General features: G+C 42.3%; 1 long non-coding RNA gene across 1 annotated transcript; it reads left to right on the top strand.

Annotated features, from left to right (window-relative positions):
- The first annotated feature begins 25,310 nt into the window (after nt 1–25,310).
- Nucleotides 25,311–57,626, top strand: LOC105995700. Its single transcript, XR_001175578.1, has 3 exons — nt 25,311–25,374; nt 56,880–56,970; nt 57,528–57,626. It is a non-coding gene; the product is annotated as an uncharacterized LOC105995700 (long non-coding RNA).
- The last annotated feature ends 14,463 nt before the right edge of the window (nt 57,627–72,089 follow it).

Below are 72,089 nucleotides of genomic sequence, written 5' to 3'. Positions count from 1 at the left end.
TGAAGACTTGTTTCATAAAACTCTTTCTTTTTTAAGGGGAAACTTTGAACTTAGCGGAATACATTATATGTCATGAGTCAGATACAGCAAAAAATAAAATGTAAAAGGTGCATTATTGAACTACATCTTCCCTCTTCGAGATTAAAAAAAAAACTCTGACTCAGTATGTTAAATATTTTCCCACCAATTTTTAAATAGACTTTTTTCATCAAAGAAATGGAGGTAGCTTGAAGGTATAGAACATTAAAATGACACTCTCTGTAAGTTGACATGAATCATTCTTCCTTGAGCTTCAGACTTAGAAATCTCTAATGAGGGTAAAAGACAGTTACGGGGCTTACATTCTGACGAAGCCCCTTTTAAAATAACCATAAGGCTCTATAGTGTACACCTGTCCTAGAAAAGCTTAGAGAATACTGAATAATATAACACCCCCCCCAAAAAAAGATACAAAAGGGAATCTCAGGAAGAGCCCTTCCTGTCAGCTCCTCTCAAAATACCTAGCGTCCCAGTCTCATTTGAAGATCTGAAGAAAGGTTTTAACACATACTTGTGTTTTCGTCAAACCCCAATCCGAGTGGTCACATCCAAGAGGGACCATCTTCTTTCCGTCAGTTCTTCCTAAAATGTTAGCTTCAAAAAAAAAAAAAAAGTAGTTAACCAGACATCAGTGGCTCACTCCTATAATCCTAGCAACTCAGGAGGCTGAGATCTGAGGATCGCAGCTGGAAGCCATCCTTGAACAGGAAATTCTATGAGACTTATCTACAATTGAGTACCAAAAATCAAGAAATAGAGGTGTGGCTCACATAGTAGAATGCCAGCCTTAAGTGGAAAAAAACAAAAACAGACACAGGGACACTGCCCAGGCCCTGAGTTCAAGCCCCAGAACTGGCACCCCTCTCCACCCCACCACCCCCAAAATGTAGTTAAATTTCCCTGCAGTGTCATCTGAAATTGAACTATCAACTCAGATCAAATGCAGCTCGACATTAATTAGATGCCCCATTCGACTAGAAATTAACAGATGGGCTTCTTCCTGCCAGGGAAACCCATTGCCTGGAGCCTGCAGATTCCAGAAGATTCTGCACTTAACCCCCAGGTAGTCATAGCATGCCATCAGAGAATCCTGGGCAAACCTTTGGCTATGATATTGAGGGTTACTACTCAGTGTAAACACACCACCACCTTTTTCAGAATTGCTCCTCTCTTCACATTGTTTAGTGCACTATAATTGAAAACACACGTTAGGCCTTTCCTCAAAGCAGAGTCCATTTCCTGCGACCTTTTAAAGGCATGCGGGCAAATGCTGTCAACTTTTAATTATATAGGTGTTTTATCAACAGCCAAAAGCATTTTTTAAATTGAATCTATTCATACTACCGCCTCTCCAAAAATTATTTGAACTAGTACATATAACAATGGAGAATGGAAGTAAGGACAGGACATTTTCTGCTTAAATCGCAGGCTGGGATCTGCGCTTCAACAACACACTTCAAGGTCATTTGCATTTCACTCCTTCATTACTGCATGCTCTGGGAACACCAACTCATTTTAATGTTAGGCTCACCTAAAATATTAGGGCGACAAATAATGGCAGTTAATACAGTTGATTTCAAGATCCAAAATTTGGGGTGTATCATGAACATGGCTTACTAAAGTCATTGGATTGAAACATTCTATTTGATTCCTACCCCTATCCCCAGAAGCAGATTTTCAAGGCCATATTTTGCCTTTGTAATCATGGTACTACGTCCACCCTCATCTCCTATCACCTTCTCCACTGGGAGATTAAGATAGATTTTCTGAAAATTGTATATTCTCAAAGGTTTCCAATGGGCCAGCTGTGCGTGAGGTATGCTCCATGGAAGGCCCCTGTTGCGAGGCATAGGTGAGGAGAGCACTTCCTCTAAAGCAGAGTGAGGGCTCTGGCAGGGTCTGTTGGTCAAGACTGTTTTCCTAATAAGAGTGCCATATTATTTCCCCCTTTCTTCATGTTGACTTGTTCACTGATGGTGGTAGAATGCTGGCAAACCTGACACCAATCAAGGCAGGGCACCAAATGTGCCACCATTCATTCTGTTCTTCACCACAGAGGAAGTTTTTTGTTTGTTTGTTTGTTTTTAAAACGCAGATTCATTTAAGATCTATCCTTAATGAAAAAGATGAGTTTATTACATCTGAGCCCTTGAGGACAAGACTTTTAAATATTCTTTGTGACAAAGTGGTAGGTATAAATGAAAAACACTCCTACTGCAGTCTGAAGTTGTGTGAAGTTCATGGGGCATTATTTTTACTCCAAAGAATGACTGGCAGACAAACTCAGACTGAGGTATTTCTCAAAAAAACAAAACAAAAAAAAAGTTGAGTGAAGTGAGCCTATAATTTCAAGGAAAACACTGCATAACAATTTTTTGGCAATGATGATATTTGCACTGGCAAATGAAAATTTAAAATTTAGATAACTTGGATTCATTACCATGCATTTAGCGACTTTCTAACATCCAGGAGGGTCTTTTTTAAAGAGATCCGTGGTGACATTAGTAGATGTGTCAAGATTTTGGAAGATCTGCATAACTCAGTTTAACCCACATTTTCCAATGATCAAGGCATGATGTTACTAAATCATGTTGTAGAAGATCCACTCAAAGTACAAAATAAATCAATGGATTTTAATGCTAAATAATAGAAAATGTTCATTGATATGGTTTCAGATTCCACCCAGTAACTGTTAAGAAATCACTATTCATTAAATTTTAGTGTTGTATCGGAGAAAAATATAGATATTTGAAAAGGCTATTAATATATTCCTCCCTCTTCTAACTATATACCTATATAAGGGTGGATTTCCCTTCTTACAATGTGTGTGTGTGTGTGTGTGTGCGCGCGTGTGTGTGTTAGAGAGATAGAGTGTGTGTGTGTGCGCGCGTGTGCACCAGTACTGGGGCTTGAACTCTGGGTCTTGTTGCCCTCTTACTTGGCACTTTTGTCACCTCAACCACACTTCCTCTTCCAGCTTTTTGGTGGTTAGTTAAAGATAAGAGCATCAAATAAACTTTTTGGTCCAGGCTAGCTTTGATCCAGGATCCACAGACCTCAGCATACCGAATTGCTAGGCTTATAAGTCACCAGCTACAGTTCTTTTCATACGGTGTCAGAGCTTCACGCAAGCTAGGCAAGCACTCTGCCAAATGGGCTATAGCCCCATCTCTGCTCTCTATGAATCTTTAACAAAAGCAAGATAATACAACAGGCAGAATGCAGAAGCAGATATGGAATCCAACTGTGTTCTATCAAGCCAGACATTACAAACATCTGCCGGCCTACAGAGCAACAGTCTTCTTATTACAGAATGTTTTGTTTTGAAATCTAAGTTATTTCTCACAAAATATATAACCTATTGATTCTATTACTGTTCCTTATACATTGACTAGTTAATATTTTAAAGTACAGTTTAAATGAGTAACATATTAAATATCAATAGGTATAATCCCTATAAACAAACTCAATCATTTTTAAAGGTATAAGAAGTCCTAATTCCAAAAAATGTTTGAGAACCACTACCCTAGATATTAAAATGCCATTAAAAAGAAAAAGGAACTTGTATGGAGTGTCTACTAGAGGTCTTAGAATCCAGTCATAAATCCAATGACTGACCCTCTTCATAAAATGATCCCCAGAGACCCCGAGACAGAGATGGGCTCCTCTGATGTCTCCCTTAGGGACAACCACATGGAAACAGGCTTTCCAACCAAGTCTGAACAGAAGGCCTGCACAGAACTCTTCACTGGCATTAGACATTTGAAAAAGTCACACCATACCAGGCACTGGTAGCTCACATCCATAATCCCAGCTACTCAAGAGGCTACAATTTGAGGACTGAGGTTTGAATAAAGCTCAGGCAAAAAAAAAAAAAAAACACACAAAATTCCAGGAGACTCTATCTTCAAGTAGCAGCAAAATGCCAGACTGGAGCATGGCTCAAGTGACAGAGCACCAGCCAGAACTTGGTGGCCTGCCTCCCTCACCTGGTCCATTTTGTCAGCTTCAGTCTTTCCATGTTTGTTGCTAATTTGAACCCCAGTTTGAAATAAAACTCTTGTCTCCTAATCCTTATTTGCTAGGGTGATAGCATCTCTAAGCAGTTCAGCCTTCCTGGGCCTTTTGACCAGCATGGATGGGAACTTCCCCAAGTAGCTGCTCCCACTTTCAGGCATTTGGGGGCTGATTTGTTGCTTTTTTTTTCTGGTTGTGGAGCTTGAACTCTGGGCCTGGGCACTGTCCCTGAGATCTTCATCTCAAGGCAAGTGCTCCACCACTTGAGCCACAGCACCACTTTTGGTTTTCTAGTGGTTCATTGGAGGTAAGAATCTCATGGACTTTCCTTTCCAGGCTGGCTTTGAACCGCGATCCTCAGATCTCAGCCTCCTGAGTAGCTAGGATTACAGGTGTGAGCCACCGGCTCCCAGCTTGTCACAACTTTTAATGTACTTCTTTGTTGCCTGACCCCTGTGTGGCCTGACTCAGACCACACTGCTAGCTCCTCGTGAGGCCCTTCTTCCATGGGGCTTTTCTTGCAGCCCCATTCCCATCACAGCTGCAATCTGCTCTGATTCATCTCTCTACAACATCTATGAGCAGGCCCTCATCCTCCATACCCACCACTGTTCACCTACCCCGCACATAGTGATATGATTACTACAATCACCTGCTAAGCAGCCCCTTCTTAGCACAAAGCAAAGGGAAGGCTGGGGGGGGGGTACAAATCAGTGGTAGGTTTCTTGAAGTACAAGGCCCTGAGTTCAAACCTCAATATTTCCAAAAATTGTGAAGGGGAAAAAAGAGCATTGTGACTCATAAAGAATAATTTTTAAAAAGTAAGGAAATATCCAGGAAATTATTTATCATATGTTTTGCTTTGTTTTTGGTGGCAGTCCTGGAGCTTGAACTCAGGGCCTGGGTGCTGTCCCCAAGCTTTTGTGCTGAATGCTGATACTCAATCACTTGAGCCACAGCCCTACTTCTGGATTTTGGGTGGTTAATTGGAGATAACAGTCTTAGAGACTTTCCTACCTTGGCTGGTTTCAAATTGCCATTCCCAGGATCTCAGCCTTCTGTGTAGTTAGATTATAGGCATAAGCCACCGGTTATGATACACTTCTTATCTACAATTACATATTGATTATTTCATATGTTGGCGACCTACAAATAAAATGGAAGTGAAAGCCAACCAAACAGTTCCCGTAGCCAGGAATGAATGGATGGCTCCTGCCTATGAACCTACCTTCTCAGAGGCTGAGATCTGAGAATCAGGATCAGAGCTAGCTAGGGCAGACAAATCCTCAAGACTCTCATCTCCACATAACTTTGAGAAAGTTGGAAAGGTAGGCATCATTCATGTGATAGAGCACTAGTCTTGAATAAAGAAGTTGAGTTCATGGGCAATGCTTAAGAGTTCAAGTCCCAGCCCTAGTAAAACCAACTACTATAAGAACAAAACAACAAAATAATAATAAAAAAAAACATTTTCCTTTTGTCTTCACCTAATCTTGCTTTCATGATACTTACCTCTGCCATCCATAGTCACCCGAATCTACCTCTATTTCTAAATTTACCTTCTACTTCTGTCCATTTTTTATGCCAGATCTTTTTTTCCCCTTTTTGAGATAGAGTCTGACTATGTGCCTCTCAAACTGGCCTTGAACTCACAATCTTCCTGCCTCATCCTTTGGAATGCTTTGAAGTGCATGCAGGTTGAGAACCTCATGGCGTGTCACCTTGAACCACCTGTATCCTTTAGGGATGCTGAGTTCTGGTAGGCCCTTTTGGGGGGGGGTGTAAAAGCCTTTTCATGTGAACCAGTAAATGATAATACCACGAGACCTAACTATTAAGTGCTTCCTCAGTGCCATACTTCAGTATCATACTGTAATTTTGTAATGAGAGCTTCATATCAGAATCATAGAACCTCAGGCAGAGGGTACCTTGCAGATGACTTGCTTTACACCTGTCCTTTTGACAATGATACACCTGAAGGACTAAGGGTCAGTTCTGACCGATAAGTTCAGAAAAGTTGAGCTCAAATGTAGGATAACACGAAGGTATATCAGCGCATCCTGGTAGGTTTAAGAATGTCAGTTTTGCAAAGCAGAATTCAGAATCATCTGAGACAGCAATATGCAACATCAAGAAATTGAGTGCTTTTAAATATTGCACATGAAACAGTTTAGCCATTTGGTTTGGTGCTGTTCCACTGGCTCCCAAGTGCTTTTTTTTTCTTTCTTTCTTTTTAAAAATGTGAGTAAATGGTAGCTTCCCAGGGCTTGAAAGAAACTTTTTAAAATTACAAAAACAAAGCCAGGTGCACCAGTGGCTCATGCCTGAAGTCCTAGTTATTCAGGAGACTGAAATTGGAGGATCACGGTTCAAAGCCAGACTGGGCAGGAAAGTCCATGAGGTTCTTACTAGTTAATGACAGAAAAAGCCAGAAGTGGCACTGGGGCACAAGTAGTAGAGTGCTAGCCTTGAGCAAAAAGAACTCAGGCCAGTGCCCAGGCCTAGAGTTTAAGCCCCAGGCCTCTCAAAACACAAAACAAAACCAAACCATAAAGTCCTGCCATCTTATTCCAAGCACCATACAGCTTTAGTCATCAATGATTAAAACCACAAATCTTTAGGGACAAAAGTGGGGGAGAAGGAGTATTACATCCTCTGATCAAATCTTTATTTTGAAATACAGTGTTCATAATGGTTCTACGTTTGTGGACAAAGAGCTTACGAAGGCCAAGTTCATTGTCATTTCATTGTTAAGCAGTGGTACACTCCGTGTTGGCCAATGGTCTTGGAAAGTCTTTCAAAGAGGAGTTCATGATCGTCGGGTGCAAACCTATGACTCTGGAAGCACAAGCCATGAGTCACCGAGGTCAGCTCAGCTGCTTGACGGCCAGCAAGTCAGCAGGCCACGTCCACTTTGGAAGGATGGAAGTCTCTGGAGCCTCCTCCCCTGGCAGCAACAGGAAGCAACAAGACAGATAAACTCCACTATACATCCTTGTCCTGGATCTAAAGCACAACTGGTTTAGCAAGTGTGTCTTTGGTCAACAGCCTGAGGGATGGATTAGCCATTTACGGTGCACTAGCACCTTGACACAGGGGATGCTGCAAGGAAAGATTTCTGTGTGGCAGCTGCAGAACTCTGCTCCTTCCGCGCATTTCTTCCCACAGAGCACTGGTGGCCATGTAGTCCTTACTAAGTATGGCCTGAAAAACACAACAGGGGTCACAGGAAAGACTTGATTTTCAAAGGTCATGCCTTTAGAAATGTGTATCTCAGGAGATTTAGGCTCCCCATTGGTGCCAAGCTGTTTAGTGTGTTAGCAAAGGGGTAGGTTGCTGATAGTTAAAAAAAAAAAAAACTCTAGATCCTTGGAGAGTTGTTTCTTAGCGAGATAGGAAACCTTTGCATAATATCAAGTGGTTGGTTCAGCAGTATTCGTGTCTGAGTGTCAGTAAAATTAGCTATAGCAAACAAAATGACCCCTAAAAAGATATCAATAAAGACTAATCCATTTATTTTACTAATCCACTTTTATATCAACTGGATAGACTATTCTTTCTTCACTTCATGGGTGGGGAAACAGAGGCACATCTCAGACAAGTAGCTGCTCAAAAGCCATACAATCCAACCACATTCTTCCTTTTGGGACTGTAGCCATCTTAATCAGGTGATGAGGATACCACATCAGTCCTGGGGGCCCCTTAAATTAATGAGGCCAAAGACGGAGGGGCACATGGGTCAAGATGATGGCCTAAAGGCCAAAGAAGGAAACCCAGATGTCAGGTAACCTTCCCAGGAAATCAAGTTTACAGTTCCCTGAAAAACAAATATGATCCAACTGTTACGCGATTAAAGACAGCGAAGGCATCTATCGCTAAGAAGAAACACGACATAAACACACAAAACTGGTTGTTGAGTTCGCTGTGTACTGTAAGGTAACCAGGCTGAGGGCTGGTTCTCCCTCACTGCCTTTCCTAATACTCCTCCCTCCCCCATCCCACTGCCGGCTCCAACAGCTGACCTCCTGGAACTGCATCTCCCACACTCCCTGGCTGGCTATGGCTTACAGTTGGGTTTAGCCACAGGAGGTACTTGTAAGAGAGAAACGAGTAGGTGGGGAGAAGGTAGAAGTATTACTTCCTTCCACTCTCCCACTTCGACGCCTGGCCTCTGGGTGTAATTGTTTCTGCATAAATACAGCTTCTTAGCTAGTGCAGCTGAGATTTTGGTAGACTTGGGATTGCGCCTTCCTTCCCCTCGTTGCTTCAGTCCTGGGGTGCTCATGACCCGTCCCTGTGGCTGATGCCTGGGTGCCTCTGAACATCATCCCTTCCCTCTCACATGAGTCAACTGGAGCATGCAGGGTGCTCTGCTCTCTACCTCACCCACACCAGTAGAAGCTCTCTTCATTCACTGGACAGGTATTTAATGAAGGCTTACTAGATGCCAGGCATTACACAAACCACCACTAACACTATGGCAAACAAATGGGGATTGTAATTCCTGCCCCTGTAATGTGTACCAAACACCGTGGCTTATTCTAATTACCCTTTCTTTGTTATTTCCATAAAACTGAGATGATTTTTTTAAGTATTAATGTACAGAAATATTCTAAGCAAGCCAGGAACTCTAAGAGGGAATGAAGCAAGGTGAGAAGTAATAACAGGCCCTAGTTAAATATTAAACACATCATTAATAGATAGATGATTAAAGAGGCAGGGGGAGGAATGATCAAGGAGAATCAATTGTTCAAAGGAAAACCTTGGTTCCCCCCCCCTTCCATCCCCTCCCAACAGTATCTGGGACCATCTCTTTTCTGTGCAAATTTAAGGTGACCTTAACTACAAGGCTGTGTGGGTGGAACTGATCTCTGGGCCCACTTTCTAGATGTTTTCTCTGTCTTCACTCTTATCCTTGTAGATTATGAAGTACTTCCTTGTTCTCTCTACAATCCAGATCCCATTAAAACCCAGAAATATCCTCTGCAGTACCCTTCCCAACCTTACACAGTCCTAATGGGTGGGCCCAGGAGCTTTTCCATTTCTCCACTTCCCAAGAACTCCTCATGCTTTTATAGTCCCATAACAATTGCCACTTGGATATTTCTCTTTCATTCATGGAAAAAGATTTCAACAATAAAGTATGTAAGCTGGGCACTCAGAAGGCTGAGATCTGAGGATCACACTTTGAAGCCAGTCTGGGCAGGAAAGTTCATGAGACTCATATCTCCAATTACCCACCAAAAAGCAAAACCTGGAGCTGTGACTCAAGTGGTAGAACACTAGACTTGAGAGAAAAAAATTAGCTGTGGGATAATGTCCAGGCCCTGTGTTCAAGTCCCAGTACCAGCACACACAAAATAATTAAAAAGTATGCATTACTATTACTCTAATTTACATTTATAAAACGATAATAAGTAAATTAGTTACTCAATGCCAGCATCTTCAACAGTGCAAACAGCATAATTACCATGTTTTACCAGTCAGGATACATATGATGCCCAGAGGATATTTGACATTATAGAAAATACGACTATCTTTCTGGAATGCTCCATTTACTCATATGTTTATTGAGAGAAAGTTATGCAATTTAGCTTTCAAATGATTTAAAAACAAGCCTTTATTGATAGATGTGTGGACTTAGCACACACCTTGAGTCTTCTCATTAAAGATGAGAATGACAGGATTGTACTTATCCTGTATGAAGTTGTATGGTGTGTGGATCAGTTTTCCATCACTATAACAAAATACCAGAGAAAATTAACTTATAAGAGGAAACATATATCTTAGCTCCCAGTTTGGAGTTCCAGGCCTTGAAAGATTGGTCCCGGTGCTATGACAAAGCAGCATATCATAGTGGGAGTAGATGGCAGATCAGAACCACTTGCATTACGAGCAAAGGAGTCAAGATAGAATATTAAGGGACTCTTAATTCCCTATGGGTACACGCTCCCAATGACCTAAAGTCCTCCCAGAAGGCCCTACTTCTCAAAGTTGCCATTAACTCCTAATAGCATCATGATACAGACCAAGCCTTTAACATATGGATATTGGAACAACAAACCGCTGGTGGGATTTAGTTGAACCCCAAAATATAGCAATCAGCATGTTGCTCCTGCTGCTGGTGGTGAGAATGGGCCACAAGGTCCAAGCTACGAAGTTCAAAGAAAGTTTACTCAGAAACGTCTTCCAGGTCTAACTCTAGATTCCCAAGGAATAAGTTTTCATTTTCTTTGGCTGCTAGGGGGAAAGTTTGAATATATTACCTCTGCTCTCTGGAGTCTGGTGCTTAATTCATGGCAGTGACTTACACAACAGGAATTTTAGGTACTATGGCATTATTTGGTTATACATTTGTTATGAAACGTTTACTGAGGTTTTACTGATTTGATTTGTTTTCAACCAACCTGTTCTCCCTTCCCATCCCCTGTTGTTGTGCCTGAAACAGAATTAATCTAGAGTTATTGATCTAGAGTTATTTGGCATTCATCTGTCATAAATCATAACCATAGTGGATTTCTTGAAAGTAATACTGTGTTACAGTCCTTAGAAAAGTACAGTTCTGAATGGAGACCACCCCTTCCTTTGTAACATTTCTCTACCAGTGTCTGGAGCAAACAGGCAAGGAAATTGGGAGGGGAGGAGAAGAAGGAGAAAGAGGTGGAGGAGGAAGGAAAGAAGGAGGGAAGGAAGGAAGGCGGGAAGGAAGGAGGGAAGGAAGGAAGGAAGGAAGGAAAGAAAAAGTAGGAGGAGGAAGAGAGAGGTAGGGAGAGAGGGAATGGAGGGGAAAGAGGAGAGGAGATATACAGAGACAGAAAGTCTCTGACAGAGAGTCAGAGATGAATGGAGAGGAATCAAGATAAAAATATATTTTACAAAAGCTATTCTCTGAATTCAGGAAATTATTTCTATACCAAAACAAAGCCCATATACACAAGTTTTGATAATGTTTAACCAAATTCTGGGTTGTATGCTTACCCTTGAAGGGACTAAAGTCACAGGACAAGTTCCATTGTCTCTGTATGCTTTGAATGAATGGTTTTGATCACACTATTTTAAGTACCAGTGTCACCTGTTTCTTACTGTGCTGGATGACTGCATTGAACTCACCACTTAACAACAACAGCAATAATAACAATTACATGCATAGTAATGTTTAGAATTAGCCCATACCACTTGTGGTTTGGATTATAAAATATGAAAAAAAGATTCTACTTTCACAGAGCAAGTATAATGACAGTCATGGTCATTTTTGGAAGAAGTTCATGATATCCAACAAAGCTTACAAAACAGCTCAACATATGAATATTGGAAACAGTTGTAAATGGGGTAACATCTTTCCATTTTAGATACTTTGGTCAAAGAACTTGTATCTTATTGACTTGTATCTTATTTAAGAAAGTAAATCATTCAATGCACCATTGGGTAATCACTGAGCAGTTTGTTTAAATGGACCGCAGGGTTGGGTAGAGTGGGTCACACACTATTGAACAGGACAGTGAGGCCACTTTCTATTTATCCACTCCAGGGAACATCATCCCACTGTTATGATGAGCAAAGACAAGCAAGGTATCTACATTTTATGGAGAAGTTGCCAAGTTCTTGGCGATGTGTGTGTGTGTGTGAGACAAATTGCTAAGTTCTGAGACAGGTAGATAGATCTATTGTATTTGTATATATTATATATATATATGTATGTATGTATATATATATATATATATAAAATGACAGTAGATCAATCTGTGGATCATCTTGTGATCTCTGCCTATCCACCTACATAAATCCCAGCACTTTATTGTAATTCACACATTGTCCTCATCTTCCATATATCAGATAAAAAAAATCAAACAGATTAATAAGGTCCCCAAATGCCATTATGCCTCTGATCCCATCTTCTCTCCATTTTGGAAGCAAGCCGTGCCTATCTGACCACCTTTCACTTTACTATACACAGGGATGAGGCAGATCCTGATTGGACAGATCTCATCATGAGACCATGCTTTCTTAGAGTCAATGAAAACCTGGCATTTCTCTTCATACTCATCAGGATGGCTATTATTTCTAAAATGGGTGGCAAAGTCATGGAAAAGCCACAATTGCTGGTGTGCATGTGAAATGGATAGCCACAATGACAATGGGATGATTCCTTGAAAAACTAAGTGTAGACTTATCATGTGACCCAGCAATTCCACCAAAAGAATTGGAAGCCAGAGCTTCAACATGTATTTGTACACCCACGTTCACAGCCACACCAATCACAGACATCAAAAGGCGGAGAAAAACCAAGTGTTCACTGACAGACGAATGGAATTGGCATAGAGGTGAATATAGGTGTTATCTTAAAACAAGTACTTGAGATAATCCTAGACACAATAATCAAGGCAATATCACTCAGCCTTAAAAAAGAAGGAAATCTTGTGGCATGCTACCACCAGATCTTGAAGACATTGTGCTAAATGAAATAAGCCAGACACAAATGGCAGATACTGTACGGTCCCACTTCTATAAGGTGGCTTGGAGAGTCAGATTTATAGAGGCTGTGAGGGGCTTGGAGACGGGGAAGACACTTGGAGTCTCTCTCCATTCAGGATGGTAAAAAGATTCTGGAGAGAGATGCTGAATGCTGACCTGAACACTCTCACCGTGGAGCTGTGCCCTTGGATGTGGTTAAAATGGTAAAGTTCATGTAACTATGAATTTTATACCATAACAACAACAAAAAAGAAATCTAGCTGGGCGCCGGTGGCTCAGGCCTGTAATCCTAGCTACTCAGGAGGCTGAGATCTGAGGGTCCAGGCTCAAAGCCAGACCCGGCAAGAAAGTCTGTGAGATTCTTATCTCCAATAAACCGCCAGAAAACCAGAAGTGGCGCTGTGGCTCAAGAGCCTTGAGCTGAAGAGCTGAAGGACAGCATCCAGGCCCAGAGTTCAAGCCCCACCACCGACCAAAAAAAAGAAGAAGAAGAAAGAAAGAAGTCTAACATCCCCATGCTGCTTTCTTCCGTCCTCTGAAGCTCTAGCCTGGGACTGCTCTATGTGATTATTCTGCAGATCCTGGCAGACATCCTGCTGCTCTCCCCTGGAGGCCTTCCAGTCTTACTGTGCTGCCCCCAGGCTAGACCCAGTGCACGTGTGCAGAGGCGAGGAGCGAACTTCCCCTGTTCTAAACACTGGATCTCTGGGAGGCTGCCTCCAACCACACAACGCAAGTCTTTCAGGCTGCGTCTCATTTCTTTTGGGCCTTCAGTAATGATGGCTCATGAGGAGGGCTGTGTCCTGCAGCTTTTGGTCCTATCACTAGTACTGGAGATAACTTACAAAGAGGTTGATACTGGTTCACAGTTTCAAAGACGTCAGTCCACCAACCACTCGGCCTTCTTACTCTAGGCCAAAGGCAAGGCAACATATCATGGAAGAGATGTGTAGAAAAACAAAACTCCTCACCTCATGGTCAGGACATAAAAGAAAGGAAGAAGAAGAGACAAGAGACCCATAATGGTCAGGGAGCATACACTGCAATTGACCTAACTTCCTCTCAGGAGACGCTTTCTTAAAGGGCCCACCAGTTCTCAATACCTTACCCTGCAATCAAGCTTTCAGCACAGGGCACTTCCGGGAGACATTTAAGATCCAAACTTTATTTACAAATGATAAATAACCTGGAAGATGCAGAGTAAAGGAGAGACCAAATACTAATACTCTGATGAGTCTTTTGTGTGACTTTATTAGCAATACATTCATTTCTAGGTAGATCTCTCATCAATTCAGTAACTTCTTTTTAGTTTTCCACTGAAAATTGGCTGTAGTTAAAAAGTCCCCAAATGGTGCTCTCTGATTCATCTTGGATTTTTCCATGCTGAAGCCACGTCCCTTCGAAACCAGATGAAGCCCCCAAAGGAGACATTGAAAGATTCTAATGCAAAAAAACAAACAACCAAAAGCTTTTCTCTGTACACATTCACACTGCTGTTTCTATGCATTTACTTCTGGAAAGTTCTTATGATCTTACCAGTTTTGAGAGCCCAGTCATTCCAATATGATTTCTCTTTTCCCTGGGTCTCATTAAAACCAGTTATCATTCCTGTAAAGCACTTTCTAATCTTAAAATGTAGGAGCCCTTTTGCGTTGTTATTATTATTATTAATTATTATTATTATTTTGTCGGTTGTGGGGCTTGAACTATGGGCCTGGATGCTGTCCCCTAGCTCTTCAGCTCAAGGCTAGCGCTATATCACTTGAGACACAGCGCCACTTCTAGTTTTCTGGTGGTTAATTGGAGATGAGTCTCATGGACTTTCCTGCCCGGGCTGGCTTTGAACCATGATCCTCAGATCTCAGCCTCCTGAGTAGCTAGGCTTGCAGGCATGAGCCACCAGTGCCCAGCCACACGGATATTTTTTTTTAAGGCATCCTAACATATTTCCTTAGAGAGGCAGGGGAAAAGAAAAAACAAACAGACTTCCTTGCTAAAACAGCCAGCCTTACAGAGGACCTGAGAGACCAGGAGTTCCCAGCTTGCTGGCTCAGGCACCAATTCCACCAGGTCATGTTAAAGCTATGCATACCCAGTAGAGAACGAGAGAGGCTCTGGTGTCTCCACAAGATGTAGGACAGCAAGGGGGCCATGAAACAAGTGGCCTGGGCCATTACTATGAGAAGACAGGTAATGTCACACACTTTATGAGTTCACAAGGCAGTGTGACAAATCCTGAAATATTGGTTGTGGTTGAGAGATTCCTGATTGTGCTCACACACAAGGTAGGCAAGCCAGCAAAAATGGTCATTTGTCTCCACGCCAAAGTCCATTCATAAGCAGAAACATCATTACTTCTCATTATTAGCCATAACAACAGCAATCTGTGTTTTCACAGCGCCTCAATACTGCAAAGTGCTTCAATGTCTCTGAGTTGTGACGCTCCCTCACGGTGGGCAGAATGGATGGTCAAAAGAAAACATCAACCAGAAGCTAATCTAGCCAGGTTTTAGGACCTCACACCCATAATCCTAGCTGCCCAGGAGGCTGAGATCTGAGGATTATGGTTTTAAGCCAGCCTGGGCAGAAAAGTCCCTGAGATTCTTAACCACTCAAACCCAGAGGTAAAGCTGTGGCTCAAGTGGTAGAACACAAGCCTTGAGTGAAAAGGCTAAGCGATAGTACATAGCCCTGAGTTCAAGCCCCAGTATTGGCAAAAGCAAGTACCCACAAAAACCAAAAACTTAAAAATAGAAAAAAAAAGAAGAAAGCTGATCTCAAGATTCAGGTGGGAGCTGAGAGCCGCAAGATGTCATTCAAACGGTTGAAAATGAAAAAGTCATCAGAAGCCCTTTTCTTGAAGTGCCCAGAAATATTCAATGCTCCAGTTGAGGGTTTCAACAGTGTCCAAATTTCTGCCCACTGGGGCGTTATCTTTGCTTCCCTCTTTCCCGTAGCTCCCTTTCCCCCAACTTCAGTGTGCCAGCTTGAGGCTCTAGCTCCTGTAGCCCTAGCTGCATCTCTGAACTTGCTGTCTGTCTCTCTTCCTCTGCTCAGCCTAACTCTGAGTGTTCTCCTCCTTTGTCCTGCCCCAGCACCCAGGACTGCATTGTCATTTTCATGGGCCTATTCCTACATGAAAAAAATTCAAAATTAGGCATTGGGGAAGGCCAGCCGCGACCCGAGGAGAAGCTGCATCACCTTCCTCGCCCGCCTGGCCTTCCCCGCCGACACCATGCTGCAGTTCCTGGGCTTCTTGGCTGGAATGAGGAAGAGAAGGAAGGAAGATGGAGACCGTAGCATCCGTGCGGTAGCCATTCCTAGGAAGGAGACAAACAGGGAGGAGGTACAGGAGTCCTCAGAGAAGTTGTCTGAACACCATGCTTCTTTGAGGACCTGCTCAGAGGTGACAGCCACCCGTCCTCTTGCTACTTTCTGCCATGCTATCATACCATGACTTCATAGGCAATGGGTAACAGACGGAGGCAGAGCCTGGCTAAGGTAGATGTGTAAGTGTGAAGCCAGGCACCCCAGTGGTGGGGGGCGAGTCCTCGAAGGAGTGATTAGGAGCTGTTTAGATAAAGGAGAGAAGAAAAGGATGAGTCCTCTATCCCTGTGACATCCACACCATGCGTCCCTCCTCAAATGAGACGCTGGTGGTGGGAAGGCTTGTGGCTTGTGCTGGTGGCTCCGGTCCACTGGGGGACAGGCAGGAGTGACATGGGAGCCTCTGTATACCTCTCCTGAATCCCTCAGCCCCTCCAGGGCTCTAGTCTCCTCCATTTGGTACTTTATTCTAGATGCTTTCTCCTTTCATTCTCAGAATACAGCACCCTCGGAGGTAGCTGAGGTTGCAAGAGCTTATGTAAGAAAACTAAGGTCACTAACTGTAAGTAACAGCCCAACCCCAGACTGGGACTCCAAACACCATGATCGCTTCCCAACTCCACGTGGCTGCTTCACTAGGAAGAACCAATTTCTCCAGGCAGCAAAATGCTCCCTGGCTTTGTGTCTGCCTGTAAGTCCTGAGCCGTGGCAGGGCACCTGTGGCTAAGGCCTGAGGAGTCTGGTGAGGGGGATGGTGCTTAAGGAGGAAGCAGTATCACTTGCTTTTCAAAGAAGGAATTCCAGCCAGGGACGAAGCCAGGTTCCCGGGTAAACCACAGCACAGTCATCAAGATGAAGAAGAATCCAGTCACCATTTCAGGATAGCTATAAAAGAAAACAGACAGGCCCGCTGTAGGAGCTGGAAAACCTCAGCCTTTTTACTCTGCTTCTGAGAACTCTCAACCTGTGAGACAAAACATGGTCATTCAACCATGAGAATGGCTGGCAGTGAATTTGGAAGAGGACTGATGGACTGATGTTAGAAATTGATGTGTGGAAGAGAAAAGAACACAACTACCTACATGTAACACGGTTACACCTGCCGTGAACTGGTGCAAAGCTTTTTGAGGACATTTGACCATATATACCAGGAGCTTATCTGGTTGTTTCCTTCATCAAAGACAGTGACCAGTAATGCATACTGAGTTATTACTTGCTACAATGTGGGAACAACCATTGTGTTGCTTATCCAATGACATGCCATGATGCTGGACATTTATGTTAAAATGAAAGTGCATCCACTTACTAACAAAAACATTCAAAATTATATTTTAGGACTGTATTTGTATAAAGTGAATATACAAATTCTCTCTCTCTCTCTCTCTGTCAATTATGGGGCTTGAACTCTGGGCCTGGGCACTGTTCCTGAGCTCTTCAGCTCAAGGTGAGTGCTCTACCACTGGAGACATAGCACCACTTCTGGCTATCTGGTGGTTAATTGGAGATAAGAGTCTCATGAATTTTCTTGGCTTGGCTGGCTTTGGACTGCAATCCTTAGATCTCAGTCTCCTGAGTAGCTAGGATTACAGGCTTGAGTCACCGGCGCCTGGCTTCACAAATACTCTTTGAAAACATTTTTTTTGTATCTATAACCCTGACTATGTGGAGGTAGGGATTAGGAAGGTTGTGATTTGAGGCCATCCAAGGGAGAAAAAACTTCCAATCAATAATCCAGTTATAGTAGTGTGCACCTGTAATCTCAGCTATGCAAGAGACTATAGGTATGAGATAGCAGTCCAGTCCAGCAACAAGTAAAATGGAGAGAACCTACTTAAAAAAATAGGGCTATAGAGAAAGAGGGTTGATGGCATGGCTCAAGTGATAAAGCTCCTACCTAGCAAGTGTGAAGTCCTGAGTTCAAACCCAACACCACAAAGGAAGGAAGGAAGGAAGGAAAGGTAAGAAGGAAGGAGGGAGAAAGGAAGGAGGGAAAACAGAAATAAAAAAGAAAAGGAACATTTCCTTTGGTTCCAGTTATTTTTTTCCTGGTTTTAAAAGAAATGTAAGCAGTTTGAGTTTGTATCTGTGTCTCTAGTACCTGATGGAGGGGTTGGCCCTGTCAGCACCCGTGCAGTTAGATGCTGCTCCTTTTGCTTGAAATTCTCTTCCCCCCGATGGTCACAAAACCTGCAATCTCGTGCTTCTGCCCAGAGGTGTGCCCTCATCCCCTAAGGCAGCCCCACACCTCACCTCCAGCCAATCATGGCTACTTTCCTGTAAGCATTTGGCATCCGATTAAAAAGCTATCAATACTTGGCTTATGCGTGGCCCGTCCCTTCCCCTGAAAAGTAGGGTCCATAAAGTGCCAGGTGCTTGTAAATGTTAAAAGAATGTTCCCCTGGCATATTTATCTTCTATTTCTGATATATCAAGAAGATTCAAAGTGAGCATGAAGGAAGGGGGAAAATGTTTTCCTGTTTCCATACTGAATCTCAATGGAAAATCTTCAAAAGGCCAAAGTCTGCTGGGAGCTCCCGGACCCTTGCCCCGCCCTCCTTGCTGCTCTGCCATACTTTTTGCATTTTCCTCTCCCAGGGCACCACTTGCTTAGAAATTCTGTATGTTTGCTGAGGCCAGGGTTTTGCAGCCCTTACATCTTCGAAAAGCCACGTGCTGAGCACTCGAGAAATGATGGCTGAAATATAAGTAATGGAATGAGATGGGGGAGAAAGTACAGAAGGTGCAGTAAGGGTGTGAAGAGCTTTGATTTCAACACTGGCTTGCACTAGATTAATGAGGATGGCTTAATGAACTGGAAAGCCTTTACCAGAGCTCATTTGCTGGCAAGCTCAAGAAGAGGATCATTTTACAAAGGAGAGAATTTATACATGTAGCAAGCAGGCACACTATAAACACATTTCTGCAGCAGAGTAACAGATATGACTCTTTGGGCTGTGGGTTAGTCGGATTTCTGTTACTGTACCAAATACTTGAGACAATCTGCTTAATAAAAAGAGGAGGTTTGAACTTAATAAAGAAAGGAGGTTTGTTTGGGCTCACAGCTTTGGAGGTTTCAGCCCACTGCTTTGGACCTTGGTGGCAGAGCAGGAGGGAGGGATGAAGTGGAGAGCAAAACTGCTCACTTTGTCAGGAAGAAGCAAAGGGGAAGAGGAAGAGACAGCAGCATTCCACAACACTCTTCAAAGGCAGCCATCAATGACCTAACTTCCTCTCTCTAGGCCCCACCTCTTAAAGGTTCTACTCCCTCCCAATAGCTCCAACCTGAGGGTCCAGCCTTAAACACTTGGAGACTAAAGCTTTGGGTCATATTCCAGATTCAAGCAATAGCTCAGCACAACTTTCTCTTAAGACAGAAGGAATCCATGAGTTCTTCAGCAGCCCAGGGCCTGGCTTGTTTCAGGCTTCCTGGATTCAGAGCTCTCACAGGATCTTCAAGGCTTGGTGACTCTTTTCCTCTCTTTCGCCGTCAGCTCGCCATGGTTGTAAAATGACATAGCTCTAACCTCTTGGCCCTCTCAAATTTAGCTGGGGAAGGAAGAGGCTCTTTCCCAGAAGTTTTGGCAAGGACTCACCGAATCCCAGCTTTGACTTGGCGATTTACTTAACCTTGGCCAAGTCGAGCCACAGGGTCCACGAACAAGTGGACGGTGAGTGCCAATAAACTGATGTACACCACTCTTGGCTCCACAATGAAGTTGTAATGAATTGATTGGGGATAAGAGGCCTGGACTTGAACTAAGAGGGTTCAGGGAAGAAAATATACTAAGAATGGGATGCCCTAGAGATAGTATAGAAAGATCCTAGCAAACACAGAGAAAAGTTAGGGACTCCTTTTCTCTCAGTATTTTTTTTCTTTTGGTTAGTCATGGGTCTTGAACTCAAAGCCTGGGTGCTGTCCCTGAGTTCTTTTGTTCAAGGTTAATAGTGCTCTACCACTTTGAGCCACAGAACCACTTCCGGTTTTCTAGTGGTTCACTGGAGATAAGAGTCTTACAAACTTTCCTGCCCCAGCTGGCTTTGAACCATGGTCCTCAGATCTCAGCCTCCTTAGTAGCCGCTAGGATTACAGATGTGAGCCATTAGTGTTCTGCTCTTCTCTCAGCTCTTGTGTCCTGCTATTTAACAATGCCCAGCATGGGAGGGAAATGAAAGGAAGCATTTGATTGTGCTGAAACAAAAAAGAAAAAAAGATGAAACACATCTACCTACATATATCATATATATGGTCTATGATATATATGATATATGTATGTATTTGGCTAGAGCATGGGCCATTTTATTCAAAATAATATAAAAAGTAGGCCTAGGGAATCTGACATTCCGGAGAGAGTGATTTTTCTATAGCTACTTTTGGCTGGATTATCTTAAGTGAGTCATTTCTACGTTTTGGAGAAGATGGATACTTGCCAGAGATTTTTCTGCTGAAGCTAGAGAACTTGGCAGTGGTTTTATATTTGGTTTTGTCTTATTTTATTTAGTACAGAGAAGAGACAGATTTTCTCTTAAGGCTCCATATTAACCACACATGAGACTCAGCTTGCGGGGCCTGGGCTGGGGAGGGAGATGAATCAGAGGGGGGAGAAGGCTCCTGCCCATGCCCTGTGCTCAGATCCACAACCCCTGCACAAACCTCACACATTGGCTCAAGCAGCCAAAGCTGGTGAATGAATTGTTGTCGTGGAGTAACTAACACATTCCACGGGAGTCTTTTGCCTCTTTAGAGGGAATCGTGAAAGACAAAACAAAATAAACAAGAAGACATTTAATTCAATTCAGATGGTGCCCACCCAATTTCATCACCATCCTCCCCATTCCCCCTAATGAACAATACCGTGCGTTTGCCTGTCCTAACTGAGCATAGGGGTAGCAAGATAACAAAAACCAAATGGAGTCAATAAGTGCCTTCTAGAGGGCCTGGGAAAGGCTGCTGCCCCATCTTGCAGCAGGAGGGAGCAGCGTGGTGTAAAATACTTCACAATCCTTTGACTCAAGGTGTGTAACAACAACAAAAAATGCCTTTGAGGTGACGTTCCCTCACTTCGGTTTTCTTGTAGCCTAAACACTAAAGTGTCACAGAATGTTTTACTTCTTATACCTTCTCGCTTCATGAGAGAGAGAGAGAGAGAGAGAGAGAGAGAATGCATCCTTTAGTCAGATGACTATAATTATATACTGACTATGTACTGACTTCCCTTTCCACAGAGGAAGAAAAAGGTGTTCAGCATGGGAGACGTGGTCTTGTAATCTGACGTCGTGTCTTGGGCTTCTGTGTGTTGTTCAGCTCTGTCAGGCTTCTCTGAGATAGCCAGTCCTTCTCTTTTCTCTTTTCTCTTGTGCTCAGTCCCTTGCTGACACTTTTCATGCCATCCTTGAGAAAGAATAGCTTGAAACTCAGAAGCAATGGCATGTAAACTCTTGATGTGAATCTGGGTGATTCAGCTCACATCTACCTTTCCTTTCTCTCATGAGTGAATGAAGGCAAGAACGAGAGCCATTCTATCACCCAACGTATTCATATTTGACTCTTACCATTCCTGTATCCCTCAAATAGGGCCCTAAACACAGCTGTCCAGCAAATCTCTATTCTCATCTCCAGTAGCAGGATTTCAGTACTGCCTTTTGCCAACAACTTTCTGCCATCTGTCCTTTCCCAGGGGGAAATACATACGCCAATATTCTTTCCCCTTTTAATTTGGCCTCCTGTATCTCCCGTTTAACTAAAACCTGGCTTTCTGTCGTGGTGTAATTCCCCTACCAACCAACATTCTCCCACAGAGGTCGCTATTCTTGCTCCTGGTTTGAGGAGGGGTCACCTTCTTGAACTCCTCTTACTACAGGCAGCAGTTCAACTCTCCTCTTTTCTGAAGGCCAGCTTCTACCTTTGCCAGTCCCCCCACACCCTTCTTACCATCACCCATTACTTAGTAGTTCCCTGGTGATTTCAGCCCCTCACTGTATCCGCCGGCAACCACTGACTGGTCCAGATGGTCTTATTTATGACACCTCAACCCTTCAGCCTCCAGACCTCCTAGATTCCACAATGACCTCCACAGTACTGTAGCAGATCACTGTTGTGAACTCATCTTCACCTTGGCCTTTGCTGCCATGTGGCTCTGCTCCTTTCTAAGCCTCATAGAAGCTATTCTTCTCTCCCTTGGACATTCAGAATAATATGTATTTTTCCTTGTCCTGGAATCTAGGCTGGCCTTGTGACTGAATCTGGTGAAAGGGATGTCCAGGGCTTTGTGAGTTCAAGACTTCAGCAAGTTGGCAGCTCCTGTTTCCTTCCTCAGGAAATCAAATGCCGTGTCTCCAAGGCGGCCATGCTGTGAGGAAGTCCAAGCTGTCCACCCAAAGAGCTCACGCGCAGAGCAAGGCCTGCCGGCCCCCACTGCTCTGGTCATTGCAGCTGCAGACATGAAAGTGACAACATTAAACTGCACAAGTGAGAGAAACAATATATTATTTAAAAAATTATTTGAAGCCACTAAGTGTAGGATGATTCGTTATGCAGAGAGAAACAAAAAATCAACTGGAAATAGAGGAATTCCTCCCTCCCATTACATTCCATGCTCTCCCCAAACATCATTCTCTTTTTCCTTTTTTCTTCAATTGTAAAAAAAAAATTGTTTTATGAAGATGATGTACAGAGGGGTGACAGTTACATAAGTCAGGTAAAGAGTACATTTCTCTCTGGACAGCGTCATTCCTTCCCTTGCCAAATGTCATTCTTGCAGACCGTTCCAAACTCCAGTTTCCAGAAGCACCCTTGGAGATCACACACCACCATCTTGCTACCCAGTAAAACTTAAACCCTTCAGACATATACATGTCCTGTGCACCCCCTTTCTCTGCAAAAATATTGTTGTGATTCCAAACGGTCTCTTCTTCCCAGTCATGTATATGTAGTTTGAAAATACTGTCTTTATAGTCTGTTATTATGTCCTCATTATCCACTTCACAAAATGAAGTTTTAATCATTCCCAAGTATGTATTGAGGTCAGGCAACCCATCTCAACAAAGGCTAGGTAGGTATGGTGGTGTTGTCCTAGTTACTCAGGAAGCTCCAGATAGGAAGATTGCTGTCTAAGCCAGCCCTGGGCAAAAACATATGAGACCTTACCTAAAAAATAACCAAAGCAAAAAAAGGAGATGGGGTTTTTGTCCACTGGTAGAGCATTTGCCTACAAGTGCCAAGTACTGCTACACACACACACTCACACACACACACACACACACACACACACACACACACACAAATACCCCAAGGTTTAGGGGTATAACAGTGAAAACAATAAATAAAAATAGATAGTACCAGAGATATTGGATCACCTCTTGCCAAAGGCTATATTACCCATTGACTCTAGGATGCCTGACAAATACAACCATTTTTCACAAGGGCCTTGACTTGTAAGAGGCTTAGAAGTTCCAGAGAGACCAATAATAATGGTAACAACAACAACCAAAATCAAATTTATAATTTCAAGTGGTGATTTGTGCCTCAAGGAAGAAAGCGAAGTATGGGTAGAGAGGTGAGGGGGCTGGCTTTCTGCACTGGGGTCTTTGTCTTGCAGTTGGACACCAAATTGAGCTTGGGATGCCTCTTCTGCTAGGGTCTAGAAAATGCTTCTGGGCAGAAAGCTGGGTTTCTTATTTCTCCTTCAGTTCTGTCATCCAATGTCTCATGCTGACTTACACATTGTGTCTTACTTTATAGTTGTATATGATGGGAGGGCCAGTCTAACATCAGCTACTCACTCATGAGGGAAGTGGAGAGTCCCAGCTTAACATTAAAAGGCGATGCTGGCTCCTGTTTGCTCTCTCCTCATCTCTGTCTTGCTGCTCTGCTTGAATTCTTTCTCATCTCATTGGGCTCCAAAGCCAGTGGACTCATCTTGGTCCCCAGCCTCCTAGAGAAAGGATGCTTCACCAGCTTTTGATTTCGTTGGCTGCCCTCTTCTTCTGAAACTCCTTTGGATGCTTTCATACTCGAGTTTTTATGAAAGTCACACTTTGCTTTGTATTGTGCATGTATGCCATTTTTCCCTCCTGGTGTTATTTACATTGGTCTCATTCATTAGGGCTGAGACTTCTTAATTAATCACCTAGGAAGACTTAACTTTCTTCTTCTTCTTCTTCTTCTTCTTCTTCTTCTTCTTCTTCTTCTTCTTCTTCTTCTTCTTCTTCTTCTTCTTCTTCTTCTTCTTCTTCTTCTTCTTTTCTTCTTTCTTCTTTTTTCTATTTTTGGGACTTGAACTCTGGACCTAGGTGTTGTCTCTGGGCTCCTTTTGCTCAAGGCTAGCACTCTACCACTTGAGCCATAGTATCAAGGTAATTCCAAGAGGACTTTGGTGGGGGAAGGCATCACACTTAGGCCATAGAATATTGCTTTGAATGTTTAGAGAGAAGAGAACCTACTGAAGGGGTAGAACCATAGAGGAACTTCCCAAGACAAAAGATATAATAGAAAAGAAAGAATGGTCAGTTGGAGGTGACCAGTGTTAAATGGTGTCTGTTCTCAAAAAAATAACAAGCAGTCTTGTAGGTTAGGTGAGGTGATGCATGCCTGTAATCCTAGCACTTTGGAAAGCTGAGACAGGAGGATGTCAAATTTGGTAATCGAGTGAAACTGTCTCAGACAAACAAAACACACAGACACCCATGAAGTAGTGTAGTTTGCTGAAAGTGAGGCAGTGAAGATCATTCTGGGAGCTGAAGGACACAGAAGTCTTAGAGGATCTTCTGGGTATGAAAGCAAGTGTGTGAAGGAGTGGCCAAGAGGAGGGTGGGGTTCTCTCTGATCTTCGAATCGAGAACAGGTGGATCCAGTGCTGAGCAGGGTTGCAGAGTTCAGAAGAAAAAGTCCTGATCACCTCATTTGTTTCTTCGTTCTCTTCACCCTCTTTTTCTCTGTATTTCCCCCCCCCCACCAACCATAGTATAACCAATTTCAAAGTGTTAATTCTTACTACTTATATTTATTGAATTCAAGATTACCTTAAAAGTTTTGGAATGGAATGCTTTCCCTTCTGTTCTTTTTCAAAAGCAGTAGTCGGTGAATGTATTTTCATTTACACGTGTCCAATGATTACTTTTTTTTTTTGTCGGTCATGGGGCTTGAACTCTGGGCCTGGGTGCTGTCCCTCAGCTCTTCAGCTCAAGGCAAGTGCTCTACCGCTTGGGCCACAGTGCCACTTCCAGGTTTTTAGTGGTTTATTGGAGATAAGAGTCTCACAGACCTTCCTGCCTGGGCTGGCTTTGAACTGCGATCCTCAGATCCCAGCCTCCTGGGTAGCTAGGATTGCAGGTGTGAGCCACTGGCACCCGGCCAATGATTATTTTTTAATGGTGGCTCCTTTAAGAGTATTGTAGGAGAAAGAAATCCTCTTACTCTCTGACAATCCACGTCATGCGTAAAAATGCACGATATTAATGGCGCTTCAAAATTTATTGTTCTCATGGCTGTTTTATTTCCTGTGCAACTTTCTTTGTGAAAAGGTAAGATCTTTGTTTGACCATCCTTCCTTCAATGCTAAGGCTAGAGTCTTCCAGTGTCATGTGACTGACTTGCCCCTGTGCTATCCTGTGAAGGATTTAGACTCAGCAGCTACTTAGTCCTCCATCCCCAACACTTAGAATGCTTCGAGTGGCTGTGAGGATTCTCATCAATAATGGATTTCCTTGAATTATTGCTGCAGTCTTCATGCCGTAATTTTATTTGTTCCCATCGTAGGACCCTGTTTTCGCTATTTCTTTACTTTGAATACCTTCATCCGGCCATTCCTTTCTGAGTTCCTGGGAATAATCAGGATTGTATCTTTGGCCTACAACAAGTAAAGGATTAACCCAGTGCCATTTCTGTGTTTATTGAAGTCTGAGCCAAAAGATCATTTCTGAAGTTGAGATTGCTTATTTGCCTTTGCTGTTTGGAGTTAATTTATGACATGCCCAACTAACTTGTTACCTCTTTACCAGCCAAGAATTGTTCAGTTTTTCATAGAAGTAAGGGAATATTATGTAAGTATGGAAAATTCTAGACTTTCAAGTGCTATCATTATCAGCCATCAAGCCAAGATGCCTCCTGAGGCATTACTTTTCAATATGCAAATATATATTCTTCCTTCTAGGCATTTCTAATGGCCATAGGTTTCCTTGAAGTACTAGGATAGTTATCAAATTCCACATTTATGCAAGAAATTGTTCAAGACATTAATTATGGGGTTATGAAATACCCAAACCCAAATATGTGGTTACATTTATTCAGTTTAATCCTTGATTTTCTATCAAGATTTTACTCTGCAAAAAACTCACTTGCATCAGAATGAATGGCTATCAGGAAGCTAGGCTAATCTCTGCAACTTGCACCACATTTATTTTATTATTATTATTACTACTACTACTATTATTATTATGTCCATTTGGTTGTAGGTATAGTAGATTTTTTTGTCTTTTTTATTATTATCTTTAAGTAGTTGTACAAAGAAGTTCCCGTTCTACAAAACAGTATAGAGTACAAAGTGTCTACAACATTGCCACCCATCTCTCCTAACCCATCCCTTCTCTCACTTTTCTCTTTAATTGAGATTAGGTGATTACATAAATTTCACATATTTCACAGTATTGTGGAATAGTGATATTTAGAGTCACACATACATTTTAACCTTCACAAGGCAAATTGTCATTATCATGGTCTATACAGTTTGTGAATTCTATGAGCTTTGATAATACAAGTTATTTTTTCCACATCAGGTGATGTTTACATTTCTTTCCTTTTGCTTAGTGTAGGCCATTCCCGCTTATTCTGTTCCTCCTCCTGTCTTCCCTCTGTTGTGTGCATAGGTCTACCATATATATGGTCTAGAACATGGAGTCATTTAGCAATGATATGACAAAATGGGTGGCTGTCCTTTGTTTCTTGAGTTCTGTTACTTTGTCATAGCTCCTTGTATTTTGGCTTTAGCATCCACATATCAGGGAGACCATGTGCCGTTTGTCTCTTTGTTCTTGGCTCACTTTGCTCAAAATAATCTGCTCTAGATCCATCCATTTCCCTGCAAATGCCATTATTGTGTTCTTTCTAATGGCTGCATAATATTCCATTGTATATAGGTACCACAATTTTTGGATCCACTCATCAGTAGTGGGGCATCTGGGTTGTTTCCAAATCTTGGCTATTTTGAACACTGCTGCAATGAACATGGAGGTGCATGCCTAAGAGTGGTATACCTGGGTCATAGGGGAGGTCTATATTTAGCTTTCTGGGGTATCTCCAGACTGCTTTCTGAAGTGGTTGTATAGTATACATTCCCACCAGCAATGCAGTAGGTTCCTCTTTCTCCGCATCCCCTCTAGCATTTGTCGTTTGCTGACTTTAGGATGTGGGCCATTCAGACTAGTGTAAGATGGTATCTCAGTGTTGTTTTTATTCTTGCATCACATTTAATCGACTACATTTTTAGAACTGTCTCCTGAGAGTTTGAGGATTCATACATTTACAACAACCTTAGATGCCCACTGTCCTTATCATTATTGACTGCAATCTCCCAAACTCCAAGTGAATCTGAGGGGAAAGTCCTGCTTGGTATCTTTCTCTCTATCTCCCTTCCTGCCATCAGCTTGGGTTGCTTTGCTTTTGTTGGGACTCATTAAATATTCAGCTTATTTAATATTAGTGCATATTAATTATGTACTGTGAAGGGATTTCAGAATTGCTCTTTCCTTACACCTCTGCCACTCTTTCCTGTTCCCCCCTCTCTCTCTCACCCCTGCGTTTATCTTTCTTGTAGTCTTTAAAAAGATGGATTTAAGACCTTTTCAAATGCTCTTATCTCATTAGCTCATTAAACTCAGTTCCTTAATTTCTTATCAGACCAGGACTCATGACTATAGCCTTCTGGAATTTGTTAGCTTGTAGAATTGTCATCCTACCTCTGTAATTCTAGTGGTCTGTTCTTGGGCTTAACCTCCCATCCTTTTAGTTCCTGACAGGGGTGAGGAATAAGCAGCCCGTCGACTGCATGAAGCCTGTGAAACCGTTTGGTGTATAACAGAATAGACACACACATGCTTCTTATTGGCTGCTCACAGTCCACCTGGCTGGACTGATAAGTCCTGTATGGCCCATGCATGTTATAAATGTCCAAATAGTCCTTGGCAGTACAAAGGTTCCCCACCCCTAGCGTTGCTGTCCTTCACTAATGTCACCTCCGTGTTTCTTAGAAGGTTACCGTCTGTGAGTCTTGTTCTTACTCCTCCTCTTTCCACTCCATTTTCTGTCCTTGGGAATCTCATCAGCTTCCACTACTGCATTTGGTTCTTCTGTATCTCCCAGCTCTCTCTCAAGGCCCAGAGAAATAAATCTGGCTATTTAATAACAAAACAAGGGAATTATGAAGTGTTCTGTATTTTAAATGCTTTTAGTGTGTTTCTGTATTTACAACTCTAAGGTAAGTCATTTCTAGGTATCTGTTCTTATTTAATCTAAGATCATATCCAGTAATTCTACTTTTGAGTACATACCCAAGAAAATCAAAGAGTAAGACTGAATGTCGTGGCTCATACCCGTAATCTTAACTACTTGGGAGGCAGAGATCAGGAGGATTATGGTTCATAGACAGTCTAGGCAAAAAGTTAGTAAGACTCCACCTGAGTTAATAAAAGCTTCTTGTGGTGGCATATGTCTGTCATCCCAGCTTTGTGAAAGACACAAATAGGAAGATAGTGTTCCAGCCAGAAGAGGCAAAAAGCGAGACCTTATCTCGAAAGTAACCAAAGCAAAAAGGACTGGAGGCATGGATTAAAAAAATAGAGCATGGCATGTTGTAAAATTGTCACAAGGGAGAAACTGCTTTTACCTTTTATTCTGAAGTCTCTTATGAAAAACAATTATGGGAAGAAGTACCAATAACTAGAGTATGCCTTATAATGCAATTTTATTTAATGCATTGAGTAAATGAAGTCTTCATGAGTCACTCTAATATGTGAAAATTTTCCACAAATCTTTCTCAACTTTTATGTTTCAGTAGTTTGTATTGAAGCAAAACTACCAGTGTCAGTAATTTTGATGGTAATTTTTAAGTAAAAGTGTTATAGTATTGGAAATTATTTTAAAAAGTATCCAATTGTATACCAATAAGTGAATATATTGCCACTGTTAAAAAAAAAATAGAGCATGGGGCTGGGAAGGCGACTCAGTGGTAGAGCGCTTGCCTTGCATACCTGAGGCCCCGGGTTTGATTCCTCAGCACCACATAAGCAAAAGGAAAAAAGCCGAAAGTGGCGCTGTGGCTCAAGTGATAGAGCGCTAGCCTTGAGCTGAAGAGCTGAGGGACAGCACCCAGGCCCAGAGTTCAGGCCCCATGACCGGACCCCCCAAAAAAAATTAAAAAAAATAGAGCATATGCTTAGCAAGTGCAAGGCCCTCAGTTTAAATCCCAGCATCACACACACACACACACACACACACACACACACACACAGATAATTAAAAATAGGGAGTCAAACAGATATTTGTACACTCATGTTGATAGAAGCACTATTCAAAATATCTAGAAATAGAAGATATCCTAATATCTACCATAAGATGAATAGGTATGTGGTCTGAACATAGTGGAGTACTATTTAGTCTTAAAAAGGAATAGAACTTCTTACATGTGCTATAACAGTAATGAATCTTCAAGACATCATATTAAGGAAAATGTCAGACATAAAATGGCAAATACTGTACAATTCCATGCACATGTGAGGTGCCTACAACAGTTAAGTTCATAAAGACAGAAACTCAAAAAGAGGAAGATTTTTCTCCCGGAGACTATGCTGGTTTGTAGGGGCTGCAAAATGGAGAGAAAGGACTGCAATTGTGGAATGGGTGCAGACCTTCCACGTGGGAAGATGAGAAAGCCCTGGAGGTAGGAAGTGGCGAAAACTGCGTTATAATGAAAATAAACTTAAAGCTATTGAACTGTGCTCTTACAAATGGTAAATTCTATGTGTGTGTGTGTGTGTGTGTGTGTGTGTGTGTGTGTATGCGTGTCCATGCAAATGCGCGTGTAGGAGTTGAACATAAGGCCTTCCTCAAGGCTGACACTCCACCACTTGAGCAACAACTCCACTTCTGGCTTTTTGATGATTAATTGGAGATAAGAGTCACATGGACTTTGAACTGTGTTTTTCACATATTAGCTATCTGAGTAGTTAGGATTACAGGCATGAGCCACAGGCATCCAATTAGATACATATACTTTACCAGAATTAAAAATGATACACATACCAAGAATACAGATGTCCAACAAAAAAGTGGTTAAATGGTGAAAGAAAAATATGGTATTTATCGTAAAAATACATCATTCTATTATGTCCTGTTAGGGATAATAATGATGCCAATTAAATAATGATACAATGATTTCTTATTACTTATTTTTATTTTATGCTTATTGAAAGAGTTCTTTTTGACTTATCCATGCCCCATTTTTATACCATTTGTGCATATCTAAATGAAGGCCTTCATCACGTGCCCGATTTTGTGAATCACTTTGCAAAGTGGAGTCACTGATGCCCATGGAATTCCACACAGTGCTGTCTTCTGTGCTTTTCCTAACACTGGGGAGGGTAGTTTTTAAGACAGAGTTCCAATATTATCTCTGTGGTTTCTTCCAGATACTGACACCCATTCTGCAAGTTTTGCTGCTGACACGATTGATTTTTCTAGAAAGTATCAATGGAAGGTTTGTGATAAGGACAGGGGCTCATACTCCTTTCTCAAATGGTCTTTAAATGATGTCATTGTCCAGACAGGACACCAGAGGTAATAATCATATCACCATACTTTCAAACAAGCTTATCTATCACTGCTAGTGTAGCTGTCCAGGAAATGTATAAGGAACAAATTCACTGGGTGAATTTGGTGGGGGAGGGGGTTCATTTGGGACTATTCCAGACAACACTTAATAATTTCTACTTCTTTCTACCCTTCCCTGAACTCTGGGAGAATCTCCTTTTTGACTAGGGGAAATCTTCCTTCCTTTGAGTTCCTGTGAGGGACCTCATATATATATGGCCTTTCTCTGTCCTAGAGGATAAGATTTTTCTCAAGTAATGTACCTGACGGCATTAAAATGCTACACTATAAAAACTATGATCAAATGCGCACATATGGAGTCATCAATAATTATGTTGTGGCTGCAGTCTGATCAATAACAATTGAAAGACAATTTAACAGAGCTTAAAACATCTGTCTTAAAACTTTCATTTTTAACAACATGGAATATACACATTTCCCCTATTCTTCCTTTTAAGCACAACTAAAAACTCTGGACATTATCAAACAAGCACAGTGAACCTACCCTGCAAGTATGGCTAATAGAATTTCTCTTACTGCAAAGACAGCAATAAAAGATAGAATCCTGGAAGATGAGGAAGAGCATGGTAAGCAAAGAGATCATAAATACAATGAGCTTTCCTTCTCAAGTAAGGTTTTCTGAATTATGTTTGATGGCTGAAGCAAGAATTATAACATTGTCTGATTGAATTTAAATATATGGAGAGGAAATATTCAAGACAATTATATTAGACAAGGGAGAGTACAAAGGAATCTAAATAGAGAAAATGGTTTTATACATCATTTATATTGGTAAATGCTGATATCAACACATAGCGAATGCATATGTATATGGCTTCTAGAGTAACTACTGAAACATCTGTAGACATATGAAGACAGACCATCTAAGACACTTCAGACAAAATCTTCTAAAATTAAAAATAAATTCTATTCACTTCCAGGAAGGCTAATAAGAAGAAAAGAGAGAAAGAAAAAACAGAAAGAACATACAGTAAACAGCAAAATAAAATGGAAGATTTAAGCATTAGCATGTCAATGTTTGTATTAACTGCATCTAGTCTAAATGTAATCATTAAAAGACAGAAGTTGGCAGGATGGATTAAAAACCATGACCCCACTATATGCTGTCTACAAGAAACTTACTTTAAATATGTTGATATAAAGATAATAATCAAACAAATATCAAGAAAACCAACCAAGAAGGTAAAGCCCTGCGTTCAAGCTCCAATACTGGGCAAAGAATAAAACAGAAACAAAAACAAAACAAAAGACAATGTTCAATGTTGCTGAGGACACAGTGAAAGTGAATCTCATATATGTTGCCAGTGGGAATTTCAATGATTTATCCACTCTGAAAGACACTTTGGTAGTTTCTTTTAAAACTCCGTATGAACTAAAATAGTATCCTATTGCATTCCTGGGCATTAATCCCAGAAAAATGAGCATACATATTCACACAAAAACCATCATGTAAATATTGATAGCAATTTTAATTACGATATACATAAACTGGAACCAACTTAGATGTCCACCAACTGATGAATAACTAGGGATATAGAAATTCTGTGATACACGGAATTTATATACAGAATATACAGAATTATCATGGAACATAAGACAAACAACCAATTGGCCCACACAACTACCTAGAATGGCTGTAGATGAATTATACAGAGTGAAAAAGGCCATTCCCAAAGTTACATGCTGCACAAGTCAATTTACATAATATTTTGGAATTGGAGAAGTTTATAGAAATGAAGAATAGATTAGTGTTGGCTGGAGATTTAGGAAAAGGTGGGGACAAGAAGGAATGAAAGTGGCCCTGAAAGGGCTATGTGGTGATGGAGATGATATGAATCTTAACTGTGTCACTACCAACACCCTGGTTGTGATATTAGTCTGTAGTCTAGCAAAAAATTGGATAAAGAATACTTGGATTTTTCCCAATGAGTTCTTAAGAGTACAAGTGGATCTATCAATAACTAAAATATTAACATAGAAGCTCGCTGAAGTTCACATAAGAAAACAAGCGGATTTGCCTCTGTCCCAAAGCCACAGAACTCCTCAATATGCCTATTGGGAATTCCTTGGCTTCTTCTTTTCTTTTTTTAACCCCTTCTCCTTTCCTGGGTTCTTTTCATTTCAGTCTCTCCCTTTTTAGTAGAGCCCCAAAAGAGCTGTTAGGTGAGCGAGAAGGAGGAAAGCATTTGACCAGAGGTGGAATGAAAGGAAGGGGAGGTCCTGTTGTACGCCAGAAGAGGCTCAGAGTGAGAAAGTATCCACTTGGGACACCTTCTCAATCAGTAAGGATGGAAGTGAGTGGGGTGAAGAGCAAATAAGAGCAAATGGAGGTTTGAGTTACATATGATGGGCTGATGAAGGAATTGCCCAGAAAAGTTGTTTTTTCACTGTTGGAGAACCAAGGTCCAGATATGGAAAAGGAGATCACAAAGACTATTGTAATACTGGTTTAGGGTAATTTTAATGCATAATTATATATATATGCATTTACATACATATTTACACATGAGTATTTACACATATTGACATATATACTACATTTAGGAAAAATAAATGTGCATTGATGCATGCATGCATGCATGCGTATATGTATGCATGCATGTATGTATGTATGCATGTATGTATGTAACTATATCTCCCAGATCTAACCAGTGAGCGGGCCTAGATCACTGACACTGCAATTATATTAGTACATTGAGCTCTCAAACTGTGGCTTCTAAATCTCTTTCTCCCCTGAAAGCAACCAGGACTCCTTAGAGAAATGATTGATTTCAGAGAAAGTCCAGGATGAGTCTTACTTGCACCAGAAATCAAGGAATAACTCAACGATGATGAGAGTATGTCTACAGCACTCACACACTAGAACAAAGGGTTCCCACTGGCCAAATCTGGGACAGTTTAAGCCCATAAATAAATGATGCTGGTAATGGATTATAACCAATTGAATAAAGAAGTCATGAATACATTCTGACATAAACTAATACTGAATAAACTGAAAGATGGATAAAGAGAAGCAAATTTACTTATTAATTACATAGGGGGAAAAACTCACTTTAAAGTGAAGGAAACTGGCAGACACCCCTTTAATCAAGTGATCAAAGTAAACATCATCAGTAATAGGATACATTGAAATCTTGTGCCACCAGATAAGATGCAAGAAAAGAAACCGGTAGCCTGTCACCTCTTTGATTTCCCTGGCAAGGATTCATAACCTGAATCTAATCATGAAAACACATCTGACAAAACTCAGAAAGAGGGACACACAACCAAATAACTGCTGTGTCATTTCTGAACCCAGGGATATGAAAGTCAAGGAAAGAAAGATGGAGGCGCTGCTGCTTCCGGAAGGCGGGTGAGGAACTGGGGCCTTGAGCAGCCCACCATTTTGAATGGATTCTCTCGCTAAGGAAGACAGATGGTGCCCTAGCCCATCCTGACTGAGCTTTGGGACTCCCACAGGAACAAAGTATCTAGTTGGTTTTCTCCCTGGCCATCACCTTCTGATGAAGTGGGAGGATGTTAACAATTTGCAAGAAAGAGATACTCAAGTCTTAGGGAGGCAGAGATCTGGTCCAACACTGGCCACAGTGGTGGGAGTTGGAGATAGAAAGGGAACTACTGGCTTCATACTGTTGGAATTTTCCTGAAAGTTTCAAGATATTTCAAAAAACAATGATTGGCATCTAGTTAAATCCTAGGTAGATAAACTTTCTTCTATCTCAGCCAAATACATACTGTTTGAATTTGCTCCTTTTCTGACTGAGTTTTGGTTTCCTGTATCTGATGACTTACAAAGTAAGAAACCTGGGGAATCTTTCTTCATGCTTTATCTGTTACTTCCCTCCCTAAGCTCCATTTGGCCTCCTTAAGATCTCCTAGTTTTATTCCATCTTCTCCACTTCCCCAGCCAACACGTTGGCCTGTCCCTTAGACCCTGATACCACTAACCAGCCTCTATGCAGCCAGCTTCCCCTATCCAGCCTCTCTCCTCCAGCCATGATAGCAACTGTCTCAGTAAAATCAAGTCTTTTCCTGCCACTGAGTGCCTGAGATAAAGCCTAGTATTAATACAATGGGTTTTAAAGCTTTCCTGAACCCTAAAAAGTCCACGGTCATCGCATCTTCAGCCTTCTATCTTGAAACCTTGTGACCAGCCTGCCCAAACTCCTCGGACCTCCCTGTCCTCCCTTAACTCACATTTTATACTCATTGTTCCCATTGCCTAAAATGCCCTTCCAGGAGGGGACCTGGGTTGGAAAGCTCCACTGCAGAACATTTACCTGTCCATTCAGCACAGGGCATTGAACACATGGAAGTGTTCAGGCAGAGAATCACAATCCTGTACCACTGAGAGGAAGCGAGAGGAGAGGAGCTCTGAGGGAGCTTCCTGTGCTCCTCTCTGCTGGATGGGTTTCTCAGGGAACACGCATCACCCCTGAGGTCTCTCAGGGCTTCTTCCTCAGCAAGTCCCCACTGATAAGACAAAAATCTACCTGTTACACACTCGCGAGATTTCTGCTTGTGGGTTGCTCATCCAGAACCTGAATTCTATTCAGGGAAGTAGAGACACACACTGGAAAGCCCAAGGTAGGGGTCCAGAAATGGTTCAGTCCAGACTTGGGATGCTTTGGATCTCCAAAGGTAAAGTTTCGAAAGACTTATTTGCATAGGATGTCAGGACAGAGGAAGGTTTGGGAGGGCCTGTGGAGAAAGCTTTGAAAGCAGTTTCATATGCTTTGGGTAGGTGGTGATTCTAAATGATTGGCCTGAGCTGTGTATTTTGTCTGATATGTTTTTTGGTTGGTTGTGAAGTACAGTGTAAGCTTCTCTTTAACTTTGATGTGGCTGACTCCATTTCTCTTCTAGGTTTGCAGGCCTGTGCACAGACAGTTGGCAAATGAATTATTATTCTGTGTGTGTATGTGTGTGTGTGTGTGTGTATACCTCTGTCAGTTAAACATAACTGTCTACACACACACACACACACACACACACACACACACACACACACATTCTCTTAATCCATAAGGGCAACAAATAGATTTGTTACAATAATCAAAAGGTTTTTTTTCTTCCTGTTTAACTAAAGATCAGACTTCTGCCCAAATAGAAATGAGCAAAAGAATCTATATGAACTCACTGGTGTTGCATTTATGTTTATTTTGATGAGTTCTTTGTTATTTTGAGGGATTTTAATTAAGTTCGATCACTACACACTTTCAGGGAATTTTTAAGAATTAATAAGTGTGAGAAGCAGATGACCAGAGGTGAAGAGACAACATAGATGCTCACCAGGTGAATTCCCTGGGGCCATTCGGAGAGCTGTTTGCTCCCATCAGAAATTAGAACTCATAAAAGTCTGTTACCACAGAGGGGACAAACAGATGCCAGACACATGTGGTTCTCTTTGAGATGATCTTCTGTGGGGGTGTTCCCTGGGCTCCTGACAGCACTTTGTGTAGGTCCAACTTTTAGATCCCTTAAACTCAAACATGCTCCTGGAATTCAGTATGAGGAGGTGGTAGGGTAAATCATGAAAGGAGAGAGGGGGGTCTGGGAGAGTGGGCGTGGCTTCTAGAATAATAAAGGGGTGGCACTAAATTCCCAAGTTGGGTTTCCTGTACTTTAATGGACAAAGCCACAAGCTTCTGAATCAAATTCTGGCGACATTCAAGTTAGAAAACTTTATTTCTTCATTCTATTTTCTACTGAATGCAGTGGTAGATAGGAAGAAAATGACCCTTCAATTTCTCAAAACTCTTGAAAATAATCTTTATAAATCAGTTTGATTATTAGGGAAAATGGTGATAATATTTAACTATGTTTAAGATGGGATAATCTGTACAGACACTCTGGTGACAAATTCGAGCTCAAATAAACATTATAAGCCTTGCTTTTCCATGTGCTCTTTAAAACAAACCTGTCAATTTGTGGTGTACAAAAAGTCTAGGTAGGCACAGGGGAGTCATCCCTATAACCCCAGCTACCTGGGAGGTGATTTGGGGGGGAGAATCAAGGTTCAGGGGCAGCCCAGCCAGAAAATTCCTCAAGACTCCAGAAGCTAACTGTGATGACCTGTCATCTCAGCTATAGCAGAGAGGTGAGAGAAAGGAGGATCGTGAACCAGGCTAGACCTGTGCTGGAAGTAAGATCTATCTCAAAACCAATCAGCACAAAAAGAGCTCACCAGTAGAGTGCCTGCCTCGCCAGTCCAAGGCTGTGTTAAAATCAGTCCTGCTTCTACCCCGCTCCCCCGAAGAGCCTTAGCGATGCTGGCTAGTCGCACCTATCGGAGTGTAGGTTACGGGAGTAGGGAATCATGAGGTTTTCCTCCTTTATTACCTCACTCCTGGTTCTGAGATGCCATCAATGCAAGAGCCTCCACCCGTCGATAAACACAAAACCCAACTGCATTTAACATGCATACTGACTCAATGACAAACCTTGATTTTTAGAAATGCTGTAAAGTGCTGGGGATGGAGGAGAGAGAAACATAGTTCTAAGTAGGGGGAGAAAGATGAATACTAAGAATTTGTCCTCATCAAATTGGTTCCCCCTTTAAAAAAAAAGTACTTGTTTTAAAGGCATAGAAAGATCTAGAATCTGGTGGAAGTACAAGAGGAATTCACAAGACCCAGGGAGGCAGCAGGTTGCTAGTGACTGCAGCTTTATTATGCCATGATTTGCTTCTGCCCATCCTTCTACGTCATCTTTCTGCAAACCTGCCTGGGCACCACTCCCGATTTTTGCACCCTCCCCAAACATCTCATTTTTGCCTTTTCACGACACCAACTTTGGATGCAACGTGGCCAATGCCCATGGTAAGAGACTTGTTCACGGACTGTTATCATTGAGCATCCATCCGCTCAGGATCGATTAGTCACGTGTTAACCAGCTAACCCTCGGTGTTCTATCAGGTCTGGCTATGGAATCTGGGTCACTTAATTTTAAAAAAGGGCATATCTGATCATTTCACAAGGCACAGGTGAAGCTACTGCTGCTTGCCGTGAGAGGGAAGAGAGTGATTGTCACTGCCAAAGAATCATGTGTGTGGCAGGAAGTTTTACACAACCAGAGATTCTGGAGTCAAGCGAACCGTGCTCACATGTAAAAATGACCCAAGCCCTCAGCTCTGCTTTTTTCTATCTACCTGCACCTGTTGTATAACGTCATGAGTCTCTACCTTCAAGAGGCCTACAGTGTAGAAACTCTGCCATCTAAAATGTCACTCTTAAGCTACCTTGAGGTCATGTAATCTATGATTTGTGTGACACATTCCTTTTGCGTAGGATTTTAATTCGAGCTCCATGCATACAATGAACGAGATCTTGTCACTTGGCTGTGGGAGAGCCGACTGTCAGAAAGCTCTTTAGAAAAGAGTAGACAGAACTTTAATGACTCCGTCACTTCATTGTGAAGTTGGTGTGAGGCTTATTTGAGCTGCGATACAGTTGGTGTTCAATGAGAGCTTGTTAAGGGATTAGTTTATACTTTATCTGCATCCTCGTCATGCGTTTCTGTTGAACTTGCCTTACTGTGTATGGCCGACTTAGCTTCTGTTTGAATGAAGATTACCACACCAGTGAAAGCAAGGCCAAAGGTGTGTGTGTGTGTGTGTGTGATTTGTGAGACTCAACACAGGCTTTGTGAGAAGGGAACACGGTGTTCAAGTTGGCTGGCGAGTCCGGGTGTCTAGTATGAGTCTTGGGATGTGATGACTGAAGGCAAACTTGGAGGAAAGGTTCCTGATGAGAGGGGCAGGTTTTATTCTGTCCACTCTGGAGTAGCTTTACTGCTCCAGTGTTTTCTTGGTCTGGCTCAGTGACATCCATAGCTAGAATCCATCCCCATCCCCAGTGCACAAGAGGCCTGTCTCTTTGCTCTTAACACTGGCGGAGGAGAAGGCTGTGTGGTGGGACATATGTGCAATGCCACAGGCTTCAGAACTCCTCCCCATCCTCCAGTCAGTCTCCCATTCCCACTCAGTCCCTCTTTCTTTAGTGGTTTATTGGTTTTTAAAATTCTCTCTTAAATAGTTGTACAAAGGGGTTTCAATTCCACATCTCAGTTTACCAGTACATTTCATCTTAGCCAATGCCATAGTCGTCTTGAAGTGAGCCACTCCTATAGAATGTGAACTGAGAAAATCTCCCAAGAATAAGGTCACACATGGGTCCTTCAGAGGTGGGTATGTGTTGAGTGACCCATGTAAAGGTAGTCCCCAGTCTTGGAGAGGACTAATCATCACAGGGTCCTACAGAATGCGCCATGCTGTATCCCAGTCCTCCTTGGTTCCCAAGGCAACGGTAGGCCTGGTGAAGGGCGAGACGCTTCCTCCTTGTAGATGAGCTCAGGAAGGCAGCCATGTTTGCCTTTGGCGGGCCAGGCACTCACTCCTAACGCCTTCCTTTGAGGGCGTGTCACTGCCTGTGCAGAGAAATCACTTTAAAAAAGAAAATTTGACAAGTTGAATTTAGACATTTTTAACACAAAGTAGAAATTCTTCACAGAGTAGAGCTCAACATTTGACTGTTGAATTACTTAAAATAACTTAAAATTTCACTATTAGTGGATTCAAGATGAGCTGAAATGAGGGTTTTTGTTGGATTTCTGAGACCTCTGTGCATCTCCAACATCGTCTGTCGTGAGAAATGCCAGCAGTATTTGACACGTGTGCAGGCGCTGTGCCTTTAAAGGTATTTTGCTGAAGGCCACTGAGCTCTCCATGGGAACTTTTTTTTCTTATCACAATTCTAGACCTGTACACTGCACACACACACACACACACACACACACACACACACACACACACACACAGAGCAAATTAGTTTTGGGGGGGAGTGGGAACATTTGGAAAAAAGATTTTAAAAGAGACAGTAAAATTTGGGCTATTTGCATTTTGAAGCAAAGGTTCTCAGTAGGTCTCTGACCAAAAAAAAAAAAATCCGCATAAATGTGAATTTCTGTAAATCAATTTATACTCAGTGCTGATATTATAGTTTTAACTCACACTTCGGGGTTTCCTGCTAAAATTTGCATTTTCTAGAAATCAGTGCTGGAGTGCCCCGGTAGCTTCTCTGGCCTCTGGCCAGTCTGCGGCCTTAGTACGTAAAGTCCTTTCCTCCCAGGGCTAAGGGGTAATTGTGGGCTTATCTCCCTGTTCCAGACTGCTCAGGGTTCCAAGAGTCCCTGGCCTTGCTCCTTTAGTCTCAGGGCTAGCACAGAATGGTGGACAGATCTGGCTGCAGGGCCTGATGCATACCACTAGTCTAGCCTGGTGGCAGGGAGACTTTGTACTGCCCATCTGCCTTCCTTATCAAGCCCTCGGGCCAGTAACATGACAGGATGGGGGGTGGGCTTGCTCCTTGACCCTGGACCTCATTCTTTCCTGGAAGGGAGAAAGCTCTGGCACTAGCAAACACATGCAGGCCAAGAGAAACCTGGTTTCCTCAAGTCTTCTCCTAAGCGAAGGTACAGGAGGTGACTTCAGAGCCTTTCCTGGGAATCGGGTTGAGTCACAGAGGCAAAGCTGAAATTACTCTCTGATAGACACCTATTTAGTGTAAAGCTGGGAGATGAAGAGAAATCTGGCCTTCTTACCACCTGCCCATGTGAGGGACCTCACCGCCCTGCAGTCTGTGTGGAGAGTGATCTGGAAACAGCTGGACAAAACTGAAAGTTACACGGAAAATAAGTGAAGGTTTCTACAGCAATATGCCACACGGATGCCATCTTATTTGCTGGACATTTGGAAAAGAGTAAATGTCTGCCTGTTTCCTGCCAAGGGTGAGACACTGCAGTTTCTCCTTTGTGCTAGATGCAGGACAGACAAAGGCGGTAGCTGGAGTAGCCTGGAAAATCCTCACTCATTGATACTAAGCGCCCTTGCTTTGTCACTGCACAAAGTTGTTAAGACAGAACATTGTGTTTTATCTTAATCCTTTGATAAATCACATAAACAATCACAATTCAAACAAAGGTGTCTTGGAGGCATCAATCTGTAGGCCTTTTCCTTTTATGTTTATTTTGCTTATCTTATTTCATTTTAGCCATTATTCAACATGATTTTTATATGTGGACACACAAAAGCACTTCTTTCGTATATGAAAATGCTCATTTTCGGGAAATTTTTAATTAATGCTTTCCTGAATTTTATATTTAGTAGAGAAGAGCTTGACAAAGTTCTGCTGAGCGTGTCTGTAACTTGCAATTGGATGTGATTATATTTACAGTGCTTACTTACTCTTCAGTGCAACACATTAAGCCCTATTGTTGGGACGGCTCTCGCTGCGGCAAACTGTTATTTCTGGCATTTCATGGAAGCACGGGGTCAAGAAGAATAGAAAACACCAAACAGATTTCTCAGCAGGAATTCCAGCTTCCCTTCTCCTATATGTTCAGACTTTTGATTTCTAGAAAGAAAAGAGAATCTTATAAGCAGATAAAATTGTCTGGATGTTGCTCAATTTCTGCTCATGGCTTTCACTTGTTATTTTATTTTTCTTATCTTTTTTAGTATTATTTTTAAGTAGTTGTACAGAGAAGTTCCAATTCAATGTGTCAGTTTATGAGTATAATGCATCTTGATCAATGTCACTCCTTCTAGTATCTTCCCTCAACCTGCTAATAGCTTTCAGAGCATTCAACGGATAGCAGTCTATTCCACAGTGGACAGTTTGTCTAGTGGATGATACCTATCAATCTTCTATCTATAGAGAAAAAAATAATCCTAAAAGGAACTGTATTTTGATTCATTTCTTTATGCCCTCTCTGAATCCTTCCTTCTATAATTGTCCTCTAGGAAAATAACCTACTAAGGTAGCTCATTTCTGGGCCTCTCGCTATAGAGTCCTTTCTAAACTTTGATGTCTGAATGTCTTTAAAAATGTTTAATCATTGTAATGCATAAAACAATGTGGAACAGCCTGACATTGTGTGCCTTTGTGTGGTTGGAAAAAATGCAAAAATAAATTGTTTGTATAGTGCTGAAAATGGAGGTTGGGATTAAATTGACCTAAGGTTAATGATAGGATAAAGACCAACTGTCAAGTAGCAAGAAAATGCTTTAGCCTTGGCAATAATTAATGTTGAGCAATGACTGGAGTTCAGATTATTGTAATGAGAGATGATATGCTGTTCTGACTGTCCGAAGGTCAATGCTACTTGGTTTCCGATGGTTCAGGGTAAATAAGGAGGGCTTTCTAGTAACAACAATGTAACTGGATACAATGAGCCTGCAGTGACCCAAGGTTCATGGCAGACATTGTTAGTATGTATAAAGAGTTTATAAAATATGTAGCAACTAATGTTTTATGGAATTTGGTGCCACAATGCGGATGTGTCTGGAGGTAGAGTCAGGGGGACATTGATTTAGCTGCAGAAAACAGACTGAAATGAGAGTTTCCAGAATCCCATATGTTGGTGATTATCCTATCATTCTCCTTCATCCTGACTGGCACCATCCTTCCCAGTACATATCATCAGTTGCCCTTGCCCTGATAATGTGCTACATTAATTTATCATCAAGGCAGGAGATATATGAGAGTCATACATTACTAGAACGCAGCTCTCTGGTGGTGAAGTATTTCACAAAAAGATGGGCCTACCCTGGGAAGCAGAATCAGCTGAACAAGGCAGAAGGTCAGCCCACGTCACATGATCCTGAGCACCTGCCATTTGGCTCCAGCTGTAGGAGGTGAACCAGGTGTAATGTACACGATGGTTTCTATTGGGTCTTCATCAAAATCCTTGAAAATGGTAAGTCTCTGTTTGGAAAAAAAATAGAAGAGTAAGAAAGTCTTCTCTGAGAGGAGATTGATGGTAGGCAATGAATTGTCCAACACTATATTATTTCTGGGAGGACAAATTAGCTAGGAGAGCAAACATAAGTCTCATAGAGCTGCTGGCAAACCAGAAGATGGATTTCTTCCGTGGGTTGTCTACAGTCATCTTCATCCTCTCAATCATAGGTTTAGGAATTCAGGATGGAGGGATGGTTGGACTTCCAAGTCCTTTGGGCCATCTGTGGGAATGATGATATATTCATACACAGATAGTGCTACACTAGCACCATGTTACTGTTGAGATTTTTGTGGCAAAATGCTATCACCATTGTAGCTATTCCTATTTTTTTTTAAAAAAATCAGATTTCTTGTCCATTGACATCCTTTTCTGCTATAGGTATGTAAAATAATAGAACAAAAGTAAACAGGCCAGAAGTGTCAATAGGTGGAAAGGATTCTGTTATTCAGGATGTGGGGGAGGGGAGGGACAATACTTTCTAGGAAGTGACCCCTAAACTTGAGTGAGTCTGAGAGAAAGGGTTATTTAATTACATTCTTGCTCTTTCAGAGTCTTCTCCCAGCTGTGTAGCTGTACTGTCCCTCCCTCCCTCCCTCCCTCTCTCTCTCCCAGAACAGGCAATGAGCTTCTAAGAAGAGACTGTAGCAGCAGCCAACGCCTTGAGAAAGTAGCTCTAATTTAAAAGATGGCATCCCACAGGGGTTTTCCTCTGGCAGTTGAAGGAGGATTTGGGTGTGTCCAAAGAGAAGAACACAATACTTACTAATGTGATTTTACAGTAATTGTGACTATTTGTCACCTGTTTTCCTCCTAGACTCTCAGTATGACATGTGTCTTAACTTTGTAAGTGGATGACTTGGATGAATGGATGGATCTGTCTGTTCTTACTGGTTTGAATATCCCTTCGCTCTTCAGATTTCTAGATAGTTCTAGGAGAAAGACAGGTAATGAACTGCCGTTTTTCTATCAGTTAAAGTTCCTTGACTGAACGTTGGTTACAAAGCAAAATGCACAGGAATTATATTTTAGAAGAGGGAAGATCTCCTGAGCAAAACTGGTTGCAAATGGTAACAACCTCACACAGAAGATACAATACCAGGCTTGTGGGAAGAGATAATTAGCATGCAAATGAACTTGAGTCCCATTGTGTGTGTATATATCAGTGACCTTAACCTTACCACTTAGTACTGGATGATATGAGGGGAAAAAAATTGGAGTGTCCTTTTTAACATTTAACCAAAATGGACTCCATCCTTACAAGGGTACTGATATATCTGGTGTCTGAAGTACCATGCATCCATTGTACTTAATGGAAGGATTTTAAAGATTTCCTACAATGCGTTTTGACATTTAAAAGCCTGTTTCTCTGTGGTCCTATACCAAGAGGGATTTTACTCACACATACACTTTCTCCCACACATACACTTGTACTTCCTCTCAACTTATGGTCGAAGAAGGACAAATGAGAAAAGCCCACTGAGGGCTTCCTAGCAGGCTCCACCATGAGAGAAGTTAGTTAAAATAAAGCAAATTAATATAGGTATCTTTGGGGGATTTTCTGATGTACTCCCTGAATTTGGAAGACAGATGCAATAGCAAGGTCTCAGGTTATGAGTATATATTGAGCGCAGTTATTACAGAGGCGAATGCTCCCAACTTTCCTAGGGCACTTTGGCAGTGCACATTTAAAGCTTTGATAGTGTTCATTTCCTTTGTCTCAGAATCCTACTTATTAAAGGAATTTGTCTTTAATAACCAGTCATGGAGATTGCAAACATTCAGCGACAAGAATATTCATTTGATAATTACTCCTAATAGTCAAAATCTTCAACAATCTAAATGCCCAAAAAACAAGTGATGATTTCAATCTATTGTGGAACAGATACACAGTGGAAGCGGATGCAGCTTTCTGAAAACAATCAGGGAAAACAGTTAATAATCTGATATGAAAGAACTATGCTACAGCACAACATTGCCGAATAAAAAAGGATGCCCCTAAATTCCCTTACATACTGTGATTTCTTTGCATATGTAGATAGTGTAACTATGCAAGAAGAAAAAGAAAATCTTCATAATAATTACCTCTGAATGATGTAATACTGAGCATTTTTATTGTTTGCTTCTTTATAGTTGCCTCATTTTCTAAATTGAACTATTTAAAGCTGATTAGGAAAGAAAATGCACCAGAGTGAGTGAACACTAAGAGTCAGGATGATTGTGGAGAAGAGAATAAAGAAAATAAAGTTAAACATGGAGGTAATCACCAGGAGGGCCTTGAGTGCTGGGTACAAAGCAGAATATTTTCTCCACATGTGGTACTTTTATTGGAGTTATGTAAAAATGAATCACTGTTACCTAAAATACTGATGAAAAAATTAGAGGCTTACATTAGACAAGTCGAATCTCCCCAATAGAGAAAGATCCATCAGTTATCACTTCCTGTCAGAGCCGGTGGGCTGTGGCTTAAGCTTGTGATACCAAGTCAAGGGCCACCTTGTCTGCCACCATCCTTTGTATCTAGCCAGTGAGCCACAGCTGTTTGCATACATGGAACCCCTGGGAATGAGCTGATGGCTTCCTTTCTGTTATTTCAACATGTGTTACCATTATCATTCGAAGTCTTCTACCTATAATGCTGTAACAAGGTCACCTAAGAGTTCATTAAGTGTAGAGCTCTTAACACTCAAGAAACTGGAAGATTTGGAACACAACTTAGATGTGCTAAATCTCCCGTGAGAAGGCCAAATCGCCACCATTATGGCTCCGTGCTTTTAATTTAAGAGAGAGCACTTCAAAATATTAGAGGAAATACAGCGAAAATAAAAAGCAGCCTTAAAGTAAATATATGTTCCCACGTTTGCAGATTTATGCACTGCAAGATTGCATGGTGCTTCCTGCATACATTTGTATTCAGTCCTGTGGGAGAAGGGGGCTTGAGTTATGGAAGTGTTGAATTATATGCTGAGTTCTCCAGGCACGCATGCATTGTTTGCATAAAATGCTACCATCGTGTGCAGAGATGCGGGGGTGGGGGGTGTTTGAGGATGGTGGTGGCAGATGACAGGCAAAGAGGATGGAGTATAGAAGATGTGCCTGTTTCTCACGACTGGTATGGAGACAGAGGGTCTTTGCTGCCCTATTCCTTTCTAGCCAGTAAAGCTGGGGGTACGTCCTACCCAGGGCCCTTGAGAATTTGCCTGTTTAATCCAAGGGACAGACACAGAGTGGTGCTATGCAAAGTGTGCTCTCTTTGTTCCTTTCTTCCTGTCTGGAATGTAGATGGATCCAGCCCTTTAAGACATGGTGTACCATGAGCATGCAGGCATAGAACAAGGTGGAGAGAAGATGGTGAGGAATTTGGATCATGATGGGTCGTAAGGGGCTTGTAAGGCAAACTCAGTAACCACCTACCTTAGAGTTTCTTGCTATGTATCAAGAAATGGGCCCCTATTTACTCAAACCACATGCCTGGACCTGGCTGCCCATTGTTTCTATCACAGCTAAAGTCTATGAACTTGAGACTTGACTGAAGGGTTCCCTCTCCTAGGATTCTTTTCCATCCTTCCCCACTAACCCTAGCACTCTTAGCTCCTAGAGCTGGGTTGGATGTCTTCCTGTTTCTCTGCTCGACTTTTGAACTTGGAAGGGTAAGATCATGACTTGCTCCTCTTAAACATTGAGCAGTACTTCAGGTCAATCCTCAGAACATAATTGTTCAGTAGAGGGGCTGGGAAGGTGGCTCAGTGGTAGAGTGCTTGCCTTGCATGCATGAGGCCCTGGGTTCGATTCCTCAGCACCACATAAGCAAAAAGAAAAAAGCCGGAAGTGGTGCTGTGGCTCAAGTGGAAGAGCGCTAGCCTTGAGCTGAAGAGCTAAGGGATAGCGCCCAGGCCCAGAGTTCAGGCCCCACAACCGGTCCCCCCCCCAAAAAAAATAATTGTTCAGGTGGAGAAGAACAGAGCCCCTGGGTGCAGGCCTCATGACAATGTCCTTTAAAAGAGCCAGTCTTGAGCCCTGGTGGGTTTTGAATTTGATTTAGTGGGTTTCAGAATGTATTAAAAATATAAAAGAATAGACTAGAAAATAAATGAATCTATGTAGTAAGGGTATTTGTCTTAGATCTTCATCTATTGCCCTTAATAGCACAGACTGGCTAAGTCACCAAGAAAAGACTCATTTGGCTCTCTGCTCTGGTGAAAGGTCCAGGGACTGCATTTGAGGGTGGCCCTCTTGCTGGCACAGTCCCAAAAGATGCAGACAGCTGGGGACAAAGGAGCCCATGAGTGTCTTCTGATTGCTGTCCCAACTCTTACAAAACCACCAGTATTCATTCATGAGGATCTCACTCCAATGACCTGATTTAATCCTGATGACCCCCCCCCCGCCCCCATCTCCAGGCTTCGCCTCTAAATACCCCAGTCACATTCAAGCTGTCCTGTCATGGGGATCAGATTCCAACTTGAGTTTCCAGGTGGGGGGCAAATCATGTTCCAGACACAGTGGTGTTGCCTGTCATCCCAGCCACTCCACTCAGAAAGTAGAGACAGGGAGATTTTTGGTTGGATCTCAACTTGGGCAAAAGTAGTAAAGAGATCGTATCTGAAAAAGGTGTTAAAAAGCAAAGGTCTAGGGCTGGGGCTCAAGGCTGTACAGGCTTGCCTAGCAAGTTCAGGGTTCGGTACCACACACACCACAAAAAACCCACAGCAGTACAGTTTGATAAGGCCTTGGTCTTGGTCATACAGGTGTGTATGCATGTGTCTGCATAGATGTGAATATACGCACGTGTGTGACCTTGATGATGTACTACTTATTGGGAGAACTGAGGGCCCCGGTGCTGGGAGCATCAATCAATGCTGAAGAGAATGACCCATCATCTCAGGCATCCCCAGGGACCATGCCTCTCTCACACACAGCAATAAATCCTTGGACTGATTCCCAGGACCAGACCCAGATATTGAGCAAATCATGAATGCAAGCCACCCTAAAGTAGATGGCCCCATGGTATAAGTTGGACCAAGCAATTGTTTGTATTATAGGAGGGTAGAACAGGACCAGCCCTTAGCAACAGTATGATCTAACTGCCACCTCCTGTCTTCTGATCCACTGGGAAGGAAACCTCAGCTATCTAGACTGGGGAAGAATTCCTCCTAGTTCTTAAGAGACAGCAATGATTTGTCATGGTCTTCTGTCCGCTCAGACACTTATGAGGTTGTTTCTTTTGGAAGCTTTACATGAAAAAGGGCAGCAGCTATTGGCCATGAGACAGGGAAGGGAAATGCAGTGTCTTGCTCATGGAAAAGGCACATGTGACTCCTGGTGGCTGGCAGAGTCCTCAGATGCCTACTTCTTCAGTTAAGAGCTGAATGGCCACAGATAGGCCACCTGATGTACGGTCAGAGTAACCGTGAGTCAGGCTGGACAATTGAGGTCTGCCTCACCAGCCCATGAAACTCAAAACCCAATAGAAGTGAGCTTGCTGAGAGTGAGATTAGGAAAGGGACGAGGTGGCTCTCAGATCAGAATGGCCTGCAGCCCCTATCAGAGGCAGAAGTTGCCAATCTTCACCTTCAGTGAACAGACCCGCTGACTGGAGGGCAAAAGAGTCCCTGTGGCTACAAGGCCCCAGTGCTCAGAGCTATAGATCCTAAGCTGGACTTGCTACCAAAGTGATAAGAGTATTGGGGCTTGAACTCAGGGCCTTCACTCGCCAGGCAGGAGCTGCACCACTTGCCATGTCCTCCGCCCTCTTTGCTTTCGTTATTTCGTAGATAAGGTGTTGAGTTTTTGCCCACGCTGGTCTCAGACTGCCTTCTGCATGGCTGGGATGACACAAGTGAGCTTTCACAATCAGGATGGCCTCCAACGACGATGATCCTCCCCATGTCTGCCTCCACAGTACCGGGATTTCAGCTGTGTGTGTGTGTGTGTGTGTGTGTGTGTGTGTGTGTGTGAATCCAGTCCAGCTGACAGTGTTTAATATGACTTTCAAGCCCAGATGCACTTGGAGAAGCTAGAACAGAGACAAGGCAAAAGGCAGCTTCCTGAGAACTTGAAGTTCAAGTGCCCCAATGAGAAAGCAAGTAAATGAGCATGGCATGCTTGGACAGTGCCCTGGACTCTGGTCCAAATGCTGGTCCATGGAATCTCACTGTTGAGCTGTCCTGAGTCAGGTTAACTTCTCTATCTTGGGGAAGAAATGGACAGAAGAACAGAGAGAAAAAGAGAGAGAGAGACAGAGAGAGAGAGAGTGTCAGAGTCCCAGGTGATTTCTAAACTACTACGAAAATCAATAAGAGAGTTGAGATGGGAAGATGGTGGAAGAAGATTAATGCTCATTATGGAGAGTGCTGCCTATGACCTAGAATAGCAAATGTCCTTGGCCCGAGTGACCTTTCTCTCTCTTGATGTGCCCTTCAGTCTGTCCGGAATCCAGGAAGGCAGAGGGGGTAGAATCTGTCCCAAATATGACCAGTGTACAGCATTTGTGTTTTCTCTTCCTTTCTCTTCTCACGCCATATCCTGCCCTAGCTTAAGTGGACTGTTCTTCCTTCGGCTTATTATCCTCAACATGATGACTTTGCATATCTCCGCCCTATGCAATATGTATTGATTCTGTTGTCCATCTCACAGAGAACAATCTTATTTTCCTTCCTGATACCCAGTTCTTCCATGGAACATTTCCCAGCAGCTGTCAAGGATTTCCACCTCATTCTTATTCTAGGGGCATCTAAGAGCAGAGTCAATGTTATGTTCCAAGGTCACAGCGAGAAGATGCTCCTGGAGCTCTGTGTGAACAACCTATCAGACGCACTGCTATGTCACGGAACCCATCTGAGAACTCTCCACAACGTGGCATTTGCTGCCATCTCCTGCAGTGGTTATCTTGCTTTCAGTGGACACCGGGTCCAGCAGACCTTCTGCAAATTTCCCTTTGTAGCTAGGATTTCATCTTGTCCTTCCCTAGGCTTGCGCTTTTCATTTGGGTGTTTGTAAACTGAAGTAAGTGAGCAATACCTCCTGTCCCTCTGGGTTGCTACAGAGATAACCTCTGGAAATCCAGCGAAGGTACTTTCAAAAACATCCAATTCCTCAGTCCCAGCCCTGGGCTATTACACACAGTCACCAAGGTCCCTAGCAGGCCAAAGGCCATTTCTCTTTGCCTTTTCCCCCCTTCTATTTCCTGTTCTTCTACTTCTATTGCCTTTCACAACTTCTTTTTCTCTTTTTATAGGCTTGGCCAAGCGTCAAGAGAACTTTCAAAAGCTTTCCTTTCCACTCACCTCCCCTTGGCTGATCAAATGTATACAAATTCACCCTCCAGCGGAGCGTTCGTTCTTACTTGTTCTTATTATCAAGAAAGGAGGCCAGGGAGGCCAGACTGCTCAGGAGATTTCCTTCGTCTAGTGAGGGACTCAGTCTCCATATCTGTAAAATGAAGTGACATGAGTAGTACGTACTCCAGAGGATGATCTGGGAGGCCCAGGAGAGGGTGTGCCCCAGGCAGTGAAAATGAGCCAGAAAGAGAGAGGCAGCCTGAGAACATTGAGAGAGCCAAGCGCTCCTTTGGATTCAGACGGGGTACTTGGTACATTGAGCTCTGGTCCCTGGAAGAGCCATGTGATCCAGGAGAATTCTGGATTTATTGTTTACTGGGTTTACTCAGTTCAGAAACATTTTCTCAGCTACCATTTTCTTTCTGCAGAGCAAAAAAAAAAAAAAATACCTGGTGTATTTTGTGCAGGGGTGTCGTGAGCTAGTGCTCCTTGTGTGTTGGTCTCATGTTTGATAAGCAGATGTGCTGTTGCTTGAAGTATGCCTCCAGACCTCCAGACCTTTTTTAACTGGTCATTTTTGAGATAGAGCCTTATTTTATTTTGACCAGGCCTACCTGAACTATGATCCTCCCATTTATACTTCTTGCTATAGCTGGTCCGACAGGCACAAGGCATCATAGCCTGATTTTCTTTTTCATTGAGACATTTTATTGAGACACTTCCCCCGCTGGCATTGTACAGAGATCCTCCTAATCTCTGGTCTACCCAGTAACTAGAATTATAAGCATGAGCCATGGGTGCCCAGCTCTGTGGCTAGTTTTAAAAGGTGTTTAAATCAATAACCATTTACTTATACCCATGGGAGGTATATGCTAACTGCTCTTGTATTATATAATTCTAGCCCCAAGGTGGGAGAGAAAAATGCCAGCTTAGCATTAGGAGAGGGAAAAATTCTCCTCTTCCCACATCCAGTCCTTAATCACAGAACTGTACTTACTGTAGTTACGTCCCCATTTAGGTAATTACATGTTTATATGTCTTGTCTCCCCTCAAACACAAACTAGTGTCTGGTCCCTATCATGTTCTATCAGAGCTCGGAACACTGGCTCTACCCACCTGTGGGTATAAAGTACAATTTGCTGACAAACTGAGCTTGTTTATGCTAACCAATATAAATACACCATATATTAGACTGGTTAAAAATATAGAGGCAGTCAAATTCCCAAGAATTAAAAAAATGAAAGTTCTTTTCACTTTTTTTGCCTTCATTTTCATATATATATATATATATATATATGAAGAGTATCTCACAACAAATGTTTATATATATATAGAGTATCTCACACCAGATATGTTTATACACTTGTGTATGTATGTACATATGTAAGGTATGTATCTGTATATATATATATACATGTATATGCTACACATGTGGGTATGTGTATACTTAATGTGTGGATTAAGCTTTCAAGTCTGTACACATAACAGAAAATCAAGTAGACCCCAAATTACCTTAGAAAAATCTCATCTCTTTCTTGGAGATCCATCCTTAGAAACCTGAACAGTAGGTTCACCGTGTCCAGTTGCAGTTTGCATCTCTGTGGCTTGCTCTCTTGGGAGCACTGGAGGCTAGAGTCTAGTCTAGTCTAGTGTGTGTGGGGAAGTATAGTGGGGGTAAAAAAATAAAGTTTTCCTTTTATGTTTTCAAGATGCAGAATCACACTACATGTGAATGTGTGTAGACACGTATATATCCAATCGGGTATTATATCTGTATGTGTGTATATACCCGTGGTGTATTATAATCTAAACACTTCCTTCCATTTTACAGCTTCGTGCAGTTCTAACGCAGACCTGAAAGACAAAGTTTCCACCCCGGGAGGAGGGAAGTCAGAAGTGATTTGCTCACAGCCGGTGGGAGGCGGGGCCTTAGCTTACTGCTTGATGTTTGTCCTTAATTGTACCTTACTCAAAGCTGTGTGAGTTAGGGCAAGGAAGGGTGTCTTTAAAATGGTGGGTTTATGATATCCCTTCAACAGGACTGGGAAGGACCCAGGCTCACTCCCTTCTGTTTACAGAGGAGGGAAACTTGCCCAGGTCAGACCTTGTTAATGGCAGGACAAAGAGCTAGTGTGGCTCTCAGCTCCATCCCCTTCTCCAGCCTGTCTCCTTCCTGTTGTTCTGGGCTGATACGTATCATGACTATAATGTTGAAAAAAATATTAGTACACATAGATAACTCTACAAAGAAAGATAAAATTACCTTTAAAAAAAGGTTGATTTACCTGGTCATTTCAGAATGGTAAGTTATGAGAAATAGCATTTAGATCTCATTGGTGGAGGTTTTTATTGTTAATGGGCACACTCATTTGTTTTGAGCGATGGGACCTTGATTTGTGACACTGCACAATTCAAATGGCTACCATTTTTCTAAAAAGCAGCCAAGTATAATATTATCTAGAGCCTTAAAAACGTTCTAAGCTGTTGATCTAGTAATATTGAATCTAGGGGAAACTTCCATAGATAATCAGGTATGCAGCCAAAGGATGCTACATCCAGCAGGACTTCCCATCTCACTCCCACAGATAGCTCATGTCAGTCATGTGACTTTATGTAAATGTGCAAGTGGTCGGGGGGAGGGGACTGGGGGGGCTCTCCATGTGTGATGCTGAGGAAGAAATAAAGCCAGCCATTTCTTCTTTCCACTTGAAGCTTGCAGTCTGTATCTGGAAGGCAACTAGGCTATATTCCTAGGAGGACAGCTCAATTTCTTTCCATGTTATGATTTTAGAAAGTAAAAAAATAAGTAGGTATGTCATTACCAGGCATGAATACATTGGTGAAGAAATAGAAAAGAAAATGTCTCTTTACTGAGACCCACCTCCACTTATTTTTCACCATTTACGAGGCAGAACTTACCTCAAATGATTACTTTCTGGCAAAGGCAAATATTTAATTTTTAGTGGCTATAGGTTTCTGAGACGGAAAACTGTTGACAAACCAAAGGAAACTATGTACCCGTTAGAAGAAGTACAGTTATAATGTACCTTTTCATGAGAGAGGGGGAGGGATATATATATAGTATATGATTGCAATAAAATTATATCAATAAATATCAAATAAATATCTTCAGGTGAACACAGAGGTGTAAATCCAGTTAGTTCCAACTCCCAAGAAGCCCATTAGAACATACTGCATAGTTTATAGATGGTTGAGTTACTGGGATTATTTTTAATAGTGAGGTTAGTTGCTATTAAAGATTATTGGATGCCGGGCGCTGGTGGCTCACGCCTGTAATCCTAGCTACTCAGGAGGCTGAGATCTGAGGATCGCGGTTCAAAGCCAGCCCGGGCAGGAGAGACCGTGAGACTCCTATCTCCAATAAACCACCAGAAAACCGGAAGTGGCGCTGTAGCTCAAGTGGTAGAGCGCTCGCCTTGAGCTGAAGAGCTGAGGGACAGCGCCGAGGCCCAGAGTTCAAGCCCCACGACTGACCAAAAAAAAAAAAAAAAGATTATTGGAAAATCTAGATCTCTGATTCACATTCAGCTAATTTATATTATGCATGCATATAATCATATAAAATTTCCATACCATATTACATAGTATTTATTATATATCCAAATAATAATACAGACAATATGTTTTTAGTATAAATTGCATATTTATATATAATGCCTGTGGGTTATTTATCTTCATGATCTTTAAGCAGTTGTATGGAAGGGTTCCAGTTCAACCTGTCAGTGTGTGAGTACAGTCCATGGTGATCAATATTAGCCCTTTCATCCCAATGCTCCCAACTCACCTTTCCCATGGGCTCCAGTTACCTGGGCTCACTCTCACATATATACATTCAATGTTATGATTGTATTCACCAGCCTTCCTCTCTCTATTCATCTGCCTCTCTCCCCTTGGCCTCACTCTCGGCCCCCAAGACATATTCCAGCTTCCTGGTATTCATTTTGGCACACTGTAAGTTAGTTGTTCAAAGGCGTTGCATCACGGGAATCCTGCCCCCTGCCCACACCAGTTGAGTTTATAGATATACATATTATACGCATGTTATGTAATACTTCATTACATATGCAATAATCATATGGATTTTATGATACATTTGTAATATAAATTGTGTTTGCATACATAATCTCTTTGGATTTCATGAACATATGTGCAAGAATCAAGCTGAAAGCCTGAAACAATTGTTCAACATGAGAATGAGTTGGGCGGCTGGCTGGATCAGCATGGCGTTTCTGTGTACAAGCAAGCATCCTTGTAAGTAAACAGTGGCCTTCAAAGTCACTAGATGGGAAGAATCATCTCTTATTCAGAGTTCACACCCTGTGGGTTAGACACTGCTCAGGGGTTTCCCAAGGATCTGCTCAACTCTGGGATTTCCCACTGAGATTGTGGTCATCTGTGCTAAGGAATTTTAGATGCATCCTCATTTCCTCTTAACTTCTAAATGAAATGTTGGTGGGCACCTCCTAGATGGCTAGGTGCTGTACATGACAAGTCTTTGAGCAGACAGTTGATCAACCTGCTCCTGCTCCCAGCCAGCTCCATCAACAGAGCGGGCCATCCGTATGCCCAGGAACAACCATGCAGGAGGAAGTGCTGAGTGCTATTAGCAAACGTGATAGAATGGTAGGTGTTCCACCACTGAGCTCTACCTGAGCTAAATACCCAGTCTTGTCTGTATGTTTCTTAGATAGGGTCTCCTTGTGTATCTGGGGTTGGCCTTGAGCTTGTTTTATAACCCAGGCTGGCCTCAAACTCAAGATCCTCCTGCCTCTGCTTCCCAAATCCTAGGATTAGAAGCATGCTGCATTAGAAGCATGTCTGACACAGGTGTGGATCTTAATGTCCCAAAGCCCAGGTGTTGAAGGCTTGGTTTCCACTGGTGGTGCGGTAAGGAGGTGGTGAAACCTTTAGGTGTTGTTTGTAGCAGAAGGAAGTTAGGTCTCTGGGTGTCTGCGCTTTGAAGATCATATGGTGCTTGCTCTTCTCTCCCTTTTGTTTTCCACCTGCCGTGAGTGAGCAGCTTTGTTCTTCCACGGACTTCCTGACACAACAAGGGAGCGAGGAAGCTCTGAACCTGAGAGCCACAGCAGACCTTTCCTTCTTCACATGGTTTACCGCAGATATTCTGCCAGTGACAAAAGCTGACCAGTACCCTTTATCCAGGCAGATCACAAACATACACAACCAATACGTGAGATGAATTAAAGTGGCAGTACACTAATGAGTCATTCATTCTTATTCCTGGCATTCATTTTTTTAAAATGCTATTTTAACCCGTGCAGTACAGTTGACCACGGTTCCCTACTTTTGAAAATGGTCGTCTCCCATTTGTGAGAACAGCAATTCCAAGGTTTCTCAGTTTAGTTGGTTTCCTCATTGGCTTTAGTAGCTGTTACGGTTGAAAAGATGCTTCAGGGACACAAAGTGAGTGTGTGGGTGCCCTGTGGTGGGGTCTTTCTGCATGGCGGCTGGCGTCCTCAGAATGGCTCCGTTTTTGGTGAGAGCAACTTCTAAGTTGATCCTCTAGCTCTGTTATGTGTAATGTCAACCAATCTTGGTCTAGGTACTCACCTACCAGCTTTTCTGCTTTGTTTGGTTTTGTTACCTGAATCAGATCTTTCATCATGAGTTGCTGTTACTTTTCTATATTTTTTTCTGCAGCATTGGAGTTTGAACTCAGGGCCTTCCATTGTCTGTCACTTAAGCCAGGCTCCAACCCTTTTGGGCTCTTGTTATTTCTGATAGTGTCTTGTATTTTTGCTGGGGTGAGCTTGGACTATGATCCTCTTATTTTTACCCCTGAGGAGTTTCCAAAACAGGCATGTGTTACCACAGTAAACTTACTAATTGAGATGAAAGCTTAACTTTTTTTTTTTTTTACCCAGATTGACCTTGAACTTTGATTTTCCTGGTGATCTCTGACTCCTAAGAAGAGATGACAGGCATTAGCCATTGTACCTGGCCATTTTCTACAAGCTTTCAAGGCCGTGCATATTTTGTGCGTATCACTTCACAGAGATTAAACACCGTACACTACATAAACCCACTTAACAGGGCACAAATAAGTGTTCACATGTCCCTGGAGAGGATAAGAGTGTCCCTTTCCCAGATGACAAGGCCGGCTTCTCCTGGAACAATGTCCCCTATAGTAAGTGAAGATCACCATCAGCCTCCAATCTCTACACAGTGACAAGACTGTCAATCCATATAGTGGACACACATAGAGTATATTCCAACTCATTCTTAAGATAAAATTAAAAATATTGTGATATCTTCTTTGCGTACCCCCACTGATGGTACAGAGTCCAGTGAAGAGCTCGGGACCAAACAGAAGGCTCCCTGTCTGCAAGAAGCAGAGGGGACAGAAGTCAGGCTGCACCTCTCCGGGGAGCCCTGAAATGACACCCCCTCCCCTCCAGGGGGCAAGTAATACCCTAGCTATCTACCAAGCCAGATAACGATGAGCAACTACAGCACATTTTCTATTTCTTTGGGACCCTTTTGACAAAACAATCAGATTTCCCCTGCCTCATGCCTCAAGTCTCCCTAAGTCCTCTTAAACCTCTGCTGATGGATGAGAGCCGGCTGCCCCCCTGTTGGTGGAGTAACACATTAGCTGGTCCCATTAGCACCAGCATTAGGACCTTGATGCACAGCTCACGTGCAATCTGCCAAGGATTTGTGTTAGTAGATATGTCCAGACAGATGGTCTATCTTGGCCTTTTCTTACGTCTCAGACTCAAAGTGAAACACTGTCCCATCTAGACCTTTGCTTTCTCCAGAATGTTTCCTGGCTCAGTGCGTGACTGCTAACTCGGCCTCTTCCCTCCCTCAAAGGCCCAGTCTTCCATCTTCTCTTTTGCTAGTGAATGTGTGCCTTCACCAGCCGTAGACTCCAGCTGGGGCCAACAGTTCTCCACTCTATTGGCCTGAGAACATCTGTATGACCCCCAGGCCCCGAGTTATCCTTCAGCTGTTATGTTTGTTGCCTGACATCTTCCAAATAAACATCAACACCTAAACCCATCGTCCTTCATCTTTTGTAGGGCATCAACTCTGTTGGAAAACCTCTGCAGTATCTAACCAGAAAAAAAGATGCCCAAAGATATAAATCACACGTCCAGTTTCCAAACAGAGGTAGGTTGTAGACCTCGTGTGAAGTGAGGATCTGTGTTTATAAAGGAAGCTTATTGAGTTGATGTCTTATAAGCTATTTCATAATGAAATTAGTTGTTTTTTTAAAGTTTTTTAATTTTTATTGCTGCTTTCCCCTCTCCCGTGTGCTTTTATGAGGTCAGTTTTGAACCGTTATACAATGTTTACAGTATGGCTATTTATATTACCTGGGATGTTTAAGAGCTGTTCATTATGGCATCATGTTTATCATTAAAGATGTGGCGGTGAGGTTCTCTGCTTTCCCATTTGTTGTCACCAAAGCCTGTGTACAGACTACTAGTTGTTTACCCAAAATCAATTTCTCTCTTTATTCCTTACTAAGAGAACCCTAGTTTTGTTGGAGGTGGCAATGTGCCCGGATGAAAATTTACATTTCCTAGTCTCCCTTGTGAACAGAGGTGGTTATGTGGTTAGATTATTGCCAATGCGAATTTAAAATGCTCTTTAAAGGAAGGATGAATGAGTCATCTGAAATGTGCTCCTTTGAATCCATTCTTTCTTCTTTGCCCTGAACACAGATGTCATGGTTGGTGCTCTGATGGTCATCTTGCAATCATGAGGCAGCCTAGAGAATGTAAGTCATGTATGCAGATGGTGAAAGAGAGAAGAAAAAGAGAGAGAGGGAAAGAGGGAAAGAAAGAGAAAGACATACAAATACACACGAAGAGAAGAAAGCTGAAAAATTAGTAACTTTGGAGCTTCTAATGAGTGCTGGCTTTTCTTTTTCTGGACCTTTTGTGTTCAAGTCACTTGAAAGATGAATAAATGTGTATTTGCACACACACACTATCCATGTAGTTATACGTAAATACAAATTTCTTGTATAAATATTTTCATGAGTTATAAACATTACATGGTAAATCTTCCCCTCATTAAGAAACTGATAATTTCAACAAATTCAGTGGAGTCTTCTGAAAATGAGTTTTAAGCAGCTTATTTGTATGTGATGATAACAAAATGCACATGGACCGTTAGCCTACAAATAACACATTCTTGCATGAATTCCTAATTTGGAAGTATTAATGTTCCTTAATTTCTCTTCCCACTGCCCTCTCCAAACTCCATCTCTCCATATTTCCACTGGTGTTGTCACCAGGTAACAGATTCATGGCACACATATACACACACGCACACACATGCGCACGCACACACTTTTCAAATCTATTATCTAAAAAGACAATAAACAATTTCGGACTACGACTCACTAATTTCAGGTGTTGAGCGGAGTCTTTTGGAGACCAGAAACTGGAAAGGAGAATCTGCCTCCTTGCTCTTCTATCGCCCAGAGTCACAGAGAATGGGAAAAGTGCACGCTCGCTATCAGCATGAAGTTATCTTACTCAAACGACCGCTGTCCTTGCTCCTCCTGTGACCTTGTGTGTGGCAGCTGGTGGTCTCTGGGTGCAGTGTTCTGATGTGCTAGTTCAGGCACACGGTGGGAAGTCTCCCTGAGCAAGGGAGATGCCAGCGTTCATGCCCAGGGATGGGAAGGGATGCGCAGAGCAGCCCTTCTGCTGTGTATTGTCAGTCAGACCCAGTAAAACTCCGGCCAGGATCTAAAGGAATGCGAATTCGATTTCATACGTTACTAGGTTTAACACTGCTTTGGAGAAGAGTAATCCGGACAAAGGCTATTGTTGTAACCATCTTTAGAAGTACAATGAGTTGGGATTGCGGTGGCCGCACACACCTTGCAACCCTAGCCTCAGGGGAGTTGGAAATCAAGAGGATTACAGTTCTTGCCTGGACAAAAAGCTAGTGAGCTTCCATTACAACAAGGTGGGTATGATGGGGCACATCTATAATCCCAGTGACACCGGAAGCACAGGTAGGACTGCAATCCAAGTCTAGTCCCTATCTGAAAAATAACTAAAGCAATGGGCTGGAGTTGTGACTCAGTGGTGTGCCTGTGAAGTGTGAGCTCCTGAGTTCAAACCTCACCACTGCCCAAATCAACAACAGCCAAAACACCCTATGATCCGTACCGGTCTCATAGCAAGGACTGTGCTCTGTGGCTCAGTCCTGAGACCTGACTGGAGGTTAGGTTAGCACCCAGGCAGAGGCCTGGCAGCAGCAGACCCAGCATGGGGTCTCACCATATGAGACGTGAGCGCCAAGGACTCTCGACAGCCTCAGGACAACAGGACACCGGCTTCCGTGAACTGGGTGGAGGTTCTCAGCTAGGCTGTGCGATTCAGGGGGAAACAGTTGAAGCCTCTCCAGTACATCTACTCTGATCCCAGGTCCCAGTGCTTCCCTAGGGCTACTTCCTTCCTCCAGGGCGTAGACTTCGGTATTGCAGGTCTGCCTCCTCTGGGTCTCGAGTCTACTGTGCGCTTCTGGTATTCTTACAATGGACAAGGAGACAGTGAAAGCCAGGGTCTACTAGGGCCCGGCCTCCACGGGTCAGGCAGGGAGCCCACAACCCATAGCCAGAGGGCTGAACACCGAAAGGAGCCAGAGCCTCCCACGGTGCAGAAAAAGCAAGAAGATGACCAAGTTTTGTTGTGAAATTTATGATTTTTTAAAAAAAATGTTGACAATGATGTAAAAAAAAAATCAAGACTCAATGTGAGCCAAACATAACATGTCTATTGGCCGACACTGGGTAAGCAGGCCTGCAGCGAGAGACATGCGGTAAGCATAGGCGGAGAGAGGAAACACGTGACCCAGCTCGTGGAAAGAGATGGGGAACAGATGGTTGTACAGAGGGGTAGTAGAAGAGTCTGGAGAGCTAGATGGGGCCTCAGGTCCCGTGAACAGGTTATTCAGGAGAAAATGTGTGCAGAGAAATATTTTAGGAAGATATATTTGGGAGCTGGGGAAAGGATGAGTCAGACATGGGAGAGACTAGAATACTGTTTTATTTAAAGATAGGATTTTAAAGGATTGGGACTTCTGGGTGTGTTTTTTCTTTCTTTCTTTCTTTTTAACTGTAAAATGGGGTCAAAGTTAGTTTCATATTGAGCTGGAAGATTCTCCTCCTATGAACCTGGTGCAGGCTGAGTTCTCTGTTACCTCCTGAACAAGCAATTCTGATGTGGTTGCTGTTCCATGGCTTCATGGAAGGAAGCGCATGCATGCATGCATGTATGTATGCATGTACGTATGTATGTATATATGTATGTATATGTGTTTATTTTTGTGCCAGTCCTGGGGCTGAAACTCATGCACTGTCCCTGAGCTTTTTGGCTCCAGGCTAGTACCACTTGAGCCACAGCACCACTCCCAGCTCTGTGTGTGTGTGTGTGTGTGTGTGTGTGTGTATGTGTGTGTGTGTGATTAATTGGAGATATGAGTTTGAGTTTTCTACCTAGGCTGACTTTGAACTGAAATCTTCAGATCTCATCCTCCTAAGTAGCTAGGATTACAGGCCTGACCCATAGGCTCTTGGCTTTACTTTTTTTTTAAAAAAAATCTACAAATGGGGTGACATTTTTGTTTTTTTGTCTACAAACATTTCCTCTTTCTGCCTATGTTTACAACATGTGTCTCATCGAAGGCCTGCTACCTGCTATGTTACAATCCCTTGTATCCTATTTCACAAGCCTTAGAGGATGCTCCAAACCACAAATGGAACTGAGCCTTGCAGGGCCAATGGTTTTCCTATCCATGTCATCTAGGATAATGTTTCGTTTGTAAACTAGGAACAATAAGAAATTGGCAAGAACAACAATCACAACAACATACTGTAAGAAGTTAGTTAATTTTTGGAATCCTCCACTTAGTATTTTCAGACTGCATTTGCTTGTAGAAGCTGAGAAATGAGGTCATGTGCTCTAGGGGCTGCTTCCAGCCAATAGCTGACCATTAAAACATTCTTCCAGTTCCAGCCCAAATTGAAAGCAATGGTGACAGCCTCAGGTAGTTGGTCCCATTTTTCCTTTGCTCTACAGATATATAAACATATAAATATTTGTTTATATATTTTATGTAAACAAGCAACACATATGCTTGTGTGATGTCCTCCTGTGCATTTGGATATTTCCCAGTCCTTTTCAACAAGCCCATTTCCTTTTATAATTAAAAAAATCCTCTTTAAATATTTAGGCATATTGGAAGAAGAAAAGCAGGGAAGGAATGATTTGGCCATCAGAGGTCTCACTACCATTATCACAGAGGGGAGGAGTAAGAGAAAGGCTGAACAAATGCGTTGTTGATTTCCTGGGGACCTGGGTACTGGCGGAGTGTGTGGAGGAGAGAGAGGGTCCATCACTGGACATTACACTACAGGGGACCCCATCTGGGGACGGGGCATTCCATACGCCACTGAGGAGGTGCAGATGGAGGATCTGTGGGCAGCAAATGCAAACTCTCACAGGAATAGCTTTCTGCTCTGAGGAGGATGAATCACCAACTTCAACATCAGAAGACTCAACATCTCTTGACCAAGTGGCAATACGGTCTCCTTAAGAGAATGCTATATTGTAGGCTCACTGTGTGCATGTGTTGCTGCTGGAAGGTCAGACCTAGCAATAGCTAGGGTCCACGCTGTTGGGCCCGTGTGTAATTACCATCTCTCCTTTCAAAGCCATGCCATTCATGGAAGCCAATGACAGAGGCTGGTGAACATCAGCTGCCCAAGTCACTTTGTCTACCTGTGTATTCTGCCTTGTTGACTGCATGCTTTCTGGTAACTGGTCTACCTTCTTCTATGTTCATTGGAACCACTCAGCCACAGAGGCGGGCCTTCCTGAGCATCTTGGTTTTGCTCCTGTCCTAGGTATTTTGGGTTCATGTTCCATGCATGCTTCTCAAAATGCTGTCCATGAATGACTGCACTGGTTATCTCGTAGGAACTAATCTGAAATACACTTTCTTGAGTCTCACTCCTGATCCACTAGATCAGAACTCAGGGGCTATTTACGTTATGCAAAGCTCTTCTTCCTTTGTGGGATAATCATACCATGGAAAACTGTTCTTCCGTAACAAGAGAACCTTGTGTAACCATCCTGCTAAGTGGAAGAAGTCAAACATAGAGGGACTAATCCTGCAGGATTCCTTAAGAGATGTATTTTATATAACCAAACTCATAGGATCAGAAAGCCAAATGATAGCTGCCAGGGGTGGTGGAAGATGGGGGAATTTCATTCAAGGGATATAAAGTTTCACTGATGCAAGAGTAACAGTTCTGGACATCTCCTGCATAACATTGCACCTGAGGCTAACAATACTCTACGGTGTGCTTAATGTTTAAGAAGACCACATCTCACACTAGCTGTTGTTACCACAATAAAAATACACTAGAGTAATGGAAAATGTAACACAGAAAAAATAGAGTGAGAACCACTATTCTGTGGAACAATCCAGAACCGAAACAAACTGTTCTTGGCCACAAACTTTTCCTGTTTAATTAGTATACATTAATTATATGAAAGGGTTACATTGTCTTATTTCCATCCATACAGCATATAATGTACTTTGATCAAATTCATTCCATTACTCTTTCTTATTCCCCCTCACTCCTATTTCAAAACAATTTTTAATGGATCCCATTCTAGGAACTGTATGGTAGAGTGGTTCAATTTAGCAAATATAAACACAGAATGTTTGAATGTTGAATTTTAGAGAAACAATAAATAGTTTGCTCACATAAGGTTGTGCCAAATATCCCATGCTACATGAAATATTAATCAGTTAATTATTTTAATGGCTAATTATTGGAATTAATTATTTATCATAATCATAAAACTGATAATAGTTCTATTAGGAACTTAATTGCATGACCCAATCAGTATTTGGGACATACTCACACTAAGAAGTTAGTTATTATTTATCTGAAATTCAGAATTCACTTAATGTGACTTACTTAGGTACTGTCTATAGGAGTTATTATGAATTTTCTCCTCCATTGTAGCCCAGACAATGAGGAACGTCGGACCTTGCTTTTATTTCTGTGACTGCACCTGCTCAGTGTTCCTTCCACCTGTTTCCTTCTTTATTAACATTAATAAGAACCTTTGATTTAGGGTTGTCCCTCTCCCCTGAGAGATAATACAATTCATTCCAAGAAATAAACCTCTCGGTGATTTTTTAAAATCTCAGATGAGTACTTTGTATCTCATAGGAACTCAAGATTAGCTCACGCTCAATACATTGGCTTCTGCCAACCCAGCCTGGTCCCCATGGACACTTCTGTACAGAAACTTACATAAAATAACATTCCTTTGCCGAGTCTCATTCCCATCCTTAAGGACTCTAAGTGTCTAAGCACAAGATTTTTATTAATAAAGTGTTTCAGCAAATTAAATATTATAGACATGTTTTAGAGTGCATGGCACATGGTACTTATAGTATGTGTTTTGACACTCACATTCTGTCTGGCTTAAAATGTGCTAGTCATTAAATCTGACATCTTTCTCCTAAGAGCTCTTGGCTCAGTCCATTGCGGGTGAGTTTATAGCTATCGCCCTGTTAATTCAAGTCATGATGGAGAGATCTACCGATGGCCATACCCCTCGATTTGTGGGGAGGGAAATGTCGCTACACAGAAGTCAGAGTGATTTGCTCTAACTTTTATGTGTCATTGTACAGATTTTTTTCTCCTTTTCTATCCATTCTGGGTACTTCAAAGCCAATATTTGGTTGCAGTTTCCTGAGAGCCTTTAAGTGAAACTAGCTATAAGAAATCAGCCTAGGAAAAATACTCTGTATTTATTACAGTTCCCTCAGACCCCTGAGCAGACACCATCCTTACACTCAAGAAGCAAGCAGTAAATTCTGAGGCCCATTTCATACTGACTGAAATGATGGAAGCCGCCAGTCATTAAAGGCGATGAAAGCGATAAATTCTGCTCCATATTTCAACTGTTGATCATTGCCACTTAAGATCATCAATCAGCAAATTAATTGATAGTGCCTCTATTGATATTTCTGTTCATTTCAACAATTTATTCACAAGTCTCATAGACGTTTTCATGCAGGGAAATGTTCTGAAATTCGCCAGTTATTTAAAAGATAAATATAAATCCTGTTTCATGTTTTAGCTCCCTTCTACATCACATGTGTAAGAGTTCTACATTAAAATTAGGGGTATCTATTCAGTTACTCTCCAAATCTGGCCACATCTGGAGAGGGTGGACAGACTAAAAGTCAATGCATGGTCCAGTTCCCAAACAAGGAGGATCCTGGAGGACTGAGGTGGCATAAGAATTACTATTGGGAAAAAGAAACAACAACAACAACAACAAACCCACCTGCTTATTGAATCGGATGAAAGCAGTTGGGGAGTCTCTAAATTCAAGAGAGTATTAGAAGGAAAAGCGACAGCCAGGAACTTCTCACTGATGAGTGACAGACAGACCAATTTCACTTGTAAGTCTTCATTCACAACATCCACCAGATCTTGTAGCCAACGCAACTTCATCTACAAACTGCTGGCCCATGATAAGTGATGTTGCGGTTTGAATGTGCAGTGGAAACTTAAATCCCCAAATGGTTTCATGGTCATTCTTAAAGAGCCTGAAGTTGTGAGTTCAAGCTATTTCTCTCTCATTGTCCCTTCCTCTTCTGTTTTCTGCCATGAGCAGAAATGAAGGACCCCTCTATCTTGCATTTCCCAGCTTAACTGTAAGGAGAACAGGTATGGTCTTTGTAAATTACCCAGGAGACCACAGACTAAGATACCAGGTGAGGGTACCATCATGACTTTCATAAATATACCAGTAAGAAGCTGTTTTAGATTCCTGTATCCTCTCCTGATGCAACCAGTCGCCAGGTGTACCTCACATTGGAAAAGTCATGGGTGCAACTTGTTTTGCTTTGGTTTTTCTAACACCATCCATCCATCATCCCTTTACCCCAGACCTCTCCCTCCCACCTTGCCCCCATAGCCTCTTCTCCCATTTGGGAAATCTGAGCCCAAATCCCAGTCTGCCCTGAGTGGATGTACATGTGAACTCATGGGCCAGAAATGAACACAAGAGTTCATGCGGTGCTGGGCACCCAATTCATTCTGAAAGTCTTTCTTTTTAAAATAATCACCCCATGTTAAGATCATGGGTTTTCTTTGTTGTACTGCATCCTAACCCTTTCTATCTACTTAACTCATACATTGAATCATTACTGTCTTCTGATAGCAGCTCTCTATTTATCATTATTAAACTCATTTTATTGATCGCATCCTTTGCTCTAGTTTGTCAATTGAATTTTAATTCAATTCCTTCTACATTTGCGATTCCTTCAGCATCCTACAATCTTCACATTTTTATTAATATGGTCTCCAGTCTGTCTTCTAGGCTGCTAGTTGGTATTGTGGTGTGATGTTAATGAGTCTGTTTAAATGTTTTACTGCTACAGTACTCTATTGGAAAAATACTTTACTTTGACATAAAGCCACTAATATGAACTTTTCTGTTTAATTTTTTGCCAATTTCCCATGCAGTTTATAGTAGTCGCATGACTCATGTGTCTCTAGTCCTCTTCTGAATGTTTGCAAGGGAAAAAGCATTTGTTTTGCTGAAATAACACCATGACACCCTCTTGCATTCTTTACCTGAAGTGCTTCTAACTCCACCAGACAAATGCTCAACCTTTCTCCACTGCCATTAGTTACAGTTAAAAAAAAAAAACCACAACAAAAAAACAAAATTCAAGGCAATGTTAAAATAATATAAAGCCTTTGACAGAAAACTACAAATTCTAGACATTTATACTTAAGGCTGACACAACATCCTAAATTCATTCTGGGGAGTCTAAGTTCTAGTCAATACAGGATTTTTCAAAGGGTTCCCCAAAGACCTTCTTGTCACAGATAGTTGCTGTATGTGAAAGAAGGGGTTTGAGATAAATTAGGGGATTAAGACAGAGATAGCCCTGAGCTCCCTGCAATTTCTGTCTGAGCAATATACATCTTCATAAAGATGATAAACCTTAGCAGCATAGCTCTGCTCTTGCTTCGCACCTTCTAGTCACAAATTCTAGCAGCTTCTAGAATCATTGCATTTCAGAGATGCTTCGCTAAGCAAGGCTGTTCTCTATTTCCATATAAAGACACAGAGCTGGAAAGAGTATTTCTGCACACAAGGGGTTTCCAGCCACGAGTTCTAGCCGGGAGTTCACCCAGCTCGTTCCAATTCATCCAGCCAGGACCACACCTACCTGCACGGCTGGTCTTCAAAACCCCAGGGCCTGCTTCCAATCCGAGCTTTGACAGCATAAGCCGTTGTCAGGCTGAAGGCCTTGTCATTGCTCCCTTTCCGCTTTGGACATGTTACTTCTCCAGGCCTGGAAATGTGCAACTTAGAATCTCTTTCCAAATAGGGAGCATCCTCAGTGCTGGTAAGTAGTTTTCAGGGTCCCTAAGACAGTTCCCATCAGCAGGACCGAGGCTCTGGCAGTCAGTGGCACTTACCCCAGGCCCTTCTGCAATACCCAGATGACAAACATACAACCAGTCTAATGGAACTGAAATGAAGAATACAGTTATTCTAAATCAGTAAGTTTTGCCTGTATAGCCAACCACCTGATCGTGTCCCCAATGAAGACAACAAAGGAAAGAGAATAAATGTGGCTTTGCTCCAGGTTCGTGTGTTGGCTTTTGAAGACTGAGTGACATTTCTGTGACACTGACTCCTAAGGCAGCTGCTAGTACACCTGTGCCATTCCCTGGACTCTTGGCTCCTATGGTCTATGTCTCTTGGCAGTTTTAACTGGCCATATCTACCTTGTTCTCAGGCCCGGCAGGCCTCAAAGGCCTAGTGAGAGGTCAGATGATTAGATTGCTAGATTGCAACTGTTTTCAAGAAGGAATTAAAGGAGATGTTGGTAGAATTTGAAGTGTGAGAATTGGTGACACTAGGCCTGATCTGTCCACGTCCAATGGCAGCTATATAAACAATTTTTAAAATCCTAGTAGCCATCCCACAAAAAAGTAAGAGAAACATTTGAATTAAGTATTTCTGTTAGTAAGTCCTCTGGCTGGAGAATGTGTGCTACACAACTTTCTTGGAGTATCATCCTCTTCAGTTAATCTTAGTTAAGTATTCTCCCGAGAAGCAAAAGGTTAGGGTGCATATATAGAGGCACAAAGAGATTTTGTTGTTGTTGTTCCAGTCTGGGGCTTGAACTCTGGGCCTGGGAAATATCCTTGAGGTTTGTTTTTGTTTTTGCTCAAGGCTAGAGCTGTACCACCTGAGTCACCACTGCTACTTCTGGCATTTTGGTGGTTGACTGAAGATAAGAGTCTCTTAGACTTTCCTGCCTGGATTGTCTATGAACTGTGATCCTCAGATCTCAGCCTCCCAAGTAGCTAGGATTACAGATGTGAGCCTCTGGTGCCTGGTTCAGAGATTTACGTTAAGGAATTAACTTCTGCAATCATGGAGGCTGGTAAGTCAGCCTGCAGGGGAGGCCACACGAGACCCACAAGACAGTTGAAGTTGTACTTGAGCGTGGAGGTAGAATTCTCTTCCTCTAAGGATCACATGGACTTTTCTCTTAAGCTCTTTGAGGACCACCAATTAGTGGGGTTCATCCACATTATGGAAGATAGTCTACTTTACTCCAGGTTTGCTGACATTAAATGCAACTTACATCTAAGAAAAATGCCTTCCAAGTGACGTTCTCATCTAGGGTTTGACCAAACATTCGGGAACCATATCCTAGCGAAGTTGATTCATGAAGCTAACTTTTACACCAACCAAAAAAAAGAATTGAAGCAATGCCTTCCATGGCTTATCCAAGAAGTCTGAATGGATGTGAGCATGGATTTGACTGAGACAAAGCAAGTCCTTTTACATGTTCCCTTAAGTTGTGTATTCTCCTAAACTGTGCACATTTGAAACACTTTAGCTATTCTAACAGCAGGAAGGATAGCTTCCACATTAAACAAATCAAATAAATTAGAGAAGGATAAGCCACACGAGCAGGCTGTGTACATGACATGTGATGGTGACATTGTGATCAGTATGCCATGACATCAGTTCACCACACCATGAACAGCCTGTGCCTGGCAGTAGCTGGGATGTTTTCTCTATCAATCTATCAAATGAGTTGGGGACTGGACTCAGGGCCTGACAGTTGCGAGGTAGGTGCGATACTCCTTCAGCCACACCTTCAACCTTTTTGTGCATTGGTTATTTTATGTCCAGGTAAGCCTGGGCTGTGTCTTCCCCTACTTTTACTAACTCATGTGGCTTAGGATGACAGACTTCTACCACTTATCCCAGCTGTTGGTTAAGATGGAGTCCAAAGAAGAACTTTTATTTTTTGGCCTGGATTGGCCTAGAGCTGATCTCTGCCTCCCAAGTGTCTAGAATTACAGGCATATCTGACTTCACAGTATTTCAATATAGAGGAGGTTTCCGGGGATGAAGCCCTATGATAAGTTGAGAAGCAGCAACTGTTATTTCTATTTCTTATGTGTGTAATTTCCACAATAAAATATAACGAATCAGCAAATAAATACTTCCAAGGAAATGTGACCTACACACAAGGAAGTATTATTCAGCCATAAAGAAGATCAAATTTAATGGTATCTGTAGGAAAATGTATGGAACTGGAGATCATCATGTTAAGAGAAATAAGGTTAGAAAGAGAAACGTTGAATGTTTTCTCTCTTATGTGGAATCTAGACCTAAAACAATATGAACATGAAAGAGTGACTGCTTACTAGTAAGAAGGGAGAAAAGACAGGAAAATTGGGATGAATATGATCAAAGCACAGTATATAATACATGAAAACAGAAGAATGAAACCCACTAAGATGATTAAAACATGGGGGACTGAGGGGGGATGAGAGAATATTAGAGGATGTGAATATATGAATTTATGAATGTATGGGTATGTCAAATTGAAACCCCTGTGTGAGTAATATACTGGAATAAAAAACTAAAAATAAAAGGAAGATGAAGCTGAGCATCAGAAAGAGCTAGCCCTGTTATTTACTAGTTATAGGTCGCTGGGTGGTCAGTCTCACTAAGATGCTTCCCTCCAGCTCCATTTGTAACCACCTGTGGGGGACAAAATGGAGTTGAGGAGCTCGTGTGAAGCCTCTGATGTACAGCTTGAACAGATGCTAGCTCTTCTTACACCAAGTACTGTTTGGTAGCAGCGGATGGAAAATGACTTGCACTGAAAGCACTCACTCTTTCCCCATGCCTTACCTTAAAACCATCCTTGTTGCAATGGCCCTCCCTGAATAATTTCCCTTCCCTTCTCCCCGAACAAATGCATCCTGTGATCTTGGAAGAGAACCTGAGACCAAGACCACACCTGGAGCTGATGCCCCTCGTGGACACAGGTGCTGCTGAAACCTTGAAACTCCTCCATCAAAGTAAGATTGCTCAACTGCATCTCATCCACTTCCATTGCCCCTCCTGACTTCACTCTTTCTGCCTAATACGGAAAGGAACCCTAGTTGTAAGGGGGATGCGTCATTTCCCCCTTCAGCCCAGCTGAAAGACTTGGCTACCCCTCCCAGGTTTTCCTCCCAAGTAAAGCATGTTTGACTGTTGAGTTCGCCCTTTCTGCTCTTTTCCTTTTCTTACAACACCAGTTCAAACTTCATGCTCGTACACAAAGTACAAAAAAAAAAAAAAAAAAGCCCTGGCTAGTAGCAATGAGAAACGATACTCTTCCTTTCCAAATCATTATTCTGCCACAACCCATACTTTGTCTAAATGCATCTGTGCAAACATGAGGCCATACATCACAGTTCACAAGTGCTTTAGAGCAGAGGCTAAGCTTTTGGAGGGCCAGAACGCTGTATGTTTAGTGTCCTGAGAGCCTGAAGTGACTCTCAACTTGCGGGCCCCAAAGAGAGACAGTGCAGAGAAACGGAAAATGATCGAATGGTGAGAAGTGCTCGCTGGTGGACCGCAGAATGGATGCCCCCATTTTTGTGTGGATTTCCACATGAATGTGATGAGGACAGTTCTGTGCAGTCAGCTCTCGATGAGCCTTCCTAGAGAGATGTCAGAACCCTCAGGAAAAGGTAGAAACTTCATCTAAATCAATAATTTCAATTTGTTTCCAGTTTATCATTTGACCTAGTGGAAAAGATAACGGATCCAAGTATTAGTAAATACCACCTTTTCATCTGTTTTGATGCTGGAGAATATGTTTTAGAAGTGGGAATGTCACTTATGAAACACTCCATCTACAACGCTCCTAGACCAGGAGGCACAACTAGTAGTTGGGATTAGTGAGACCTTTTTTCATAATTTCCTCCAACAGTGATTGAGTTTTGGATACCACGGCCAATTTTATTTTCTATATGATAAGGTAAGAATGGGGACCTGTCTGGGAGCTGGTGGCTCATGCCTATCGTCCTAGCTACTAAGGAGGCTGAGATCTGAGGATCGTGGTTTGAAGCCAGCCCAGGCAGGAAACTCCATGAGACACTCACCACCAATAAACTACTCAAAAAAGCCAGAAGTGCTCTGTGGCTCAAGTGGTAGAACACTCACCTTGAGCAAAAGCAGCTCAGGGGGACAGCATCCAGGCCCAGAGTTCAAGCTCCAGGACCAGTAAACAAAAAAGAAAAAAGAAAACCATTTACAGGGATCTGATCCAGAGATGAACAGCAGGGGAAGATACAGCATTTTCCTTTCCTTGCCCGGCCCCCCCTCCCTCCTTCCCTTCCTTCCTTCCTTCCTTCCTTCCTTCTCTCCCTCTCTTCCTCCCTTCCTCCTTCCCTGGAGAGCTCCATTGTTTTGATTGACAGTGTCAAGTAAGTAATCCCTACAGGTCCTGCTCTTTCTGTGGGAAATCAATGGAATTTCACGAGTCCTTTTTAGCTTCAAGGGTCTGTGATTTGCAATGATGGGTGATGGACAAGGAAACAGAGTAGAAAGAAAGTGTCTTCACAGATGGATGATCTTCAGGATTACTGTATTTACAAGTGGTTAAATTCTGCAATGATGGTAAGACACTCCAAATGCTTTGCTCTGGATCTGAATAGAGGGCTTTTGATATAAGCAATGCCAGACAGTTGTTTAAAAGTGTGATTTGGAGATCCAGTTGTTGACCTAATATGGTCAAGGTCTATTTTGGACTCTTTCATTTGAAACTGGAAATAATAAAGATAAGTTTAAACTATGAATTCAAAGTAGAAATGACACTGTCTTTTGACAGTGTTTAACATTTTCCTCTTTATGTTCCAAACTTGATAAGTCTTTGAGTGTTAAATACTAAAATCCTTGTGCAAAAGAATCATTCTAGTCTTATAAAATGGAATGGCAGGCCTTTGGAGAGGTGGATAGCTTCCTTTCATGGCACATTGAGGGCTATTGGCTTGTGAGCCATTTGTAGGTCAAGTTCATTGTCAGTAACCACCATATTATCCTAACCCTGCAGCCAACCACAAAGCAAATGAACCGGAAGATAAGGTTCGTCCCTGGATCATTACAATTTTCCATTTTAGTAAATTTATATCTCGTCTCATGTAGCAAAGTAGCATTAAGTATTATAATTTCAAGAGCTGAAACAGGATTTTAAGACAGAAGTTAGATGGATGCTAACACAGAACTAATTCAGGTCTGATGCAGTAGTGTGCTCAGGTCTTTCAGGTCTACAGTTGGCTCTGTGTGAGGATTTGATGAAGCTGAAGGGTAAGAGTAAGGAATCAAACTCACAAGTGGTTGGTGTAAAAACAAAGTCAGATTTCTAATGATAGCAGTAAATAGTGTTGTATCATGGGCATGCCTTTTAAGGCCTGTATCCGGGGTCTGATGCCTTCAAGAATCTTGGTCTCTGAAAAGTTAGGTGAATTTCAAAATCTTGCTCACTATGTAAATGATGGTGATTTAGTACCACGAGAGGAAAAACATGACATAACAATTTAAACTAGGATTTTATTTTATCTTTGTCGGTTGTGGGGTTTGAACTCTGGGCCTGGGCGCTGTCCCTGTGCTCTTCAGCTCAAGGTGAGCGCTCTACCATTTGAGCCACAGTGCCACTTCCGGTTTTCTGGTGGTTAACTGGAGATAAGAGTCTCATGGAATTTCTTGGCAGGCTTTAAACAGTGAGCCTCAGATCTTAGCCTCCTGAGCAGCAAGGATTACAGGTGTGAGCCAAACTAGAGATATTTAATGTAAGGAATTACTAATTATAGGGCTAGGAAATGTGGCTCCGTGGTA

The sequence above is a fragment of the Dipodomys ordii genome, unplaced genomic scaffold, assembly GCF_000151885.1.
Source record: "Dipodomys ordii isolate 6190 unplaced genomic scaffold, Dord_2.0 Scaffold119, whole genome shotgun sequence".
NCBI classification, from domain to species: Eukaryota; Metazoa; Chordata; class Mammalia; order Rodentia; family Heteromyidae; genus Dipodomys; species Dipodomys ordii.
The sequence above is the reverse complement of the archived record's forward strand: the minus strand, read 5'-3'. Positions and strand labels throughout refer to the sequence as shown.